General features: G+C 38.2%; 2 protein-coding genes and 1 long non-coding RNA gene across 5 annotated transcripts; 2 read left to right on the top strand and 1 right to left on the bottom strand.

Annotated features, from left to right (window-relative positions):
• Positions 1–5,125: 5,125 nt before the first annotated feature.
• LOC115254082 (fasciculation and elongation protein zeta-2) lies at positions 5,126–21,347 on the top strand. Its single transcript, XM_029863403.2, has 5 exons — positions 5,126–5,819; positions 20,132–20,487; positions 20,554–20,793; positions 20,874–20,963; positions 21,028–21,347. The coding sequence occupies exons 1-5, from the start codon at positions 5,347–5,349 to the stop codon at positions 21,108–21,110; spliced, it is 1,242 nt and encodes a 413-aa protein (XP_029719263.1). The 5' UTR covers positions 5,126–5,346; the 3' UTR covers positions 21,111–21,347.
• A 1,372-nt stretch (positions 21,348–22,719) lies between these two features.
• On the top strand, positions 22,720–25,208 carry LOC134291203 (uncharacterized). Its single transcript, XR_009998970.1, has 2 exons — positions 22,720–24,467; positions 24,748–25,208. It is a non-coding gene; the product is annotated as an uncharacterized LOC134291203 (long non-coding RNA).
• A 6,844-nt stretch (positions 25,209–32,052) lies between these two features.
• LOC109416625 (putative fatty acyl-CoA reductase CG5065) lies at positions 32,053–62,773 on the bottom strand. 3 transcript variants are annotated; one of them, XM_062858665.1, is made up of 11 exons: positions 62,462–62,773; positions 41,630–41,840; positions 41,439–41,555; positions 41,265–41,369; positions 41,064–41,207; positions 40,860–40,994; positions 40,668–40,788; positions 33,355–33,657; positions 32,715–32,847; positions 32,398–32,655; positions 32,053–32,334 (listed from the first exon to the last, which is right to left on the bottom strand). In XM_062858665.1, the coding sequence occupies exons 2-11, from the start codon at positions 41,759–41,761 to the stop codon at positions 32,187–32,189; spliced, it is 1,596 nt and encodes a 531-aa protein (XP_062714649.1). In that variant the 5' UTR covers positions 41,762–41,840; positions 62,462–62,773; the 3' UTR covers positions 32,053–32,186. The 3 variants fall into 3 exon arrangements, with proteins under 3 accessions (XP_062714649.1, XP_062714652.1, XP_062714651.1); XM_062858668.1 differs by having other exon boundaries at positions 41,630–41,836; XM_062858667.1 differs by lacking the exon at positions 62,462–62,773 and adding an exon at positions 49,269–49,453 and having other exon boundaries at positions 41,630–41,843.
• Between the last annotated feature and the right edge of the window lie 317 nt (positions 62,774–63,090).

Below are 63,090 nucleotides of genomic sequence, written 5' to 3'. Positions count from 1 at the left end.
ATGGGAATCACTTTAGAGAAATGGATGCTTTCTGTAATCCCTGCGTCGAAGTATTTTATGACATCCTGTTTTTAACGGTAACCTGGAACATAAATCTGCGTCCCCAATTTGTGAGAAGGTCTGTATATTATATCGAAATCGTAAATCGCCAAATCCAAAATAAAACGTTGCAACCGTGTCACATATATTGAGTTTTCACCCTCCTTGCCAAAGAGTCCCACTAACGGTTTCAAGTCGGTATAAACAGTGAAATACTGTTCATAGAGATATATATATATATATATGTTTTTTTATTAGGCACGTATTGTAATTCCAATACAGCATTTTTAGCAGGAAAATACGTACACAATATAATTTGTTGTTGAACAGTCAAATTTTTCATTTATGCAATGGTAATTTATGATGATTTTATTGGAAATTTTTACCTGGGCCCTCTATTTAGAGGATATATTTTTGCCGATATAAATAACATGGAAAAAATCTAAAAAAAAATCATTCTTAAGAATATTTTTATGAAGGAACTAATGTCGTGGTAGGAGAATTTGAATCTAGAAATGGTAATAAACAAAGCTGGAAAAAATGGAGATATCTACCACATTTAAATATTCATAAAAGATTTGAAATTCTAGTGTAAAAGCAATGGTAAAAGAAATGTAAATAAAGTAAAAATGCTTTTCACGAGTATATTCACGGCATTAGATCGCAGATTTACTAAGAATTCGAGTCAGAGTTCATAGAGAAGCTGCAAAAAAAGTAATTCGCGTTTAGTATCATACAGGCGTATCTACAATGATCGATTTCTCTTCATCGATTTTCTCTTCGGATTATCCCGGGAAATACGATCAGTATTCTGATGATCTCTTGGTGTGTTTCGGTAAAGGACGACTAGGACTAGCATCCAAAACAACAAAAACAACCGAACATGATTTGCCGGTCAAGTAACCAAGTAACCAAAGAGTAAATCGATGAAGAGAAATCGATTATTGCAGATGCGCCCGTATGATACTGAGCGCGAGAGTTTATAGCTAAAATTATCAAGAAATTTATAGTAAAATTTGTAGTGCAATCGGTGGTATTGTTTTTGCGAAATACAAAGAGAATTTCTAGTAGATTCCTGCTGCAATCTTTAGAGAAGTTACTTACCTTACCGGTCAGGCTAAGGCCGGGGTGGCCTCTGCTGTACATAGTAGCCGCCTCCATTCCACTCGGTCCATGGCTGTTTGTCTCCAGTTCCGCACTCTGCGTAGGGTCCGCAGATCGTCCTCTACTTGGTCGACCCACCTAGCTCGCTGCGCTCCACGTCTTCTTGTACCGGTCGGATGACTCTCGAGAACCATTTTAGTCGGGTTGCTATCCGACATCCTGATGACGTGCCCCGCCCACCGTAGCCTCCCGATTTTCGCGGTATGGACGATGGTTGGTTCTCCCAGCAGCTTATGCAGCTCGTGGTTCATTCGCCTTCTCCACGTCCCGTCTTCCATCTGCACTCCGCCGTAGATGGTACGCAACACCTTCCGTTCGAAAACTCCAAGGGCGCGTTGGTCCTCTGCACGTAGGGTCCATGTTTCGTGCCCATAGAGGACGACCGGTCTAATCAACGTTTTGTAGATGGTTAACTTCGTGTTACGGCGAACTTTATTCGATCGTAGAGTTCTGCGGAGTCCAAAGTAGGCACGATTTCCTGCCACAATGCGCCTCTGAATTTCTCTGCTGGTGTCGTTGTCGTCGGTCACCAGTGAGCCCAAGTACACGAATTCTTCAACCGCCTCGATTTCATCACCGTCGATATGAATTCGGGGTGGCGGGCGCGGTGATTCCTCCCTGGAGCCCTTTGCCATCATGTACTTTGTCTTCGACACATTAATGACTAATCCGATTCGCCTGGCTTCACTCTTTAGTCGGATGTACGTTTCCGCCATCGTCTCAAATTTACGAGCAATAATATCAATATCATCGGCGAAACCAAGCAGCTGAACGGACTTCGTGAAAATCGTCCCACTCGTGTTTATCCCCGCTCTTCGTATTACACCCTCCAAAGCAATGTTGAACAACAAGCACGAAAGACCATCACCTTGCCGTAACCCTCTGCGAGATTCGAAGGGACTCGAGAGTGTCCCTGATACTCGAACTACGCACATCACTCGATCCATCGTCGCCTTGATCAACCGTATCAGTTTATCCGGGAATCCGTATTCGTGCATAATCTGCCATAGCTGTTCTCGATCGATTGTATCATACGCCGATTTGAAATCGATGAACAAGTGATGTGTGGGCACGTTGTATTCGCGGCATTTCTGCAACACCTGGCGGATGGCGAACATCTGGTCCGTTGTAGCGCGTTCACCCATGAATCCAGCCTGATATTGCCCCACGAACTCTCTTGCAATCGGTGATAGACGGCGGCATAAAATTTGAGAGAGTATCTTGTAGGCAGCGCTCAGTAGTGTGATCGCGCGGTAGTTCCCGCAATCCAACTTGTCGCCCTTTTTGTAGATGGGACAAACGATACCTTCCATCCATTCCTCCGGTAATACTTCCTCCTCCCAAATCTTGGTAATGACCCAGTGTAGTGCTCTCACCAGTGCTTTTCCACCGTATTTTAGAAGCTCGCTTGGTAGTTGATCTGCTCCAGCGGCTTTGTTGTTTTTCAACCGGCCAACCTCCTCCTCAATCTCTTGAAGGTCAGGGGCCGGAAGTCTTTCGTCCTGTGCACATACTCCTAGATCTGTTACCACGCCACCTTCGGTACTTGCAACGTCGCCATTGAGGTGCTCATCGTAATGCTGCCGCCACCTCTCGACCACCTCACGCTCGCTCGTGAGAATATTCCCGTGATTATCTCGGCACATGTCGGCTTGTGGCACAAAGCCTCTGCGCGAGCGGTTCAGCTTCTCGTAGAACTTTCGCGTGTCCTTAGCGCGGTACAGCTCTTCCATCGCTTCGCGATCTCGTTCTTCCTGCTGGCGCTTCTTCATCCGGAAGACTGAGTTCTGCCTGTTCCGCGCCTGTTTGTAACGTGCCTCATTCGCTCTCGTACGGTGTTGCAGCATTCTCGCCCATGCTGCATTCTTCTCGTTTTTCAACTGTTCACATTCGCCGTCGTACCAGTCGTTTCTGTGATTCGGAGTCGCGAAGCCTAGAGCTGCAGCCGAGGTACTACCTATGGCGGATCGGATGTCCCTCCAGCCATCTTCAAGTGTAGCTGCGCCAAGCTGCTCTTCCGTTGGTAGGGCCACTGCTAACTGCTGCGCGTAGTCTTGAGCCACTTCTACGTTACGAAGTTGCTCGATGCTGAGCCGCGGCGTTCGACTTCGACGCGTGGTGATAACTGTCGAAAGTTTTGAGCGCATGCATACAGCGACTAAGTAGTGATCCGAATCTATATTCGCACTGCGGTATGTGCGGACGTTGGTTATATCTGAGAAGAATTTACCGTCGATTAGAACGTGGTCGATTTGGTTTTCTGTTTGATGGTCGGGTGATCTCCAGGTGGCTTTGTGGATATCTTTGCGGGGGAAGAAGGTGGTTCAGACTACCATTCCACGGGAGGCTGCAAAGTTTACGCATCGCTGGCCGTTATCATTCGATACGGCGTGCAGGCTGTTTCGCCCGATTACCGGTCTGTACATTTCCTCCCTTCCTACCTGCGCGTTCATGTCGCCGACAACGATTTTCACGTCACGCGGCGAGCAACCATCGTATGTTTGCTCTAACTGCGCGTAGAACGCTTCTTTCTCGTCATCGGGTCTCCCTTCGTGTGGGCAGTGGACGTTGATGATGCTGTAGTTGAAGAAACGGCCCTTAACTCTCAACATGCACATCCTTGCGTTGATCGGCTGCCACCCGATCACACGTTGTCGCATCTTGCCCAACACTATAAATCCTGTTCCCAGTTCATTGGTGGTGCCACAGCTTTGGTAGAAGGTAGCCGCTCGATGCCCGCTTTTCCACACTTTCTGTCCAGTCCAACAAAGTTCCTGCAACGCCACGATGTCGAAGTTGCGGGGATGTAGTTCGTCGTAGATTATCCTGTCACATCCTGCGAAACCTAGTGACTTGCAATTCCATGTTCCAAGTTTCCAATCGTAGTCCTTATTTCGTCGCGTGGGTCTTTGCCGATTGTATCGAGTCGTATTTTCTCCTATGTTATTCGCAATGGGGATTTTTACGGGTGGCTTATTGGGCCTACGCCAACACTCCTGTCTCGCCGGAGGGCCATCGTGCCAGTTCTGTTTAACGTCCCAACCAACACTGGGACGACCACGCTGATGGGGCTACCACCCTGGATCTAGCTGGGCGTGGTGCAGCGTTTCTTACTCAGCCGCTGGATGCCAGAACAGACGCTGTTTGAGCCGCACCTCCTTGGTGAACAGACACTCGGATCGTACCTCCTCAATCTAGCTGAAGTCAGAAGGACAACAGTGCCCAGGCTGCACTACCAGCTAAGCACACAACTCTTAGCTGGCGGTCTTTGTCATCGCTTGACCCGTGGAAGCATGAGGTAGGAACTTGTGAGGACCAGAGCAATATTGGACGCTCTCCTTATCGACTCACCGTTTTGCAGCCCCTTTAGAGAAGTTGCTGGTCGATAATCATAAAGAATGAAAACTCAACCAAAACTTGTTAACGCGACTGCTAAAGGAGGTTCACCATACTCTGAAATCAAAAAGTAAATTCTAATAGAAAATGCCGAAGAAATTTTGGAGGAATTCTAACATTCCTGAAGTAATTTCTGAATTATTTTCCAATAATTCCTATTCAATAAATTTCTTGAAAATCTGCAGCGGCAACCCGGACAAATTTTTAGCCAATTTCTCCAAGGACACAACCAGTTGTTTTAGTAGCACCCCATGAAAAAAAAAAATGCGCTAATAACATTTAAAAATGGTAAAACTATAAATTTCAAAATACATATTCCTATGAATTAATGATTTTTTTTGTCGAATTTATGTCTAAAATAGGTAAAATACAATTAGTAGGTAACTGCAGGCAGAGATGCAATGCAGAATACAAAGTAAACACATTGATTTTATTGCATACAGCTTTCATGTGTCCAATTGCCTGGCTATCCCCTAAACTTTAAATAAATTGTCTTTCGCTCTTTCTCTTTCGTTTTGACGGTGAAAACTATACCAAAACAACAGAGTTTGCGCAGATCAGACGATGTCTGTGCTACCCAATTTGCTTTTGAAAAGTATATCGAGCGCACATATTTCGTTCAAAAAAATATTTGTTCCGCGGAAAATTGTGTTTAATCGAGCGAAAAGTAGTTGTAAAGTGTGAAAAATAGTGTATTAAGTGATAAAGCAAGTTCAGTTGTTTTAATTTTAAGGGCATTACATAGTAATGCGGGACCTTGCGAATAAGATGGCAGAGCTCAAGTTTGAGGCCCCACTTGCTCAATGCGAGGAAACCGATGAGTGGGGTCCAGTGGAGTATCAAACATCAAATTCTAACATCACAAAGAAATCTGCCATCAATAATGCCGTAAACTTGAATAATATTCAAGATTCCATGATGACTAAAGCAGAAATCAACGACAGTGAAGTGAACGAAGTGAATTATAACACATTAAAATCCGCTGTAAAAAGTTCTAATGGGAATAACATCACCCTTACCAATGTGGATGTGAACAACAAAATCAATATTATGAAGGATAACGTCGACAATTTTGCGGAAGGGTTCACGGGTAGCTTGGAGGATCTAGTCAATACGTTTGATGAAAAAATCACAAAATGTTTCGGAAATTACGAGCAATCTGTGGAAGAACTGGCCCCAGTGCAGGTCCGGTCACAGGACGAAATCATGAGCGAATGCCAGTAAGTAATACCCCCTTTACGCCTACTTTGATCGATAAGATTTAATTAAAACACATTTTCCTCTTTCTGTCAACGGTGACTCATACATAAAATATATCTGATGTTGCATGCATACATATGTGACGTGCACATTTTGGTCCGCAAACATTAGTAGGCCAAGAAAATTCTACATCCGTTCCATTCATTCTTCGATCATGCTATCAGTAGTGCATGCCTACCAGATTGAGGGGAAAAATCGATGCAGTGTAGTATATTTCTACTACACATCAGAGCTCGTATCGTTACAGCTACGCGTATGAAATAAAGTATAGCTCATATAACTATACATAATGTGAAAGGATGTGTTTTCTGAAAATAAAAAAGAGGTTTAGGTTGACGATAAAACAAACTATTAATTAACGAGCAATAATGTCACTACTGGTATTTACTTGTACCGTAATGCGAAATAACATTGACAAGCTGGCTCAATTTTTCAAAACATCAAAAATAAAACTGAATTCTTCATCATAAACAAAATGTGAGTGGAGTTTGATTTACATTGTCGCGTAAAAAGACTTAAATGTAGATCAATATGGAGAAGTCTATTTGCTATTGCTAAGGGTAGGTGGGGCAATATGGACACGTAAAGGTTTTGCCAATCTTATCTGGCAAGATGTCGTAAAAGTTAACTTTTTCGATACATCTATTCAACATGACTACAAAAGAATAAATATGATTTATCTAGGGTAGAAGCTTCAGTTTTGGCCAGTCCGGAGTTTTGGCCATAGTGCGGTATTGAGCCTGTTGCTATCTAAATCGGCGTAAATTAGTTTTTTACTAGTAGATCCTAATACAATATGATGATTACAGCTGTGAAAACCACACATTTTGATTAAAAACTGGAAGAAAAAATATATTACCTTAAAAAATCTGCTCCCATATATCTATTTTGGTCAGGGTGCTTCTAATTTGGCCACTCCCATAAGAAATACACGTGATTGGCCAAAATAGAAACCAAACTTAAGAATATGGCCAAAACTGCGGCAGAGCTTCTATTTCGGCCAGTGCCACTTTTAATATAAAAATCAAGTATTGGCATGATTTCTGCATTTTTCCTTCAAAATATAGATTGAAACCTTTCTTTTGACGCATTGGTTTTTTTCATAGGATTATTGGTTATTTTTATAAAAATATTTTCCCTTAGACTGGCCAAAACCGGTGCCCGCACCCTAATTCAAAAAACGTCTCGAAAAATTTTAACTCTTCATGATCGTCGTCAGGTATGCAGGGCAGAATGGACACCACAAGACTTTTGTGAATTTTGTACATGTTAGATAACTGACACTGAGGAAGATTACAAGTGGTAGTCGAAATAATCTGTCAAAGGATAAGCAAAAGAGGTCGGAATTTAGTATAATGGTACAATAACTGATTATACTCATTCAAAGAGGGTATTCTGCTTAGAGGGTTCGAAAAGTCGGTACAAGATAGTTTTTTGATATTAAAAAATAAGTAAATATAAACAGACTAAGTATGTAAATACAGCTAAACTATTCAAATATGTTGGTGGCTATTCGGGCTCTAGAGAATTTGATCATTAATATTAATTTCTATTCCCGATCAGCCTAGATAGCTGTGTAGTGGCGGTAGCAGTTCCCTCAACTGGCTAAGAATATCACTACGGGTTGCCTGATCCGGTGGTAAAAGCAAGTCCATCAAACAAGCGACCCCTAATTCATGTTGTCAAGCGTACCGTGCCTAGGAATGGATGGTTAAGGGGGTCTAATAAAAACTCAACCGTGAACGGAGCCAGTGGAGTACCAGGGCACCCTCCACAGTATTTCGCCCTCACTGTGTTAAACGGAGCAATGACTCAATGGACCATATTTGTCTCCGGGATAATAGGCTACTTTTCTTACGTCTCAATTCCGAGGCATAATAAAAGTGGGTAAATGCAATTTTTCATGGCAGAAATTAAGTTCGTACAGATAAACCTTCATCACGCAAAAGGTGCTTCTGCTGTGTTGAGTCGAAGGTTTGAAAAAGAAGGACTAGAAGTGACGCTTATTCAAGAGCCATGGTCCAATAAAAGAAAGATTCTTGGGGTTCTGACACAAAATAGTAAACTGTTTTATGATGAGCAACAAGATTCTTCCAGAACCGCTGTCTTAGAGCACCTTTAACGGTGCGCTTCTATACCCCGTTTGGCAGCCCTCCATCATTGCAGCAAACTTTACCGGTCGCTGCTGGATGCGCTCGCAAAATAGTAGCGCTATGGGTGGGTGACCAAATATAGTAGCGGGACAGTTGCGCTGCTAAAAATTCTATGGGAATATGACAGCCCTCCCGATACGAATCAGAGTGACTAATTTGATTGCTACCGGTGTGGAAAAGGGTGGTTAAGTCAAAATGGTAGCGCTGCGCGGGTTGCTCGAATAGTAGCCGCCGTTAATGTTGCTCTTAGTACGCAAAACGTTAAAATGCTCTCATATTACAGAGTTTATCAAAAAGGACATTGTTGTGGTCATGGTAGAGGTACTACTAACCACTAGTGGTAAAACTGCGATCGCTGTGGCTTCAGCTTACTTTCCTGGTGATGATCCTGAGGTACCTCCTCCTGAGATCGCATCATTTGTTCTCTTCTGTAAAGAAAACAACAAATCGTTTATCATTGGCTGTGACGCCAATGCGCATCACACAGTTTGGGGTAGTACGGATATTAACAGTTGTGGTGAGTCACTATTAGAGTATCTGTCTTCCAACAATATAGACATTTGCAATAATGATGACAAACCAACTTTCTCGAATGCAATCAGACAAGAGGTCTTGGATCTAACACTGTGCAATGCTGCAATCTTTGACAAGATCACAAACTGGCACGTGTCAGATATGTAGAATTGTTGAATACGCATTCATTTACAATGGGAATCATTTTCTCACAGGGTAAATAAAAGTATCATCAATTCCTTTAACAACAGTTGTCCCACAATACAATCGTCTTCTACTAGAGACGTGCCATGGTGACAGGGCTGGTAGCAAGTCACTTTTTAGTGACTTAGTCACTTTTTTTTGTTAAACCATCAAATGATGCCACATTAAAAAAGTCAAATTTTCCCCATACAAACCGTTCCATACAAAAAAAAATCGCTTCGCAACTACTTTTATGTCTTTCTTTAGGATCCATGGGAGACATTGAAAGAAAATTGGCTACTACTTACTCCTATCCTGCAATTTCAGTCAAGTTGTCGGCGATGATTGAAATATTCCAACATAAAATTTCCATATTAGCCATTAAATACCTCTGAGGAAACATTTGGTCGTCATGACCGCTTTTCTCGGTAGACCAATCATTGCAGAATCTAAATCTGGTATTAGATTTCTTAGTGAAGCGTGTTTTTACGAATTGGAATCTATTTTGTAAACTGGAACAGCCATCTTCATGCACATATAAACGCCATTATTACATTACGGACCTTCACAGACCTGCACAAGCACTGGTTGTTTTGTGGACTGGACACAAAGGCTTATATTCCATGAAGATCTTGTAAGATCTGTACCATGTATACAGTTCAATATAATACTCCATTTACTTGTTAGAAGGGTCATTGATCTGAGGCGTATAGAATAGTCATTCGTATAATACTGAGGAATTCCACGGAGTCATGTCAGTCGATCCTGAGCGACCATTTCAAAAATATCTGAAACTTTGCACAGTTTTTCAATTTCATCTAAATCGTCATTTTTCGATATCAAACCTTCATATTCACTCACGACTAACTTTTCAGAAGGGTGTATGCTAAAACAGCTCAAAAATATTCTAAAAGCTGTACAGCAAAAACGGATTTTTCGATTGTTATGAATTTTTCAGCAAAGTTAGATAACTAAATGATGATTCCTTAGAAAATATACACTGTAAAAAATTTATTTTTTTACTTAAAAAAAATATGATTTTTGTCACAAAAACTCAAATATCTCAAAACCCTATCTTTTTACCAACGTTAATTTTTTAGGGGAAATGGCCCTTTATATCAGCTATCTACCATAAAATTTTGGTGATGGTGAACTGATAAACAAAAAAGTTATGACATTTCAAACATTTCACAATTTTTACATTTAGTAACAAAAAAAAATTTTTTCTGTGTAAATTATTTTGAGAATTATTTTTTGATGCTGATTTTATTGTAAAGGCTACCGCCTGAATTAAACAAGTTACAAGTTACAACAATTAACAAGTTTTCATGATACTTTTGTTTGATTATTCATAATTTCTATAGTATCTATTTGAAACTTAGACGCGATCCAGTGTTTTGATCAAAAATATTGAGAGTGTCATACTTTTTATTGTACGTGACTGGTGAAAAAATCCCTTGATAGTGTTGAAAAGCTGTTGATTATAAGAAAAATGGAATTAAACTTATTTTTAAGACAAAAGCTGTATAATAAAAGTTTTATATACGCGTATACGTCTAGTTTATCTTCAAAAAAATACCTCTTAGAGAACAGACTTTATGATCGGAAGAATGCGAGTAACTTCAACAACAACAAATGCATGAGAGTTACCTACCACGTGAAAATCCATCGCCCAGTTCACACTACCCCCACCTGGTGGAAATGTTTCACGAAATACTGCGATGTGCAATATCGTCATCAGAAGGCGCTAGTGTGAAACGTCAAACGCAAAGAAAAATGATGGGCACTCTTCTGGTTATGAAAGCCACAACCAAGATTCAAAATGATCGTTAAAGGCGTGGTCAATGAAAATTTCGTCAGTGTTACGTTTGTTTGTCTGTATACATACCATGACAATGCTCACGAAAAAGCAAAAAAAAAATACTACCGCTATGGATATTAAATAGTAAATTTTTTCTTCAGCCAAGCAAACAACACCAAACTAGTCAGTTAAAACTAATAAGTGATTTTGTTTATTATAATCTAACGAACAACATGAACAGTCGCTTTCTCAAAGGTCTTCAACTCAACTCTCTCTTGTAGACCGTTTGATGAAAAAAAATGATCAAAGGAGTTACGAAATCTCACCGAAAGCACCATAGATAATCTGAAAGAGACTGGTTATGCCCAAATTGAATCCAAATTTACGCATTTGCACGTCCTGCCGTCTAGACTTTGACAAACGAGCCATCTGTATATCATCGGTAAAGCAGGGCGTAGGAAGTTCTAAAACGACAACAACTGAGAAATTGCCAGAAGTGCTAAGTGCAGAGAGTCATGTCACCGTACCATCAGCGACATCAGTTTAAACAATTAATCACGCCCCTTTTCAAAAATGCTTTGATATATACTTCAACATCTATACCCATTTCAATATTTTTAACGTTGCAAAACACGCTTTCAACATTCATTTTGAAGAAGAGGGAAAACACTTGTCCTCAAATGTAACAGCAAATAATGAATAAACGACTAATGCGCGGAGGGCGTGATAAAATCGGAACATTACTGTACATATAATATACATAATACATAATAAAAACAGCTTGTTTTACTCACGCAAGGCCATTAACAATAAAATCAGCATCAAGCTGCGATTTCCGGCCGAAATAAAGGCAGGAACAAATCTCATTTTCTTCTTTTGTCACAGCGCTCGTTGACTCGTTAAGGGGGAGGATGATAAATAATAAATGTATTCGATGGAAAAATATCCAAACAATTAGGCAACATAGATAAACTCATCGGATTTATTAAGAAAGTTTCTGTGGAACTCGAATTACACCTTAAATTTGTTGATTTTCTTGAACATTTTATTTGTGCCCCCCTCAAAATGTTGAATTCCGACCAAAATTTTCCGAGGGGGCGGTGACATAAGAGAAAATCGAAATTTGTATTAGCCTAATTTACACTAAAAAAAAATTATTACTAAATGTGAAAATTGTGAAATGTTTGAATTGTCATAACTTTTTTGTTTATTAGTTTATCATCACCAAATTTTTATGGTAGATTGCTAATACAATGGACCGTTTTCCCTAAAAAAATTGCGTTGGTAAAAAGATAGGGTTTTGAAATATTTGAGTTTTTGTGACAAAAATGATATTTTTTAATGTTAAAAAAGATTTTTTTTCACAGTGTATATTTTCTTAGGAATCACCATTTAGTTATCTAACTTTGCTGAACAATAAAATCAGCATCAAACTGCGATTTCTGACCGAAATAATTTACACAGAAAAAAATATTTACCAAATGTGAAAATTGTGAAATGTTTGAAATGTTATAACTTTTTTGTTTATTAGTTTACCATCACCAAATTTTTATGGTAGATTGCTAATACAATGGACCGTCTTCCCTAAAAAAATTGCGTTGGTAAAAAGATAGGGTTTTGAGATATTTGAGTTTTTGTGACAAAAATGATATTTTTAATGTTAAAAAAGAGGTTTTTTTCACAGTGTATATTTTCATAGGAATCACCATTTAGTTATCTAACTTTGCTGAAAAATTCATAGCAATCGAACGAACCATTTTGGCTGTACAGATTTTTGAATATTATTGAACCATTTTCACATACACCCTTTCGAAAAGTTAGTCGTGATTCAAAATAAAAATTTGATATCGAAAAATGGCGATTTAGATGGAACTGAAAAACTGTGCAAAGTTTCAGTTCAATAGAAAATCATGAATTAAAAAATTTCCTTAATTTTGATGCTGTTGCTTGGAATCGCTCTACTAGTTTTGCTTGTAGATCCTGCACCTACATTTCATGGAATTTTGGACGACCTAGATCATATGTAGAACTAAAAGTAGTAAAACTGTTATAGAAATCTTCAAAACATATGCCTTGAAAAACAACATCAATGGAATCCAATCACTGTACGTGTGTATCGAAACAACTTTTATATATATTGGACGACTGAGTTCCATAAAGTCAGTGAGAGTGCAGGCCTAATAGCAAGTCGCTATTTAGTGGCTTGGTCATTATTTTAAGTCCCCAAATAAAATTAACAACTTCTCCCAGAATGCTTGTAACTACATATTATGAAAATTTAACCATAAGCTATGAGACAATTCAAATAAATTAGTAAATATGGGACATTTTGAAGAAATTAAGAGTTCTATTACATTTTCATAGACTATTAAAAAACCGTTGTTTTCTTCTTGTCATTCTTCTGAAAATTTCCAAGGGGGTACGTAGAGAGATATTTCAAGTATTACATCAAAATTACTTAATTACTTTCTGTTATTCATTTTATTTTATTTTGAGAGAATTTTTGCAAAAAATATTCAAGAAAACATATTTGAAAAATTCTTATTCAAATACATTCGCACATTTTTAAGCATTTGTCTATATAAGTTTCCATCAAGGTGAAATTCATGACAGAAAACATCCAACAAGTTTTCCAAGAGTTTCATAATTTATTTATTATTTCTTGACAGAATTTTCATGCCATGCTGATCTAGTTCTGCACAATATATTCTATAAAATTGTAAATACATGCAGCTTTGTACAATTTTAGGAATGGAAGATGAAAGTTTTTCTTGAACATTTTCATTATGCGGTACTACAGGGTTTTCTGAATCAAATTCGTTCTACAATGTTTCCTCACTAAGCATATTTTTGTGCGAAAAGTCACTATTTAGCCACTTTTTTGCTATCTGAAAGTCACTATTTGGTCACTATTTCAGAGATTTTGGTCACTAAAATAACTATTTTGACCCTCAATTCCTGCTACCAGCCCTGCATGGTGAAACTTTAAACTGGATCGCCTTAGAAAATTTTCTCGTAAAATGTTCAATAGAGCGAAACAAACGGGAGATTGGACTCAGTACAGGAAAGCCCTGACTGAATACACCAACGAAAATCTTGGGTGCTTGTATGTGAACACATAAACAGCACTCCTGTAGTTGCAAGACTACAGAAAACGCTTGCAAAAGATCATTCAAATTAATTGGGAAACCCGAAGTGCGACGATGGAGTTTTCACCGAAACTCCTCGTGAAACTTTGGATTTAATGATGGAAACCCATTTTCCAGGTTCGGTTCTAAGTGTGGATTCCAATGATACTATATCTCTGGAAGGTAAAGGATGTTCTAGTATAAACTCTGCGAAGTCAAATAGTACTATAAACACCGCCTCAGATTTAGCTGATGTAATCTTCATCGAAGGCCAGAGTGGAAAACGCAATTAGATCTTTGGGAGCATCCATTAAGTACGTCACGCTAAAATTGGGAATTTTCGACCCCCTCCCCCCTTCGTACGGGTTTTTCTTATACTTAATACATTGCTTGTCACACTTTCACAAATCCCCCCTCCCCCCTAGGACCGTGACGTACTTAATGAATGGCCCCTTTTCAGCCTTTTAAATCTGCAATAGTTGATGGAATATTTCCAGCACTGATTCAAAATGGAGAAGCGGTGTTGGTTCCATCACTAATTGAGATGTTTTAGGCTAGTTTGAGATTGAATTACGTTTCATCTAAATGGAGACTTGTAAAAGTTATGTTTATACCAAAAAAAGGGAAGCGAGACAAGACGCATCCGAAAGCATATAGGCCAATTAAAAAGGTTTTGAAGGATTTTATCAATTCTTCTTACATAAAAGAGCATCCCCTATCTGACTGCCAGTTTGCTTATCAATCTGGTAAGTAAGGTGGCCCACACTTATATGAAAAACAAAAATATCAAAAAATGCCAAGTCTTACCTCCTCAATCAGTTGTTTTGGACTCCCAGAAGCTACCTTCAAAATTTGAGCAAAATCGGTTGAGCCTAAGGGGGCGCTCAAAACGCTTGAAGTTTGTATGGGAAAACTTGGCCAAATGTATGCAGAAATTTTAAGTTTTCGAATTTTGCCGCTAGGTGGCGCTGTAAGCGTTCAATAATCAAACCCTTTGGTATTATTGTAGGTGACTATATTCCAAACAACTTTGTCGAAGACTGTAAAGTGATCCAACGTCTGTGAAAAAAGTTATACCCTAGGAAAAGTGAGGATAAACTTTATTGTTATTTTTCCAATACATGTAAAGGAATAATATCAATAATGAAATCTCAATACTTTGCCTAATATGGATTAAGTTCGCCAAATCCACTGGTATAGGGCTTGCATGGAAGCTGCCGTCCATATGTACAACACAGTAACTCAGCATCAAGCCGTATTGAGAACGCTTTGTTGATGTTTACATTTACAATAAATGTTAGTTGTAGTGTCTCGTACTTAACCTTGTATTTAACACGGCAAAGCTTCGTCCCAGTAAGGAAACCAGAAAAATATTGCTTGGGAAATGTCTGAACAAACCCCAACCCCAGGATAACAAAAATCCCCCCATCGACCTTTGGGAGAAATCCCCATGAACATTATTGAAAGAACTGATATAAAAACCTTTGCTCAAAATTACGTGGCCAATTTTGAAAGTTTCAAATATTTTCTTTTTTGATTAATTTTCCTCAGCACTAGGGTTCCATCCTCTATGGGATTCTCAAAGAATTCAAAAATGGATCGATTTATGCAAATTAATTTTGCTTCGATTATACTAGTTTACAGCATTTTTGAACTCGGTAAGCTGTTGATCATTTTTGGTGTAGAATCATGCCCTGAGTTCGAAAAGGCGAAAGAAAAAAATTACAGTAGAGCGGAAATTTTTTCGACTTTCCATACAAGGTTGATGATTTGAAATCGATTTTTGTTCTATTTTTAAGCAAAGTCGCTCGCTTCAAACATCTTATTCTCCGTAATCAATGCTTCGATTGAGCTGAAATTTTTACTGCAACTCGCTTACATATGATATGTCAAATAAACGTCGTGAAAGAATTTTTAATTTGTTTTTTTCTTATTGAAAAAAATACATTCCTTCAAAAAATTTAGGAAATTTTGCTAAAATTTAAGAAGATTGTTCCTAAAACTTGACAATATCTTGAATTTCATCAATCTGACGCAAAACCTGTATTCAGATGATCGAATGGTATTGTATTCAGCTTTTAATTTATGGAAAAAGATTTAAAATTGGTTGAACAAAACGCAATATATTTGAATTTTAGTAATTTACATATTTTGAAAAGTTGCAAAACTCGATATTGAGCTGAAACACAAAAACTGTTCTACTTAAAAATGTTTGAAGGTCGGTTTCGAAATCAGCACTATATTGTGCTTCAAAAATTTTGGTCGTTGACAGAAGTTTACGACTTTCGTTTTATTTTGTAAACTTGTGTTATTACATGCTGCTTGCATTCGCCTTAACAGGGTGTGACTTAGATCGTCATTATAAAAGAAAAATCTCCATCCAATTGGTATTCATTGATTCACTGTTTTCTACACCTACTTTGTCTGCATGGACGGGCACATTTATGAGTTTCCTTTTTCTAGTTTTTTTTCTCCATATCCAATGGTTATTTTATCTTCTACTAATTGACGTTGATCTTCTTCGGTGGGTTACCTAACTACTAGCAAAACGATTTCCAGAACACATACAGCCACAGCTGTGAAGGCAGTGTGTTTTTGGAGGCAAAATCGAAATGCCGCTTTTTCATTTGGTTCGGCCGCGATCGCGTCGTCGTCGTCGTCTATTTCATAGTGCTCATCTTCGTACGGGGCAGTTCAGTGTGTTTTTGGAGGCAAAATCGAAATGCCGCTTTTGTGAAGCTTTTAGTCAAGTGTGAATTAAATCATACATTACCAACCGGTTCGTATTGAAAAATCGCAGCAGGCGTTGCCGCGAACGGGTGTGTTTTTATTTTGCTTGTCACGTTTTCTTCGCGTTCGCAAATTTCACGGTTCCGCTGGTGGTTTGGTCGGTACTACGCCACCCGGAAAGTTTTGTCACGTGTGGACGCGTTGATTTGGCTTAGTTTAGAATGCTGAACTGTGAATAAATATCGAAGCAAAGTGAATTTTGACTTACCAGTGAGAAGAAAAACAACGTGGGTGGCGAGTAAGCGTTGCCGCGAACGGGTGTCAAATCCGCTTGTTATTTTTTTTTTTTTGCACGTTCTCAAAACGAACTTTATTTGAAGATTGCGCTGGTGGTTTGGCAGGTATTACGCCACCCCGTCAATTTTCTTCGTGTGAAAGTGTAATTCTTCAGCGTAGTATCCATTATTCGGGAGTTTCGGCGTAGTGCCAGTAATCGCTGACTCGGTTGATCGGTCCACGTCGTTTTAAGTGTACGCGGCAATGAAAACAATCCTATTTCGGTCGTTGCTGCATCGCTGGAGAAATAAAAGTTCAACTAGGGTGACAATGGGTATTATCGGCAGGTTTGTTCTCTTCGTCATGGGGGGTTTTGTCAACCAAATTGCCTGAAATTTTGCCATATCGTTCAGCTTAGTTGGGAAGGATTTGAGGCCAACTCTGAGTTCAATAGGGTTCAACGAACCCCCCAAGACGAAGAGAACAAAACGGCCGAGAATAGGTAATTTCCCCTATATCACGGCAGACTATGAAGAACTTGGTGAGATCTTTCTAATTAAAACACGTCATTTTATTCATACATGTGATATTTACTATACCTAAATACGCGCCAGAAACAAAAATGCAAATTTTTGATTCAGGAAGTGTTAATGCATTTCAGATATCCAATTGATATTCGGATGCATCAATGCGGGGCTTACTGTTTCAGAAAACGACCTCAAGATGTACGTGGAAGCCCTGTCATACTTGAAATGGGTCGTTGGAAGTGCAGTAGAGCTATCACCTTCCATATCCAGGACTAAAACTGTTTGCGTCTATGGATAAAAGTTAAAAATAGACGCAGACATTTTTCTTCCATAAAAGCACTGCCGGTCAGTGGGAGATGGATTGTACATACACACATACACACACACATACAGCCATAGCTGTGAAGGCGCGGGTATTCAGCACGATCATGCTTAAGGTTACGGATTTGATTTGCGTTCAGTTCAGGAACTTTTCCTAATGTAAATTTCGTTGACTTCCTTGAGCATAGAGTATCTTTATGTCTGCCACATGATATACACATGCTAAACGATCATTTACTGAGGAAGCTCTCAGTTAATAAATGTGGAAGTGCTCATAAAACGCTGAGAAGCAGGTTTTATCCCAGTGGACACGTTACGCAAAAAAGAAGAGAAGAAGAAAATGATTTTCAGATACCTCCGGTAGCAATCAATTACAGATTGAGGGTTGATTGATGGTTCACTATCAAATCCTCAGATCTGACTTGATCTACAAAACCTGTCACTACATGGCGACCGTGACAGGTCGATTCCAATTAGAGATGGGCAATCAGATCCGGAGCCGTTGAAAAGATCCGGATCCGTGAAAAGAGTGAGTGAACCGTAGCTCTTTTCCAGAGAGAGCCGGATCACCCGTCCGCAAGCCTCTGTAGTACGAAAGACTCGAGAAAAGCACCGTTCGCTCCTCTTTGCATCGCTCTGGATTGCTTGCAGCTCATTCTCTCAGACACAGCATACGACACTCACTCTCTTGATGTGTTATGGCATACCCGCATCCACATCACCCCCTAGCAGCGTGTTTGGTCGTGCGAATCAGGTAGCCCAGGACAGTCGGATCTGCGCTCTTACGATTGAGCATCGTGTGCGTTGGTCGCGGACCGCTTGCGTGAAGTCTTCGCTAAAGAACGCGGTATACAACTGTAGTGGTGAGGGTTCGGAGCCGCCGCTGTTTAGCTGTGTTTGCTTGGCGTTACCAAAAAGCACGTGTCGTAAAGTTATGAGTGCTCGGTGCTGCTCGGTCATTCATAACTGAGCCGCAGATCCGGTTCACTAGAGTGATTGATCCGACTCGGATCCGATCACTGAAGTGAGCCGTTTTGCCCACCACTAACCAATGGTTCCAATTGATTTCGAATGCAGCAATGGAAATTATAAATTATGTTCTGTTCAAAATGTTCTTTCAAGGAGTATCATAGAGGCATAATCAAGGTGGGATTATGAGTAGGTTGTTCATTAGGGTTTATTGTCACCCTAGGTATATGGTTTCACATCATGCATTTTCACTGGTTTGTGTGTATTCGCTTCTGGAATTTTTCAATCGATATCGGTTGATTTTAATCCTGCCTTGTTTGAGTGGTGGTTACGGTTAAGATAACTCAATTAAATTTTCAGCATAAAATAACAACAACGATCAATCTTTGCAGACTTATGCAAATGGTATGGCTCACGTGGCATTATTCCAAGAACCTTAAATACCTTTTTAAGGGAAATTTCTGTCTAAGTAACTTTGTGAACCCGGCCTTCTCTGTCAGTAAAAACGAAATGGCAAACTCACGCGTCATGCCTTGAGCAAGTGTGCTTGTCAACAGTACAACCGTTGCTCTACTTTGTTTCCGATTTGAGTTATGTCAGTCGATTAAACAAAACTCTTGAGAAATCTAAGGGTTTTCTAGTGAACGAACTGCGCTTGTCAAACGGCGATGTGACTTTTTCGGATGAGGAAGTTCTAGAATGTTTATGAATGTGTGGATATTCTATCTTCAGATGAACCAGACGTCTTTTGTTGTAGTTGTGATTCTCTGGCTTCGATCCGGAGATTTATAATTTGTGTGGAATTTATCAGTTAGCTAAGCGGTCTATACTCAACTTGTGCTACATTCGGCGATAGTAACAAAACGTGGAGCGACGTACTCGAAAACGCATCACCAAATTCTATACGGTCATGTATGGTTCGGTACGAGAAAGCAATCAAGAGAGAGGATGCTCGAGGAAGCTTATGAAAGCAAAGCATTCGCAATGATCATGTTTTGTAAGCACACAGGTACACTTCGATAAAACGTACAAAAAATATCTTTGTACGCTATATCGAAGTGTACGTTATATTGAAGCAGGCAAGAATGTAATATTTTTTTATGCTAGTGTTGATCGAGTCGACATAAAATTAACTCAAAATAATTATTTCGGTGACGGCGGGTTCGATTCCCGTTCCGGTCGGGGAAACTTTCTCGACTCCCTGGGCATAGTGTATCATTGTACTTGCCTAACAATATACAAATTCATGCGATGGCAGGCAAAGAAAGCCCTTCAATTAATAACTGCGGAAGTGCTCAAAGAACACTAAGTTGAAACGAGGCAGGCCAAGTCCCAGTGGGAACGTCGAGCCATAAAATAAGAAGAAGAAGAATTATTTCGGTGAAATTCACAAAACCAATAACGAAAAACATGAGTTTTAATGAAAAAATAATTTATTTTTTTATGCTTCGATAAACCTACATTTTGCTTCGATTTAACGTATGTACAAGAATTTGTTTACCAATTTGCGCTAATTCTGGGCAACAAGGATAATGCTGCAACAAAACATTGATTTGAGTGATTTCTTATTTTATTGGGGGGTTATTACTGGAAATTTTTTTGTATGTTGTATGTTATATCAAATTTGCTGGTCATAACCTTCCTATTGTTATATTTTCAACTCCGTTACAGGATGTGGTGGACAATTACCGGAAATTTTGGAAACATACTACCAATCGATTGGTCCAAAACCTACGCGAGACAAATGCACGTACCGACCCTGAAACTGGCATCATCTTCCGACCGTACCAACTATAATGACATACAGGATCTCAGCTCCGAAGACGAGGCTGTTGCAAACGATTTGGATATGCACGCGTTGATACTGGGAGGCCTTCACACCGACAATGATCCGATCAAGACAGCGGAAGAAGTCATTAAGGAGATTGACGATATCATGGACGAAAGCGCTTCCGAGGACGGCATAGTTGGCAACGAGATGATGGAAAAGGCCAAAGAAGTTCTTGGATCTCCCCTCTATGAAGAAAGTAAGTGAAGTAGTGGTGCATATGTAATGCATTCACGTCATTCAACTCTTTTTGTATCATTTACAGAGCTACGCTCTCTAAGCATTACTCAACTGAACGAACTCTACATGGAGATGGAAGTTTTAATCAGAGAATTTTCGGAAACTCTTATATCGGAGTTGGCCCTACGAGATGAGTTAGAGTACGAAAAGGAGCTGAAGAACACATTCATTTCCCTGTTGTTGGCTGTACAAAATCGTCGTCGCCAATTTCATGTCGAAAGGAAGAAGGGCAAGTCGCAAAATAAGCCAGTGGCGGTTACAAGCAGTAAGTGTTGTTCAAAATTTAAATCTATATATTAAAATTATTGAGCCAAATATAAACTATTTACATACCTTCAAATCTAGATGGAACAGAACCAAAGTATCTTACCACGGTAATACCGTATAACCTGGAAACTGCACCAGACAACCAAACTCTACAAATACTCATTAAAAGTAAGTAGTGCTTGTATAAAACAGGATCTCTTTTCGCATTTAATCATATCCTCTATTCTTTCAGTTTTGAAAGCCATAAATGAAGATAGTCCGACGGTCCCGACTCTTCTTACTGACTATATTTTGAAGGTTTTATGTCCAACATAAGGAGGAAATATTCCTAACATAGCTTGAAAATACTCTTACTCGCGCGCGTATAAACATTAAGCTGCTATTTAGAACGCACGTTAAAAAAAGCTTTGTTCTTGATGTCATGTGGACTCATTGAAATATTACCGCAAGAAAATGTAACAAGAATAATATGCACCTAAAGTAATTATTTTAAATTTCGTAACGGTGGTTCAAAGCTTAGTGGAAATGAATAAAATAAAAACATTAACCTAATCCGCTTATATGTGAACACATTTATTGCTAATTGATGACACGCTTGCTTAGCATATAGAAATGTTACCTAGTATTAATGATAGTTTTACGCTAGTATCTTCCTATTTGAAAGCGAAGCGATTCGATAAAGAAACCTTAAATCCAGAAAATGACCTCATTATCCTTTTTGAACACAACCAACAGATTGATATTGTATGAAAACTCAATCTACAGCTGCAACATTTTTTCAAATATAAATTACAACTTGAAGCAGTGTCACTGGAAATTGGGATCAGCAAATTTTAAGATAAGAACGATAATTTAACAAATATTTATTAGCTTTCGATTGCTTTTCACCGAATTTGGCGAAACACAGAACATTTAGAAAAAGGAGTAAATGAGCTATGTACTAATGTAATTGACGTTTAGGGTCACTTTCGTAAAACACGGAATAATGACTTGGTCATATTATTGTATTTTATTTTTTTAATTTACATAGCATATCTACAGTCCCGATCAAAAGTTTGGGGTCACCTCTTCAAAAGCATGTTATTTTTTAGGCCCATGTCTCCGCCGATTTGCGTCCGATTCCAATCGCTAGGTCTCATTCAAAAGATAATAAGTCAAAGAAACTTTAAACATGATTGAGGTGAAATTTTTACAAAAAAAACCTAAAGTTTCAACATTTTCTAAAAAAAATAAACTTATAGGCAATGTCGCTGGAAATTGGGTCAACCAAATTTTAAGATTAACTCTTGATGCCATCGACTAAAAGTTTGGGGTCACTCTTCAAAATGATGATCAGTAATAAGCCAAAAATAATTAAAATTGAACTAAAGATGACGAAGATATCACCAAATCACTTTTCCATGTTTTACTAAAGTGACCCCAAACTTTTGACCGATACTACATAATTTTGAGGGTGACCCCAAACTTTTTTTCGATGACATCAAGAGTTAAATTAGGGTGTGGCGGGGCAGGATGGGTCACCTAAGGATGGATCATCATCACTTTGTAAATACAAATCGTATTGGTTTGTATTCGTCCGCTACTCTTTAATAAACTAGTTAGCTATGCTAAAAGTTGATAAAAAGTTCATTAAATACAAAATATGATGTTAAACAAGCAGTTTTAAAAAGTGATAGATTTTGCGCCGTGGAAAAAGTGCGGGGCAAGATGGGTCACCTTTTAAGTAATTCACATTTTCTCAACGAAAAACGTCAAAATATAAGATTTTTTCCGCATTCATATACACTGAAGTTTTTTTCTACGACGGTAATGGTCCCGCGTAAAAATAAACCGCGTTATTTTAAAAAAACGTAATAAAAAACCGCGTTATTTCAAGACCCGTCGTAAAAAAACCGCGTTATTTCAAAAAACGTCATAAAAAAAGTCAAGTCACGTTAGATGTGGTGCTGACTATTTTACGCGTGTTTTTGAAAAAACGCGGATTTTTTTTACGACGGTTTTTGAAATAACGCGGTTTTTTTTTACGACGGGTCTTGAAATAACGCGGTTTTTTTTAGGACGGACCGCGTAAAAAAAACCGCGTAAAAAAAACTTCAGTGTATGCTCCATATCCATACTGAGTAAACAAGAGCTACTAGTAAAAATTTTATAAATTTATTTGGAATATACAAAACTTTACGATTTGAGTGGTCCTAAGGCGACTTGAAAATCGATGTTTTCACTAAAAAAATATCATAATTTTATGTTTTAATTTTGAGCGTTCATTCCGTTTGATTGAAGTCATTTATGAGATAGTCTTGTAATAAAAAATAAATAACTTTTGAATGCCCCAAAAATACGTTTAAAATTGAAGGTGACCCATCTTGCCCCGCGGCCGTTTATATGGAGATTATATGGAATGTATCGCATAAGAAAAATGTCTAATAACCATTTTATTTTTAATTTTCAATGAGAATGAATAATTTTTCAATCAATGCCCCAAACTTTTGTATATTCATGCTGGTCATCCAACAAAATTATTAACATTATCAAAACATGAGTAATGCGCCCGAAAATGGCACTGACCCATCTTGTCCCGCGACCCATCTTGCCCCGCCCCACCCTACTTAATAACTATTTTTATGGACTTGTTAGCTACAGGGGGTGGTCAAAATGTTTGGGATAGGCAACTTTTTTTCTCTCTTGAAAAAAGTTCAACAAGCTGTAACTTTTCATAGAGTACATTGAAAAATCTCAAATTTTGACTGTTTTTCAACCTATTGTATGTGCATCATTGGTACAAATTTGAGCTTGATTGGTTAATCTTTCGCGAAGCTAGAATAATAATGATAAAACACTATTAGACTACCAATTTTTGAGCTGTCATATCTCGGAAACCAGTGAACCGATATGAATGAAATTTCAAACGTTTATCAACAATGTATTAATGCTTTACAAGTTATTCAAATATATTAGGTACTTTTTCTGCCGTGTTCAGCATAGTTGTCCCATGTTACTTTTTGACGAATTTGACTTTTTATCATCAAATGGTGTATTTTTGCGTATACTTTTAGAATCTACTCTCGGCTAGCATACTTTGTTCAGACACTCCATGAAAACAACATCAAGTCAATATGTCTTATGTTCAGCTTTGTCATCATAAGTTGTCCCATGTTCCAATTTGCAGCATCTCCGTCAATAATTATTTTCGGGCCTAAAAAATTGTAATTGTAATTGTAATTGCTCAGTCCACACCCAGGCCGACAACTGTCAGCCCATCTGCTTGTGGGCAGATGTGGACCTACTAAGCCTCCCCCGTTAACATGTCCTACACCGAATTAGCACACCGGGATCTTCCACAGGCAGGCGCTGGCGTTACCAGTCCCAACAAGTGTCAGATACATTAAATAGATGGGGTAGAGGATATAAGAAGATGTGGGAAGAGGATGGGGAGAGGCAGAAAATGAAGAGATAGTAGAGAGGTTTCGATTTTGTTGCTGAAACGAGAAAAAGAAAGAATGATAAAGAACATTAGCGATATGTTCATAGATTTTGATTTGGTCGATAATTTCTCATCTATTTTGTTTCCATATCGTTGCATCGGTGACCATTTTCATCGCATTTCTAGTTTTTGTTAGGGCCAGCTCGCGTTTTTTCGTCATGTCCTCTTTGCCGGTTGGCGACGTTCGGGATGTAAGCCTAGTTTGGTGTTTGAAAGGAATCGCTTAAGAAACTTCTTGACCGATTCCTGGCAGAAACTTTCCACGGTGACTGCCATTTGAACTGTCATTTCTTCGCAACTGCGTACTGTGATCGAAGAAAAACGGTTTCGTGGGCGATTCAGACAAGGAATTTCCCATGCATCAAGATAGGCCGAAAAATTTCTTCTGAACTGCAAACAGCGCTGTAAGTAGAAAAGCATGCATTTAATATGATTAGTACGACAGTAATTGTGATTGCTCAGTGCTTCCAGCCCATTTGTCCGCAGTACATATCAGGCATCCCGTTTTAACAAGTCCTACACAGAATTAGAAACCCGGATCTTCCACAGACAGTCCTAACTAGTGTCAGATAAGTTCAATTGAGGATAGGAAGCGGAAAAATGAGAAGACAGTAGAGAAGGTTTGGTTCATTGGTAGCTGTGTTCATGTGATGTTTGTCTGACATTTAAAAACTATTTTCCGTAAGTGTTTAACTCTCCACCCCCAATTTAATACCGGAAAAATATCTGATCAGATGTATAGTTTGGCAATTCTTTGTCCACATTGAAATGCTTTTGTTAATACATCTTTTATCAAGAAGGAATAAAGTTGTTTACTGTTATAAAATAATTCAGTTAAAGGACAGCTAATGTATTGTAATCCAGAATAAACCTACAGAAAATGTCTCAATAAAAAGTTAACTCTAGTTCAACTAACTACACAAACTAAAAAGTGTTATTATATTTTACCAATGATTTCATCCTAATCTTGACCCTAACATAGTTATGCGCTTAGAGTAAGTAGACGCCGCTTATGATTTTGGTTGGACAATGACCAAAAATAGTGTTGTTTCGACAATAGTCACATACTATGCCCTACGACATTGACGATTCTATTGTCTATGGCTCACCTATTTCGTGCCACCCAGCAGGGACTTGGTCTGGTACCCAATTCAGTATATCCGCTCCACGTAATGTATCGCACCTCTTTTGATTTGTGATATATTACGCGGAACATTACTCTCTTCATTCGGATAGCGGCTATGTAACCCATTGGATTAAAAGCCTCCATAAAACATGAAGCGATTAATCGGAGACTGAAGACTCTATACCAAATTTGGCTCAGAGACAGGTAATCAGTGAGGTCAGTTTTTCTCGTTTGTCAGAGACGATTGATACGTATTAAGACAAACTTTCCACTGCATTTGCCAGCAATAATCGGTGATCGATCAACATTCCGAGTACCCCAATTTACACAAGAATGCCAAGGATTACCGCTCATGCTTTACAATACAGCTGGAAAAACTAGAACAACACCTGGCCACAATGATGCATAAAGCACTAAAGCGGACCGGAAGTGTTGGTGAGCCAGCCCCCACCTATTTTCGGGCCTAAAAAATTACATGTTTTTGGGGAGGTGACCCCAAACTTTTGATTTTTTTTTAATTTTTTTTTTTGTTAAGGGGTTAGGCATGGTACACAAATTACGTAACGCTAAAATCGTACATTTCAGACTCTCCCCCTCCCCCTTGTAACGCTTTTTGTATGAAAATCAAAAATATTGTGTATGGATCGTAACGCTAAGCTGGACTCCCCCCTCCCCTATGGCGTTACGTAATTTGTGTACGATGCCTTATATATGTTGAGTTGCATCAAAATAAGAAAAAGTTTGAATTTTTGTAAAAATGATGCAAAAATGATAAAATATATCTTTTAATGAATGCACTGCATTCATTTTACATTGTTTTAGTGATCTGTGTTGAAAAATAATTGGTTTTTGAGGAATAAAATGATTTCTGATAAGATTGGGAAAATTGGGTATGACAGAAAAAAAGATCCACTTAGCAATTGATTCTGAAATTTATAAAATTAAACCAAATTTTTAAACGTTTCGCTTCTTGGTGTATGTTATTGTGATGTTTTTGACTTGTAAAATATATTTTGACATGAGTTTTATCAGCTTTAGGGTGCTATGGGGTGAGTTTATTTTTCATGGTGTATTTTCTATACGAAGCCTAAAATTAAAACGTTTTACCGATGGAAGTCCAAAGCGATGTGTTTCACCGAGATTATCAGTGACTGTATGAGCAACTACAACAGGCTTATGAAGAGCTCCGGGGAAACAGGGATATGATTACGAATATTAATCGGATAAAAGCACGTCTCCTAACAGTACAACGAAATTTCTCTCTAACATTCGTTCGGGCGAATGAATCGTTTCTGGCTGGAGAAACATTTTCTTCTTTCCAACTGGGAAAAAGAAAAAAAAAAAACGAACCATGATCAACCAGTTGAGGGACCAGAATGGTGACGTAATCGAAGAATCTGAACAGATCGAGCAGCACGTGTATACATACTTCCGAAGCCTATACACGCTGGAAGAAGCAGATGCAGCAGAAGAGGAATTTGCGAGTGACCGAGTGATACCGAACGACGCCGAGACGAATATGTAATGTCATGATGAACGAGATCAACACAACCGAAATTTGGTCAGCAATCAAAACAAGTGCCGCCAACAAATCTCCGAGACCTGATGGGATACTCAGAGAGTTCTACATGCGGTCATTTGACGTCATACACCGTGAGATGAACCTGGTACTAAATGAGGCGCTCACCGGAGAATTTCCTCCGGAGTTTGTAGACGGGGTAATAATCTTAGTAAAGAAAAAGGGACAGCAACCGACATGCACGCGTACAGACCTATATCTTTGCTCAACGTAGATTATAAAATTCTCCCTAGAATTTTGAAATCGAGGCTGGACGTTATCTTGCGAGCACATCGAATTCTCGGTGAAGCTCAGAAATGTGGCAATGCTGACAAAAATATTTTTCAGGCGACTCTTGCCATAAAAGACCGAATTGCGCAGCTCATTCGACGGAAACAGAAAGACAAACTAATTTCGTTTGATTTGGAGCAAGCATTCGATCGTGTGTCTCGAAGATTTTTGTCAAGAACTATGAGTTCTCTTGGACTCAATGAACGGATGATTACGTTGCTCAGTACTATTGCGGAACGACCATCATCTCGAATGATGGTCAATGGACATCTATCGCAGCCTCTTCCCATTCAACGATCCGTACGGCAAGGAGACCCCTTGCCGATGTGTTTATTCGTCATATACCTACATTCACTTCTACAGCGACTAGAGCGCGTGTGTGATGGGACCTAATAGTGGCCTACGCTGATGACATCAGTGTGATAGCGACGTCAACGGAGAAAATTGAACGCTTGAGAGTTTTGTTTCTACGCTTCGAACGTGCTGGTGGGGCAAAGCTAAACATGGTGAAAACAACATCGATAGATGTTGGATTTATCGACCAAGGCACATTGGTAGTTCCATGGCTGCGAACAGAAAACAAAGTCAAAATTCTTGGAATTTTGTATGCAAACTCCATTCGTTTAATGGTCAAACTCAATTGGGATGCAGTTGTGAATAACTTTTGTCGCTTGACATGGCTGCATTCGCTCCGTTTTCTTAGCTTGAACCACAAAGTTATGCTGATGAATACAAACATTACCTCCAAAATATGGTACTTGGCCTCCATATTGCCGCCTTACAGCATACATACAGCAAAGATCACTGCCACAATGGGGACATTTCTATGGAGCAGGGTACTTGCACGCGTACCTATCACGCAGCTGGCGAGAAACCGGGAAGACGGAGGACTGAAACTGCAGCTACCTGCCCTTAAAAGTAAGGCACTACCGTCTACCCCCGTTGGTTTGAACGACACCTCATGCAAACCAACGGGGTTCATTTTTAATTTGAACTTCTAGTAGCCCTGTGGGCATCGAAAAACACACTGATGGTAACCCTTTTTGCTGTTTTGTTTTGATTGTGCGTTCCGTTTCACCCCGTTCCATGAGCAGAATGACGTTTGAATCATTTTTAGTTTGAACGATGTGCAGATTAGCGGGGGTCAAATTAAAGTGTTCAGATTAGATGCGGTCAAACTAACGGGGGTAGACGGTACTGGTCAACAGATATCTTCAGGAGTCAACATCCATGCCATTCTACAAATCCTTCGTGGATCGCGAGGATGCCATAATTCCTGCTGATCTTCAATGCCTGAAGCTGCTGAAACAACAATTACAAACTATTCCAGTTGCATTATGAAAAAAACATTGCATAAAATTTTGTATGGAACTCATTACAAAACTCGATTTTTTTCAGCACTCTTCCTATTTATCCAACTCGGCAAGCGAAGCCTCGTTGGATAAATATACGACTCGTGCTGAAAACATCAACTTTTTGCAACTCGTCACATAAATAACTATTAAATATTCTGATCGTTCAAGGAGACGACACATAAATAGCGAACATTCAAAAAAAAGTTGGTTGAAATAGGTTGAGAACTGTCTGCAATCGCAATGTACTGCTTGGATCTCTATGAAAATTTGATACAGCATTCTTAAGAACCCATACTTTAAAATAAAATAATAAACAAAACGATTTTATGCAATTCAGTATCATAATTTACATTTTATAGGGGTAGGCGGGGCAATATGGACACCCTAAGGTTTTTGCCAACTTTACCTGGCAAGATGTTAAAAAAGTTTAGTTTTTTGATACATGTATCCTTTTAAAGTCTATTTAGCATCTATTGCATAAGAATGCTCACGAAGAAAAATGATTTATCCACTTCAAAAAAAGTTATGAAAAATGTTAGTTTTTCATGACCGTCTTCAAGCATACGGGGCAGAATGGACACCCCCATGGGGCAATATGGACACCATGAGACTTTTACGAATTTCGTACATTATTTACACCTATAAAGTCATTTCATTACAAAACAACTATTATGGATGAATAATACGCCGAAGTAGTTCATTTTTGTTCAGTTTATTTAAATTCAGGCTGTTTTGGATAAAGCTTCGTTTTTGTCGGCATGTACACTGCCCCCACTCGCATAACAGTCCCATTTGCAAAAAGTAGGAATTGAGAAAACGGCATTTGAAGTTTGAAAACTTGTTTCCATATAAAACTTTGAAAAATCGCCAAAATTTGAAAAATATTTCGATCATCTCGGAACTTTTACAGATTGCTTTGCACATGAATATATAACTTTAAAAAATATTACAATCACTACAAAGTTGTTCAGTTTTGTGTTACGTAACACAAAAATCCATGATGGGACTGTTATGCGGGTACTTTTGATATGGGACGCTCATAACTTGGTATTTTTTTCACACATTGACATAAAAATTCGTAATTTTTGTTGTTGTTTTTGGAAGTACATAAAAAATGATGACTATTCATAACGTTAACTCAAAAGTGATGAAAAGTCAAATGGGACTGTTATGCGAGTGGGGGCAGTACAGCTGTGCCTAGAACAACTATTTTCCACTGCTGTCGTTTTTTGACCTATTTGTTTCACCCTATGTCTACTATAGTGAACATTTAACCGAAAATATACTGAAATCGAAGAATTTGGTTGGTTTGTGATTTAGGTTATATTTTTCCCTTGCCGCTTCTTTCAAAAAGGTGAGTGTCCATTTTGCCCCGGCAGCAGAAGATGTTTCCACACTTGATTTTTGATATAATAAAGAAGAAAATTTAAACATGTTAAGCATGTAGATACAGCAAAACTACTTGCATGTGTTCTAGAAATATCAGGTTTTAATCGACCTGCAATAAATTAATCACTAAATCTTATTTTAGATGGTGTGAAAATTATAATTTCCATGTACAAAAAACGGAGGACGCAACTTTTTCATGTAAAATCAAGTATAAAATTTTACTTCGAATGTTTCTTTCCTGAAACTACGTTTCAGACAAATGGACTGTATTCTCCATTCATTAAAAGTTCAAAAAAGTTCGCATATTTCAAAATATTGAGGGTGTCCATTCTGCCCCGGGTGTCCATATTGCCCCGCCTACCCCTATATCTCATTTTGGATTCATAATGGCCAATTTTTCCGAACTGGCTCATTATGCAACTGAAATGAGTTGCATAATGAAAAATAGTTGTATAATGTTCATAATGCAACTCATTTGAGTTGCATTATGAACATTATGCAACTCAAATGGGTTGCATTATGAAAAAAAAACATTGCATAAAATTTTGTATGGAACTCGTTGCAAAACTCGATTTTTTCAGCACTCTTCGTATTTATCCAACTCGGCAAGCCTCGTTGGATAAATGTACGACTCGTGCTGAAAAAATCAACTTTTTGCAACTCGTTACATAAATAACTATTATGCTCGACCTCAACATATGTATATAATAACCCCTTAATTAGTTTTGTGTTATGCGTGGTATGCACTTCAAATGGAATCGCTCAAGTAATTTTCGTTCAGTGCATTATTTTTCCGTGACCGGAATGAACCATAAAATCGAATTTTTACGAAGTGACAACATTGTTGATGATGATATTGGTTTTCACGGGTTATTGGACGCTACCTCCTGTCAAAATTCATTCATAAAATCGGCTCGTAAAATATACTATGGTCAAGAAATTTAACACAGAAAGCCCCATTTGATTTGACGTTTCGTTTCAGCTCCGTACTAGGATCCGGAATAATGCGACGCTTACACATTGTTTTGAGGGCAATGTTTACTTTTTGTATGAGAGTTTGCGAGGTTATGTTTTTAGTGCAAGCCTCTATTGTTAAATTATTCAAAAAACTTGCACACAGTTGTTGCATCTTTCTCCCCCAATCGCGCCCATAAAGTGCAAGAAAGAGGAGATTTGAACGTGAAAAAAGGAGAAAATTAGACGGGTATAGCGAGCTCCATCCGGGATGGATCCCCGAGCGATAGACTCGCTCCCTTTGGTTTGAGCTTCGAACTCGATAAGGTGCTCCGTAAGAAGATTCCCGAATACACACTCCACCCTATAAAGAGTTCCTCGATTCCAAAGTGCTACGGATAGACCATCAAGGTCCCGCGAACGTGTGTAAAAAGTGATCACGTTTGTCCTAGCTGGAAAGAAGTAAGCCGTGGAACCAGAGTGATCTCCCTCCACGACTCTGGGAAAGTGAAATTGTAATTGTAATTGTGAAATTAATTCCTACGTAGGTGTGTTCAGGACCGGATTGTGACCCGGCCTACAGTACTACATCCCTCGTCTCCAACCTGACAGATACACCCGTGCGCGTAGTGAGTGTGATCCAGTCGGCGAAACAACGACCAGCGACCAACGGCGGTGTGGACCATCGTAGATCCCCTCCAACCTCAACTCTCATCAGGCTAGCTGCCCTTGGGATGAGACCAGGTAAGTCCATGCTCTATTCTCCTTAATCTCCTATTAAGGCTTAATGCCAACTTACATACTCGATTATGATCTTTGGCAGGAGAAAGGTGAATACACTCTACGGTGCGAGAAGGCGTGGAGAGCAGTGTGCACGATGAGCGGACCAGGAGGAGGGTGATCTGAAGAGTATTGAATATGACCGAAAATAGAGAACAGCATCTGCAAATCGAGAATTGTGAACTGAATTTGTTGAGCGTGTGTTATCATGAATATGATATGAAAAAATGTAGATCTTGACCTAGGACAGAAATAAAAAATTGTTTAGTCAAGTAACGTAACTAACAATGAAAGTCATCACCAAATAAATACAAAACAACGACTTCACTTGGTATTGTTTTATTATGCATGTTATCTTTTGCCCGGGTAAATTCTTATGGTTGGAATAAATATACATATGGACTAATAAATTAAATAGATGTTGCAACCCCCTCTCATTTTCTAGATGAACGAAATATTAGAAAAGAGCTAATACGTTAATAACTCGCGCGAAAGCGTTTAGAAGCTTCGACCAAATAGTACGTAACCGATCCGATTTTTTCAGAAGAAATCGCCACATGCACCCGACCAGTATCAGTTTGAAAAACTGATGTAGAATATACAATCTGAAAAATAAGATACATTTAACTGTTGAATGCCACATAATATACATGACAGGTTATACTTACTTGTACATATTATTTCTACACTTCTCTAGAGACTGAGGATTTTGTTTGAACAAGAATTCGCGAAAGCCTAGTACATATCTTTCGATGTACTCGTGCCAATCAATAGTACCGACATCAAATTGGAATGTGTTTCTATCTTCGGAGTTGAGTTGAGTTAGTAGATGTTTAACGTTATCATTGCGGAAGCGCCACTGAGCATTGGTAAAATATTGCAGACATGTCGCGGCTTTGCCCAACTTCATTTGAACGATCTTCATTCTGAAAATTGAAATGCTTTTTAGGAATAACGTACAAAATGGGGGAAATTTAAACTATACATTGGTTTTCGTCCAGTTGCGATGGAAACTAAATCTAGGAAAATTGCAGGAATGAAGTGTACTAAAAATCCATGGATAAGATTCAAAGCCTTGTTGGTTCGCAGATTCCCCGTTGGGAACCACAATACACCCTCTAAAAGAAAAATGCAATCATTAATAAGAAGTTTGATTATGTTTGAGTAAATTTTGTTACGCGAAACAGACAACAGCCTCATTATATATCCAAAAATACTTGAATTCCCTTCAATTTCTTGAGGTTTGACCTGACTTAAGAATTTCGACAATACACAAACCTTCAACACATTTGCGCCAGCTCAGTTTTCAACCGATTGAGCTGAATCTTTCACAGATTGTTCTTCTCATCCAAAGGCACGATTCTAGAGGGTGCCCCGTGAATTTTGAAAACTTTTTTTTCGCTTCATACAACTGTGGGCCGGTCTAATACACATAGAACGCGACGCGATGCAGGAGTCCTCGCAGGACAACATCACTTCAAGTCTAATTTATACTTTTTAAGCATGACAAAAATTTGCAAAATCTAAAATAAAATACTGTTTTTTTTTTAATTTTACAGGACGAAAAAAATGGTTTTATGAATTGCTATGTCTGTTTCCCTTCTGTTAGATAGAATCACACTTACCGACAGGGTGTTTTCTCATATTATCTATGCACATTCTCACAAAAGATCCCCATGTGATGGGATTATCGATGCCACTCGTGCAATTATAGACTGTGATATTATTTGCACCTTTACGCGATGCTGTATACCAAGCAGTAACAATCATCAGGTTTATAACCAAATCGACCGGTATCAGATCCGCCACGCAGGATTCCTCGCACAAAATGGTTCTGAACAGTCCTTTGCTGACTGCCGAAACGATACCGGTCGGACCGTTGAAATTATCTACCCAACCGCTGACAGGTTCCTTGAAGCTGGACAATACTAGAAGGGACAAATTGAAACATTGAAATGGTTTGAAATTTTAGACAACAGTGACCTGTTGTGGAGATGCGATGGATGACGATGGGAAACAAACAAGAAACATTGGAATCACGGCCCGAGCATAAACCACGTAGACCAATTTTGGCCATCTCAGACCCCGCCCATCCCTCTCGTAGACTTTTCCATACAAAAAATTAAAATTTGTATGGAGCATATGCTTTGGCCAGACCCTCCCTCCTTTCTCCCCAAACAGTTTACGTGGTTTATGAACGGCCCTTTAACTATCACGAATTTTTATGAGTTTTCATTTTATATGCCTTAAGACACAACAAAAAATGATAGCAAACTGTTATCAATTTGTTATAAGTTTGTCTGTTCTCATTAATGAAAACAAGCCTATAACAAATTGATACAGTTTATCCATTTGTTACGTAAGGCAATTTACACGATTTTTCGACACTCCCTCCTCCTTTTTTGTATGAGAACTAAGAACTTAAATATTTGTTTATGTTTCGAATGATTTCTCAAACCCTTTTCCCCCCATAAATCCTTAGGTAATTAAATGTCGGCCATCACAATGTCATTAATTGAACGCTTTTTGTGAACAAAGCTCCGGTTATTGCTGATCATCTTGTTAGGGGCTGTACCACATGTACACCTTAAAGAGGAGAGGGGTTCCTGGAAAGTCCACGCTTGTCCAACGGGGAAGGGGAGGGGGTAGGGGTGCTTTCATATCCCGGGTTGAGGTGAATGGCAAACCAAAACCAAAATACATTTTTTTTACATTCATGAGTTCTTCATGAAGAGCATAGCATAACATGTCAATAACATAAGATGATATCATAACAAAATATTCCATTTGCTTGCCATTTAGTAAATGATTTAAAAATTGGTAGAATAAATACTGAATGTCTAATTTTGCTATCATAACTGATTTTGCAATTGGTGAAATATTATCGAACTTTTGCGAGTTTAATGAAACATCGCCGTTTTGGCACTTATTAACAAAATAATGACAAAACTTGAAATTTGATTATTCTAATGGAAATAATTGACATTTGTTTGGAAACTTCGGACCAGTATTCTTAGTTTTTTTTTTTCAAGACTGGAAAGCCGTTTCGTGTAGTCCTACAATCATGCAGTCGGAAACCTGTTACGACAGTATCGACGTAAGGGTTTTGGGTAAACTATACAGGGGATAGTTCGTGGACTGCGACAAGATGACGAACTTTTATGCCCAGTGGGCCTGTCCAGCTTTTCAAAAATGTTCTCTGATTCTCAAGTCCACCCCCATATTTTGATTGGCATCCTGAAAGAAGTAACTGGTCAAAATTTCAGCCAAATCCATTGAAATTAAGAGGTGCATCAAATCAATTTTGTGTTTTTCGATTATTTTTGAACTTCAAAAAATAATAACTACACTAAAACTTGTCAAAACTTAATTCTTTTGACAGAAATTGAAAGCTATACTTGTTTGCTACAACTTCTCCGAACAACGTGTGCCTATAAAATTGAAGGAAACATGTGTAATTATCACATTTGTAAACAGAAAAACCTTAAAAAGTTGATTTTTTGATAGATTTCGTTCTGGAACACCCTAATATACGTAATAAGTTGGATTTTTCAAAACGGCATCATATTCTCCAATGTTTTTTGGTTATTTGCTTCTTTGACACTAATGCTGTAGGAGTTGAGCAAAAATTACTAAAATTCGTGAAAGCCAAATGTGGCCTAAAAACTAGCTTTTCGGGTGCAATCACGCTTTGGCGCGCAAAAAGTGGCATCGCGTCAGCACTGATATGATAGCCAACACCTGTCATCACGCTTGTTTGTTATCACCCGTAGTAGGGGGTAGCCTAGGCAAACTACAAGGAAGCAAAGCTACTACGTTCAGTACAATTTCGCGCCACAACGTGATTGCCTCCGAAAATCTAGTTTTTAGGCCACATTTGGCTTTCCCGAATTTTAATATTTTTTGCTCAACTCCTACAGCATTAGTGTCAAAGAAGCAAATAACCCAAAAACATGAGAGAATATGATGCCGTTTTAAAATATCAAACTTATTACGTATATTAGGGTATTCCAGAACAAAATCTATTAAAAAAATCAACTTTTTAGGTTTTTCTGATCACAAATGTGATAATTACACATGTTTCCTTCAATTTTATTGGTACACGTTGTTTGGGGAAGTTGTAGCCAACAAGTATAGCTTTCAATTTCTGCCAATAGAATAAAGTTTTAACATGTTTTAGCGTAGTTATGATTTTTTGAAGTTCAAAAATAGTCGAAAAACACAAAATTGATTTGATGCACCTCTTAATTTCAATGGATTTGGCTGAAATTTTGACCAGTTGCTTCTTCAGGGTGGCCACTAAATATCAGTTTTGAAATTCCCGTCTTTTTCCCGGTTTTCCCGGTACGATTTCTGAAATTTTCCTGGTTTTTGAAATGCACATTTTTTTAGTAGGTAACGCCCAATTTTCGTATCATATGGATGATAAGTACCATGTAAAAATGCACTTGCAATCCTGTGAATACTATGTACTAGATATTTATAGTTTAATACTATTTTTGACGTAATGCATCTATGGAAAAACTAGAAGTAACTACCAATGATGACATGAAAGGCGTATGCTACACAATTACTTACAACATATTTTCATTCAGCTCCAAATAGTGCATAATTCAAGCTTTCCCTCACTCATTATTTTACTTATTTTCTTGTATGTACTTGAAAAAACAAGTGTAGAAGTGGTAGCTAACTATGACAGATCTATAATAGGTAAGATGTGCATATAAAATCAGCAAAGGTCGCACTCGATTATCCGGGACATGGAGGATAATCGAACCATTTTTTTTTATTTTATTCATTAGCGTAGGTGCCCTAACGCAACTTCATTGGTGTTGTTTCCGGGGATTCCTCCAGGATGTCCAACTGAGTATTCCCCCAAAAAATTACATCTGGAGATTCTTACAAAGTTTTGTCCGAGATTTCATCTCTCGATTACTCCAAAAATACTATCTTGGATTTCTCCAGTAACTTCTGTTTGCGATTCCACCTTGTATATCTTTTGTGGATTCCTCTAGATTCCTTAACCATCAGGTATCAGTAGGTCGGCTCTAGAGGCACGTTCTCCTCCATTTGGGAAATTTGTGCCATAAACCATCTATAACTAGCGCGGTTGGCCACCACCGCCAGCACCACGCTAATACTGAACACAAAAAGCGAGATTTTTTCAACGTGTTGTACAAAACGCAACAGCGCGATCGCTCGAGGGTTAATGGATTTATTCTGGAAGAGGTTCCTTTAGGGAATTTAGGATTTTAGTCAGTCTGTTGGCAATTAGGGAATAGAACTTTTGGTTTGGGCTCATGAATTCGATCTAGGGATTTCTCCTGGAACTCCTGAAGGATTCCCAAAAGAATCTTCCACATGTCTAGAAGGTTTCCCAAGGAACTCTTGGAAGAGTTCTCGATTACAAAACTCCCGCAGTAGTTTGATTTTCAGGATTCTGGAGTATTTCCAGAAAAAGCTATCGTAAAGTTTTTGTAAGAAATTTTGGGAGATCATCCAGAAGGAACTCCTGGGTGATTTGCAGAGGGAGCTTCTGAAGGATGCCCAAAAGCAACCCCTGGAGCAACTCCAAAAGCAACTTTCATAAGCAACCCCTGGAGGTTTCTTTGAACAAACTCCTGGAGGGTGCCCAAGAAGAACTCTTGAAGGAAACGCAGTAAGAAACACTGGAGAAATTCTAAAAGCAAATATAAAATAAAGATAAAATTCAGCAAAATCTCTTGAAATCGTGCAAAGAACTCGTGGAGATGGATGAGTAACAGAATGATATCCTGGAGAAATGCCAGAAGAAACTCTGTAAAGAATCCCAGAAAGAACTCTCGATTGATTTCTAAAAAAGCTTTCGGAGGAATTCCAGAAGAAAGTTCTAGGGAAGCCCCAGAGGAAGCTCCAGGAAGAAAAGGAAAAATTTTCTGGAGGATTTCAAAAAAATAATCTGGGAAGAATTCCCGTAGGAAATTTTGAAGATTGGAGCAACTCCTGTTACAATTGCGGAAGAAAAATCTTGATGAATCTTAAAAGGAACTCTTGAATAAATTGCAATAGGTTGTCTTGATTAAAACCCAGTTTAGTGGTTATGATTTCCTTATCTGTTAAGATTCCTGATGAAGTTTCGGAAAGATTCCCTGAAAAAAACTGGAATAAATTTAAGAAAGAACACGGGTTAATCCAAAAAGAAACTTTTGAAAAAGTCTCAGATGTAAGAAACTCTTTCCTCGAAAAAATCTCATCGAATTCCAAGAGATAATCAAGCGGTACAAAAACCTAGAGGAATTCTAGAAGAAACTTCTTGAAGAATCCCAAGTTCTGTTTTAAAGAAATTCCAAGTGATTGCACAGGCGAATTCCTTGGGATTTCGTAGAAGTATCCCAGGAGAATTTTGGTTTGGCTTTGATTTTGCAGATTTTCGATGAGGTGTAAACATTCAAATATGCACATCAAGTTACTCTTAACAACAATTTTCCCGGTAATCATTCCAAATTCCCGGCTTTTTCCCGCTTTTTTCCCGGTCGTTCCGAATTCCCGTCTTTTTCCCGGTTTTCCCGTTTTTCCCGGTTCGGTGGCCACCCTGTTCTTTCAGGATGCCAATCAAAATATGGGGGTGGACTTGAGAATCAGAGAACATTTTTGAAAGGCTGGACAGGCCTAATGCCCAGGCATGGGAAATGCCATAAAAATGTTTTTTTTTTTTTATTATTTGCTAATTTATCTGTCTCTATAGTAAGAAATGTTTAACGATGACATCATTAGCCAGATAAAAATTTCCAATAAAATCACCATAAACTACCATAGAATAATGATAAATTTTATTACTGAACAACAAACTGTTTTGTACACGGATTTTTTTATGGTTAAGATACATAACCAGGGTTCCTGATTTCCACTTTTTATCTTCTTCCACATGCGAAGACAGTCAGCAGCGAACGGTTGTCGCTTTAGTTTGTGTGCTTGCTTGTCAGCGACGACCGCAAACTCCGGCGAACGGTGGGAAGCCACACTTGGAAAGTACTCATTCGTCCACATTCGCATCGCAAGCGATCGAGCGGTGATGCGATTCGTGAGTGATATTGTGCATACGAATTTTTGATGTTCCCAAAGAATGTTTATTGTTTTCTTTGCTAATCTAGCATTTCAACAACTATACACTTGAAATGTATGCATTACATACAAAAATTCTCTTCTAGTTATGATACTAGCCGCTTCGATCGCTCACCAGCATTCTTCACCATTCGCCATTCACTCATTCGCGTGCGATCCAAACTGCGACGAATGGCAACGAATATCCATGTCGAACAATTTGCCCATCGCTTCTCACTGGTGATGGGGTTGCATGTTTGATCATGACTATCCGTTTGCTGCATCTTTTTCGATTCGCTTCAGCAAAGAGGAGTGAATATGAATGAAGTGAAGCGAATATACCGATCCTTGTACATAACAACCCCTATTTTCTATTGTAAAAGTGGCTTTTACAATAAGTGCTATGGTGGAAAACCATAGGTTCTGTAGTTGCTCTATCGTTTGAAACATTTGAATTAATGGTAACGACAATTCATTTTAACATATTGTAACAACTCATTTGGTTGTATTTTTATGATTTTTATGTTGGTAATTTTCCATAACTAATCACTTCTTTATGTAGTGATGTGAACGGATGGAAATTTACACCGGAAGTGGTCGAAATTAAGAAAAAAAATGTCATGACAATTTTAAATGAAATTGCGTGACATTGCCCATCCTGAGTCATGCCTACTCTTCAACATAGGAGGTTGGAAGGTGTAATGCGATGAGCCAGGCTCAACAGCCGGGTACGATCTATAATATTTGGAGCGGTAGAACTGTACACCTGCCTGAAACGCAAAGCGACAAAGTCGGACTAATGGTGAATGCGTCAAAAACAAAGTTCTTCAAAGTTTTCCCAAGTCGAAAATATCCCAAAAAAGCCGAAAAAAGACAAAAAAAAAACGGTAAAACCTGCAAAATTGTTCGTGAACAAAACGGTCTAGTACTCCTCAGAGCTGCGAAATATCACTCATGTCAGTTTACTACTGATATTGCACCACCATCACTATCACTGTAGGCCGAACAATATCAAAACGATAGTGACCAGCAAAAAACTTGTTACTCTGTACCACATATTCAAATTCCATCACGGTAAGTGTTTATTTTGATTTTTAAACGAATTTTAAAGATGGCCTATCAGTGATATCTACCCGCCATCGCAATCAGTCCAGTTGTGATGGAAAAAGGAAAGTGACGGTGGCTCAACAGAGCACACGCTGACATGGATCGCAGTCAGCCTATCAAAATCGGCGGTTCGCCTACTATTGATAGTGACAGAGAGCAACTCTGGTACTCCTAGAACGGTCTAGTGATCAACATAAAAGGACGATAAGAACAATGTTTACATAAATAACTAAAATAGCTTGCTCTGTGAAATTGTGTCGTAGCCAGGAGTAGTCGAGGATGCAACTGCTCTCGAATTAAGTAGATGAGTTGCAAATAGCAGCTCTATTTTTTATATTTCAAGTAGGTCCTCCCTAATGATGTGATAGGAATTTCCTTAACGGTCCCTCTCTCTGATGGATTTTCTAATTCTCTGATAATTTAAAGTTTTCAGTTTTTTTCCTGGTAGGTAGTAGAAATTTCATGTTATATTGCAACGACTGGCATGTTCCCACTCGACGTGCAAATTAAAAATTTTCACCCAGTGGTTAGTTATTATTTGCACCCAGCGGACGCCTTATTTGACGCAAATTTGAGTAAAGATAATCCAAATTTGGCTTCTTCCACAGACGAGCAAAGTATAAGAATTTTCAAAACTTATTCCCTGGGTTATAGTATTTTTTATGAACGTAAATGAAGCACATTTATAAGATTCTAAAACATGGAATGGGCAATGGTTTTCTGGTGTTCAAAAAAAATTTATGACACTTACCGATGGAAGGCCTAACAATCGACACAGGTAAACCCTTTGCTTCTTTCAGGAGCATATGTTCCGCCATGGCCTTGGTAAATGTGTAGCTGTTTGGTCTGTTGCCAATCAGCGACGGGGTTAACTGAAAAATGTAGAATGATCCCGTTGGAAAATGTCCAATCAATAAGGTTTAACACAGTTAGATGTACATACCTTTTCCAACATATCTTCGGGGAACCACCGAACCAATTGAATAATATCGTCCGGGTTGTACGGTGGCGGGTAAATAATCTCGGTTACCTCTTTCTTGTCGCAATTGCAGTACGCCGTGGAGACATGCACTAGAGCCTGAAAAAGATAGAATTATGTAGTGGATGAGGATGATTGTCGTGGAAGACAAAAGAAGTGTGAACTTACATCCAAGCAGAGCATTCGGTGACACAGTTCCATCAACTGTTTTGTGCCTAACATGTTGATCGTGACAGATTGTTTGATTTTTTCATCAAACTTGACTGTAGCTGCAGAATGGAACACTATGGATACCTCTTGGCATATCGTGATCTAGAAAAGAAACAACTTGTAGATTCTAAATATTCACATTTTGAAATATTAAATTACCTGGTCAATTTCCGAAATTCCTAGTTCGTTTAACGTAATATCGCCATTAATTGGAATGACTTTTTTTAGGTTGCCTGGATTTTCGTTCCGTATTCTGTCGAATAGCTGTTAAAGCACAAATGAAAGTATTAATTATTCCTTCACTGGTGATATTTCAAATATAGTTAAACTTACCGGACTGTTCAAAATTTCTGTCAACCTGGCCGAAATGTCCTGTCCTCGTTTCGGACGAATCAGAATAAAAATATTCTTTATTCCAGGACAAGAACGCAACAGCTTTTCAATGAGAACCTGTAGTTACATAAAAATAACTTTTTAGAATAGTTACGTTCGGCGTGAATTATGTGCAAGGGAACGAGTCCTACCTTTCCCATGAAACCAGTGCCTCCGGTAATGAAGATGCTCCTACCATGGTAAAACTCGGCAACGGATATATACTTTTTGTCCTTCGCTGAATTTTCGTTGGCTCTACCTTCAGCGCTCATTTTGGAAGCCATGATTAATCACTACACTATTTTCGCCAATATCATCAAACGAAGGGACACTATTTGATGACTGAGATGAATTGCTTCCTGTCTGGTGAGAAAGGAGAAACGATATGCGAGGTTAACGGCGCTTCCTAGTTGACGAGTGTGGAAAGCATGTTTTAAAAACACAAGCAACCCTTGGAAAGATAGGTAAAGAGACGTGGTAGGGACCCTTTCTAGATATGGATAATTGTTTCAAGTATGTCTGGAGGCAATCATGTTATAAGATAGCTGAGGTAGAAAAAGTGTCTAATAGTAAACGCATGTCTAACTATCGTACGTCTTCTGCTATACTGTTATCCATCGACGAGACACGTTAGTTATACCTGAAAATCAATTATGTGATGTCTGAAGGAAATCCATCCAATAAGAATCACAATCGTGTATGCAAGAAATTAGCTTATCTGTATATGTCAATGATTGCTACTCCGTGCTTGATCTGAACTGGTTTAAATTGCACTTAGACCCAAATTATTGAGGGTTGGAATATTCCAGTTGTGCGATTTCAGCAGCTCATTAGGCCGTCCTTTATTTTGCAAAAATTGGAAATGTTAAAAGTTCGTCATTAGAAAATGATCGTTTTCGCTAAAAATGATCGTGTCATCGTGGGGCTAAAAACATGAATTTTTTTTCGACGAAAATATACGCTATTCTACAAAACTGGTTTTAGCCTGACAAAAATGCGCTTAGAATTGCGATATCTTTACTTGTTTTAGTCTCCTCGGTTTTAGTACAATAGCGTATTTTTTCGTCGAAAAAAAAATCATGGGTTTTTAGCCCTATACAATTTTTCGTAGCTCTGGGCTTCTTGAGGGACCACTTAGCCTTGGAGTTCAAATTGTGACACGGTCTTTTTTTTTAGCTAAAACGATCATTTTCCAAAAACGAACATTTAACATTTCATTTTATTGCAAAAAAAAGGGACGGCCATACATTTCTTGACAATTACGACGCCGGTTAGGTTTTTACAGTCAACTAACTAGCGAGGAAAAGAAATGTAGGAGTGTGATGATTGCTGCTACTACTACTCCACCATGGGAGTATTTGTTAGTTGGAAGTCACCTTTTTTCGGTCATGTGATCCATAAATGATCGATTTATTCTCAATAATTTTCCTACAATAATCTGTTATATTTTTTCTACAAAGTAGAAAATGGAGTAATAAAGGAATGCAAAAAAACTGATAATGGTTTAATTAAAAAGCCCAAAATCGCATATTTTGCCCTATAAATTGAGTCCGTTGGTGACACGTAAGTTTCGCTGTGATATTTGTCCAAAAAGAAAACATTGCTCATACCTCTTGTTTGACTGGATCTAATTTTCATTAAAGCTGATGTTTTTCATGAGTTCTTTCCTTGTTAAATATTTGACCCTGTGTACTTCAGGACTTACAATGTTTATGAAATTCCGTCCCTGAAGCTCGCTATATCAACATGCGACAGCGACACAACATATGGGTAGAATATTGTCACACCACGAATGCCACGAACAAGCAACGAAGGGGACGCATGGCATGCATCAGCGACACGTCTGGCACATCCTTCAAAGACTTACGACAATAAACTGTCGCGTGTCATTTTGTCCGTGAAAGCGTGCATCAACGTCGCGATACATCAGCAGCTTTGCTTGAAGTTTTAATTTTTGTAAAAGTTTGTAACCATATTTTTTATATTTCTCGATTTACGTCTTACGTGGTACAACATTAAATGTGTAAAATCAGCTAGAGAACATAAAAAATAATACTTAATACCAAAGTTATACAAATTTCATTAAAACGTATTTTCTTTAAATACGCCTTTTTTACAGTCCTATTTTGCAGTGGGATCAACCGAAATCACAAGCCTAAAACAAAAAACTAGAGAACCTTGTGGTGTCCTTGAACGATCAGTATATTAATATATTTATTTATGCAACACGAGTCGTACATGTACTATAAGGCTTACCAAATATTGTCTTGCTACACAAATGTTCTTGCTACGCAAGTGCATTCCATAATAGGAAAAACATGTGGACGTCCAAGTCTATTATCGAAGGATTTTTGATCAAGCGTTTATGCACCACGGAGCAATGACTGCCACACAAAAGCGTTCAAGCTCCTTTATGTTGTCGTACCGACGTTTCATTATGGATTTTTCGGTTCCTTTCCACCGCAAAATGTCCGAAGAATGTGACAAAATAAGGTAGGCACAGCAGAATGGACTAGTCAACTAGTGCATCGTTATCCGAACTTGGCTCTCGCGACCCCAGTCTGCCGCGGCCCCCAGGGATTGCGATAGGTTGGTGCCACTAAACGATGGGCCAAGGGGTGAAGAGGGGAATGAAACTCTTTCGATTTTCCCTTACGAAATGTGAACATCCCAACCAATCTGTTATATCCACACCAGCCATTATCGTTCGCAAGAAAGAAGGATGTGCTAGTGAACCTTCGCTACCATTACCATTAGGCTGTGACCATAGTGGGTAAGGTGAGATGCGATCGGATGCGATAAGTTATGAGATGAGAAGAGGGATGTTTGATAGGCCATAGTGCATGAGGTTTTCAATGAGGGTGCGCATGTTGTTTTCACATCCTTTTTCGCCTATTTCGTGCGCATCAACGACTCGCGTGATTTGATCGATGAAGTCGCTTGTATGTTGAAGCGCTTCTTTGGATGTGGGTAGTGAAATGATCGTTTCATCTATAAGAGCGGAAAGATAAAATCCACCCGTTTTTTGTTTTGCGCGGGCCGTTTTTTTTTTTGCTATAATTTAGTTAGTTTTGATCCTGTTGCAATTGCAAAAACTGACCAGTTCAAAAAAATCTGGTGTAACTGTACAAGATTGAGATTATTGAATTAATTATTTGAGAAAAGAATGTACATATAACATGTAATTATATCCGCGTGATGTCTTTATGTATACACATATTTTTACTTTCCGAACTGGTCTATCTGAGTGTTGATTTCAATTTGAATGAATATGAGACTGTTATACTGATTTTCGGCATTAAAACATTACTTGATTGTGCTGACCTCGGCAAAAAGAAACAAAAATTCGGCAAGTATGTATTATTGGGTATAGGTTTTTTTTAATATAAAATTTTTGGCGATATCAACGAGAAAAGATGTCTCTAATAAGTACACAATATTCATCATACTTATATTAGTTAAAAGAGTATCAATCAAAATCGACGTCACACTCTTTTCGTAAAGGGATCTAGTTTTGCCTGACAAAGAAAAAAAGCAGAACCTTTCAATCAGAATCCTTTTAGCAATTAAGTTGAATACCATAAACCCATAAACTTTATAACTTGCACATGAATAACATGCACTGAACAAACGACCATATCAAACATTGATCACTTGATTCAAATCCCGAACAGAGAAAATAAAATGTTTTCTTATACACATATAATAACAAAATTATGCTGTAAAAAAACTTAAACGATTTGATGGAATACTATTTTATATGCAATGAAATATGTTATTTTACGTGGTGATCGATAGACAGTATGATTAATTTTTATTACGTCTGGTCCATTAAAATGCATGTCATGTGAAAAAGCATTGAGTTATGTTTAAAAACAACATATTAACGCATTTTATATTACCTACTAGCATTCCCAACTCATTAAATCCGCATTGCTTTACATACACAACGAGCGCAATCATAAAATCCATACCAAACAAGCATTCTCTTGCGTTCTCTTGCGATCACATGCGTCGAAGCAGCTCCATCGCATCTGCGCACTCATCGCAACTCATCTACTATGTACGGTTCATGCGTTCTGCATATAGTTTCCACAGAGTGTGCTTCGCCGCTTATCCGATCTCTTTTCTCTTTGCATCGCACCTCAGCCACTATGTGCTCAACGTTAGGGACCTTTAAAACAGGGTTCCTGATTTCCACTTTTCATCTTCTTCCCCATTCGAAGACAGTCAGCAGCGAACGGTTGTCGCTTGAGTTCGTGTGTGTGCTTGTCAGCGACGACATCAAACTCCGGCGAACGGTGGGAAGCCACACTTGCAGTGTTGCCACAGGTACAGATTATTCTGTAAAAGTACAGATTTTTTTCAACTTTTTGGTACAGATTCTGTACGGTTCAGATTACAGATTTTTTGCAAAAGGTACAGAATGGTACAGATTTTTTGAATTTGAGAAAAAATCATTAAAATTAAAATTTAAAGCCTTTTTAATACTGATATTTTTGTTTTTTAAGTTCAGAAATTGATAACAGTATACTCAAATTAAGTGTTTTTCATAGTTTAACCTGAATGTGATGCTCTTTTTATGTATTTCAAGCGGTTTTAATTCAAATGTGGTACAAATTTGGTACAGATTTTGGGTACAGATTTTTGGAATGTCTGGTACAGATAAAAAAGATTTTTGAGCCTCCGGTACAGATAAAAATGTGGCAACACTACACTTGGGAATTATTCATTCGTCCACATTCGCATCGCAAGCGAATGCGATTCGTGAGTGATGCGATTGATATTGTGCATACGAATTATTGATGTTTTCGAATTATTTTCTTTGCTAATCTAGCATTTCAGCCGCTTCGATCGCTCACCATTATTCTTCACCATTCGCCATTCATTCATTCGCTTGCGATCCAAACTGCGACGAATGGCAACGAATATTCATGTCAAGCAGATGGCTCATCGCTTCCCACTGGTGATGGGGTTGCGTGTTTGATCACGACGATCCGTTTGCTGTATCTTTCTCGATTCGCTTCAGCAAAGAGGAGTGAATATGAATGGAGTGAGGCGAATACACCGATCCTTGCTTTAAAATCACGTAGACCGTAGACTTTACAGGAGGTCTAGACATATCATTATTGAACCGAAAAGCGTCACATTTCCCAGAGACAAATAAAAACCCCTAAGGGTCTGTCCATCAACACGTAAACTCTTAGAGGGGGAGGGGGGCTAGGGGGGTTCCTGCCAAAGTTTACGCTCCATACAAATTTCGAAAATTTTGTATGAACAAAACTCTACGAGGGGGGTCGAGGGGTCTGAGATGGACGAAAAAAAGTCTACGTACGTGTCTAATTATGAAACTGAGCGGTTGGTACGAAATGTCTTGAATGGTTGTAATCAAGAATTGGAAATGTCATGGAATTTCATAAAAAAAAATCTTACATTTCCAGTTTCCACCATTTCCCGTGTGAATTTTCGTCTGCCACAAATTCATAGAAGATTGTGGGACGCAATGTCCCGTGCATTACACATAATTTGATACAATCATCAACTATTAAAAAGCAGCAAATTCACAATGTTCAATATTGAAGATTATTTCACTGTTATCTAGATGACAAATAGTACAGCGAAAAAAAATATATTATCATTGTTTGAAATTTGAGCTTAGCGTTACGACCCATACAAAAAGTTTTGGATTTTCATACAAAAAGCAAAATCGGGTTAAGTACGGTTCCTTTGAATTCCACTAAGAATTTGCATCCTTTGACAGATACGTATTTCGACCTCAACTGTAAGGTCGTCTTCAGTGTCTTGTACTTGACTCGACTACAAGACACTGAAGACGACCTTACAGTTGAGGTCGAAATACGTATCTGTCAAAGGATGCAAATTCTTAGTGGAATTCAAAGGAACCGTACTTAACCCGATTTTCTTTTTATTTACAGATATTCCCCTAACAAGCCCAGGTTAATCATCATACAAAAAGCGTTACATGGGGGAGGGAGGGTGTCTAACGCTAAAAAAGAAACGGGTTGGAAAAGCTGTACTGTCTATATATTGGATAACACCTATGAGTTATGCAATCAAGCGAACTTTGCCGTATCATCTTCAGAGTAATATTTAAACTAATCTTTCCACACACCAATGTGTGAACCTTCTGCCAACCATATTTCACCAACACTTACGACATCCGCATGAATTTGTGCAGACGCAGAGGTATATTCGGTCTGCTGTGAGTACAAACGATTGCAATCATCACTTCCTGCCCCTTCTCACATTGATCAGCAACCTGACGCCATTCTTGCCTAAAAATAGAAGATCATGAACACTCACACACTGAATATGCCTGCTAGCCACCGGCAGATATCTCATTGGTTCTTTGTGTGAGTGTAGCTGGTCTGGCGATACTGGAGTAGTCGAGGGAGTTGCATCTTTGGGCGGTCAATGAAGTGTAAGCCACAACTAATCTTATAATATTGAAGCTATCTGTTTTTCAAATTATATATTTTCAAAGTATCATCGGTTTCCCAAAAAAAAATAACGGTGATGGCTGTTGTTAAACCAAAAGATAGCATTTTAACGAAGTTAAAAGTTAAGAGATTAAGCAAAATACAAATCATACCGTAGCAAGGAAAAGTAGTTGTGACGAGAATAACTTTGAAGTAATTTGTTATTGAGTGACGAGTAAATTACTTGAATATTTTAAATTTAAATATTTAATCCATGGCAGGAAAATAATACCTAAAATCCTGTGAGCTTGCAAAAACAGAACAGTTATCTGCAGGATAAATCGTTTCGGGAGAAACAAGCATGGTTAAAAATAAAGAATAACCGAAAATCTCCAAAATAATACTGATAAATTTTGTTTAAAGCATTAAAAATGTTTTTTTTATTCTGTTTTAAGGTGGTAGAAAATACATGAAATGGATGGGATAAAAGTAACTGCTCCTTCGACGCCTAAGCTAAGGATTACCGTCTTGCTCCACAACCCTCTAATGATTATTAGTTATGGAATATCATGAATTTGTTGATATGCTTTTCCTACTAGATACAGTGAAATTAGCAAATTAGGAAATGTCATTTTTGTCACATTTTCCACCCTGTCTGTTATGTATTTCGGATGTATTTGAATAATTTGATAATTACAAGAAAAAATATAGATGTAGTCGATTCTATAATTTAAAAGATTTTTTTCAAGCTATGTATGTGTAGACTAGACTACGTTCCCTTAGGCTAGATGTGACAAAAGCGTATGCATTTTGCGCGCCAAAATCAAGATCCCGATTGTATTCGATACTAACAGAAAAAGGTAGATCAAAAATGTGGGACAATACTGAGAGAGAGACCGTTTACTTTGGTGTCTCAAAATCTAATCTAAATAACTGTGGATGTAAAAACACTAAGCTGAGTAACAGACTCTGTCCTGGTAGATACAATACCAAGAAACAGTAAAGGATAGATATTCGCAGTAGTATTTCAATGTTTACATACATAAGCTCTCTCGAAATATAGCATTGATCCATTTTTCTTGAGCAATCAGCGAATTCTGCCGGTTTTTTTTTGTATAAACCACCTTCCATACTTAATTAATGTTTTACGCGATGCGAAAAAAAAAAACAGGTAAATTTAAACTTAAACAAGTTTCTCGGTAATTGGTAAAAGCATCTAAAAGTCTTTTGATATGAATTAAAGATCGTTATCACCCATCTAGTATTATGCACAGAAAACAATCGCTGAAAAATTAACGTACTGTAATTTATAAAATATATACAAATCAACCAGCACAAATAAAACACTTATCTTGAAGAATCTTTTCCACGCGTATCACTTTTTCAATCACACTTGGAAATAAATTGAGCGCCCACGGAACAGGAACAATCAATCCAGACAGACGATTCAATGGGAAGCTATCCCATTTAGAAGCGACAGGAATAATCCCTGGACGATTTTTAGCATTGTGCTATGTTGTTGCTTTAGGATTCTTTACCTCAACCGTATGCATACGAGCTCTAAAAAGTACTAACGCTCAAATGAGCAATGATTTAAAAGTACATCTCTGATCTCTGCAACATGTGCGCATATGTATGTCTATGTCACGTCTAAAGCGCCGTACCAGTCGAACCAGTTGTCTCTCTGCGTATGGACTGCTGCTGATATACAATCTTGGCCTAGGTACTCGAATGACCATGCGTTCCTTCTAGCGCTGTGCCAGACCAAACTAAGAACGAATGTACTTCGCGTCGTGCAACATTGGCAGGAAACTGTTAATTACCATAATTTAGATTTTGCGACAGCCAGTCCAGTCCGGTCGGGGGCCCCGCTGAGGCTCGCTGGAAGAGCATAAACTTGGCAATGCGATTTGTCTCTCCGCTCGAACACTTTTACTATCGCATACACGCGGCGTGGATAGTTGTTTGGTATGCGATTACGCCACAGCCAATTAATGTTTGAACGGCGACATTTTGCTACGGGGGCAACGGTTTCCAAATAGCGGATTGCGATTCACCTTGGGATGCTGGTTTACACTAGTTTACAACGTTTTTTCTTCATCTCGATAGGCCTATCATCATTTTCAGTGTACCCTCTGCGCACGTTATTCGTGCACTCAAATCTGTATGAAAATTTGTATGGAAAACGTGTTTTTCTGCATAGTTATTAATTCCAGCTTTCCATTTATTCGATCAAATCATAGAAATTGGGAACTTTACGATTTATTTCCCAATATGTTTAAAAATTGCATCACATCACAGCAATTTTCAGAATGGTGGATCGGATCTGGTATGATGGTTAAAGCACGTGACTATCACGCCGAGAACCTGGGATCGTATCCCACTCCCGACAGACTCGTAAAATGTGAGTTCTTCCTTCAGAAGGGGTCCCGAGGTGAACTGGCCTAGGGCATAACCCAACTAACAATTGCAAGTCACAAACAAGCAAGCTTGCTGAATTGTTGCTTAATAATGGTAATAATAGCTGAACTAAAATTATGCTCTACACATTACTGTTTAAATGATTTTTCGTTGAGAAAATAGTTAATGTTGGACTTTCCTCATCGGTATCAACAATGATAAATTAAAACACTTTTCAAAAGTTTAACAAGAAATTTATTCGACAAGCATTGACTCCTTAATAAAAGAATTTAACAAAACATATGTCTACATCTTATTAAGCTGATGTATCGATAAGCATATGCTCCTGAACAATGTGCTTTTCACTTGTAAAATAAACGCCTTCTGCCCGTCATAGTTTGACTCGGAACTTTGTTCGGATTATGAGATAAATCATGGCTAAACTGTTTAAACAACCAAGTTATTGAAGAACCAAAATTTTAAACGAATTACATAATATGAAACAGAATATAATTATTTAGTTTAACATTGAGTACCAAGAAGAGACGTAATCAACGTAAAAATGAGGCATTTATTTGTTATTATTAGTCTGTAACAAGATATTTTTCACCATTATTATTATATTTTTTTATCTTCCGCAGCAGTTCGATTGTAAGAGACGCTTGGATCAATGCATTTGACATTTCAGTGCTGTCGTGTTTACTGAATATTGTTCCCACAGTCACCTTGATAACCAAACAGCATTCAGAAATCGACACATTTCAAGTATCCCTAAACATCCTTATGCACTATTTATTGAACGTAATATCAAGATTCCATGACAAAAGCATACATTAAAAAAAATGCTTAACGGATCTTCGACTGAGCATGAGTAGATTACCTGAACAGATGCTGTGAATGCACTATGTCCAAGACCATACCGCACCACATATTGCCATAGATTTATACAGATCGACAATTAATAAGGCTGACACAAATTTCGATTTTCTCTAATGTCAGCCCCTCCTCGGAAAATTTTTGTCGGAATTCGACATTTTGAGGGGGGATACAAATAAATTATTCAAGAAATTTAAAAATTTGAAAGTGAAATTAGAGTCGTCGAGAAAATTTCTTAACAAATCCGATGAGTTTGACGGTTTTGTCTAATTGTTTGGGTAATTGTCCATCAAATTCATTTATTATTTATCATACCCCCCCTTGACGACTCAATGACCAAAGTGACAAAAGAAGAAAATGAGATTTGTTCCGGCCTAATAAAAATAAAAACATTTATTTCGCAATTAGTACGTCTGGAAACAATATCTTCAATAAGTAACAACACTTGTTGGCCGCATTCGATACAAGTTTTCTCACCGTGCGATAAAAAATACTGACAGCGAAATCAGAATGGAAAACACGTGTTTTGGGCTGTTGAAGTATAAGGCGTTGTTCAGTTGATTACCACGTGCTGTGCTAATTCACCACTGCTGAACACAAGTTCAGGAGTGATCATCATTGAGTCATGGGAAGATTATGTTTTGCTTTGGGTGCTGCATCTCACCATCTCTAGGATGGCGCAGATAGGAAGGCATGCGGCTGGCAATCGACAGGTCTCGAGTTCAAATCCGCATTTAGGTAATTTTATATGTAATTCTTATTTCATAATAGGTGTTCTCAACATGAGAGCAAATAATTACTCTCGTGAGAGTTCAACATTTTTGCATTTCATTTATGTTCAGTCCTTTTTGCCAAAGCTTAATAACAACTTTCTTATACATTTGTAAAACACTTTGAACAACAAAAAATTAAGTTGGTGCACAGCATGATGCTTTATAACTTCTCCAAATTTGTGTGAACAAAACCCGAACATAGATTGTACGTGAATTCAAATGTTATTCAACATTATGCTGAATTAATTCGTCATAATGGTGCCTGTTAAATGAGTGATTGTTTGTTGGGAAAAACTCATTAAGTGCCGATTTCTTCACCTCGGCTTAACTCGTAAGCCAAGCTTACCCATATAGTTAAACCTGGCTTAACGCCTAAGCCAGGGTGAAGAAATCGGCCCTAATGCAGAAAAAACAGGTACCAGAATGCCCCAGAAATCTAACCGTCCGTAAAGACACTCCTTCCCGAGACAACTGTGGAAATCCAAAAGAATACTTTGCTCTTAGGTGATCTACAAGCAATTGGATACTCATCGCCGCTGAAGTAGATCAGCCACCAGCGAAAATTCTCAACAGACTGCAGAATATCACTATTTGTGACCAACATTGCCAATGACCTTACTTACGACGAAGTGTTACGAATGATAGGATTGGACGATGTTATTTCCGTAAAATGTCTCGTACCACCTAATTCTTGGAAGTTGCCGTCAAACTCAATCAACGCAATCCTGATTCGAAAGTATTCAACTGGCTGAAAGGAATACGCTCAAATGAAACATGGCGCACAGCTAGAGGAATAGTTTAATTTGTGATGTGAACTTTTCAGTGTCGATTGAAATGTTATTTTGTTGTTGAATGTATTCTTCCGTTATTTGATTTTTTTACCATCATTGGAGTTGCAAAAGCCAATAATATCTTTTATTCAAATTTTGTGTATTCAAGACCTTTTTACGGAATTGAAAAAAATATATAGGGGAGAAGCTTCAGTTTTGGCCAGCCCTTAGTTTTGGCCAAAGTGCGGTATTCAGCCTGTTACGATCTAAATCGGCATAAATTTATGTTTTACTAGTAGATTCTAATATAATATGATGATTACAACTGTGAAAACCATACATTTTGATTAAAAACTGGAAGAAAAAATATTTTTCCTTAAAAAATCAGCTCCCATATATCTATTTTGGCCAGGGTGCTTCTAATTTGGCCACTTCCATAAGAAATACACGTGATTGGCCAAAATAGAAACCAAAACTGAGAATATGGCCAAAACTGCGGCAATGCTTCTGCTTTAACCAGTATCACTTTTAATACAAAAATCAAGTATTTGCTTGATTTCTGAATTTTTCTAATAAAGTATAGCGTGACAATGGGTATTATCGGCAGGTTTGTTCTCTTCGTTTTGGGGAGTTTTTGTCAGCCAAATTGCCTGAAACTTGGCCATATAATTCAGCTTACTTAGGAAGGATTAGAGACCAACTCTGAGTTCAATAGGTTTCAAAAAACCCCAAAGACGAAGAGAACAAAACGGCCGAGAATAGGTAATTTCCCCTAGATCGAAACCTTTCATTTAACACATTGGTAGTTTTTATTGGATTATTGGTTATTTTTATAGAAATGATTTCCCTTAGACCGGCCAAAACCGGTGCCCGCACCCTCTATAAAACATGGGACTTGGTTCACAAAGCTTGGCATATTCATATAAATTCAACTATAATTGAGGTTCAAACTTGTGAGACTCTTGGAAAACATTTTGTTCAAACTTTTTTTCCATATGCTAAATGGAATTGTTTCAATGAGTATAATACACTGCATAACAATCAATTATTCATTGTAAAGTGTAATTTACTAATGGCTTTTTTTGCATTTGTTTATGTTCCCTTCCAATGTGGCAATATTATTGATTGCAACAGAAGTTCCACGATGGCGGGCTTCAAATAAAATTTCGACACGTTTGCATTAGGAAAAGCATTAGCGACTGCTCATCGCGGAAACACCAGGGCATATGATTGATAAGATAGCATTTTGGCGGATTCAAGTAAGCAAGACTGAATGAGTACCGTTTAATTTCTCTGCTTCGACTTCCGAAGAGATTTCTCAAGTACATGATAAGACTATTATCAAATTATAAAGCTTTCGGTTACGACATTGCCAGGCGTGCAGGGAAAAATCGATTCATATTATTGTGTTTTATATCTTGATGTGAATTTAAACGTTATCGTAGATATGGACAGAATTAGGAATGACTCATACATACGGTTAGGATAGGATAAGGCTATGCAAGTAAAGAGGAGTCCATGTTTTCCATATTTCCAGTCAAATCCAGTTTTCGCGTTGATAGGGTGGAGCGGGAAACGGGCCAGTGCTGTTTTCAGGGCACCAGCGTAAATCTACGAAAGTTAAGGGCGTTTATTTAACCACCTCTCCCTTGTGCATTAGGGTCCTTTTGACCCAAATCGCACATTTAATTTCAAATACCGTATTCGGTAATTTTCTTACGAAATTAGAATTGCTGAATAGAGGCTTGCAGCAAAAACCTAACCAAAACAAATTCTCAAACGATGTGTAAATATTGCCCTCAATTTTTTTTCAGGACAAGGACGGCTGTATTGACCGAACGAGGAAAAGAGAAGGAGATAATGATGACGCCACTGTGCAAGCTCCACAGCAAAAGTGGTTTGTTTACCTTTCGTACACGTTTTTGACAGCTGGTGTACTGAGCCACAGTAAAATCGATTAGTTCTGCTGTTCCTTTTTCTTCAAAAAGTACCGAAAAGGCAATTCAGGATTGAGTGTGCGTACACTACGTCAGCGAGCTGTTCTCAACGTGAAGCATTAGAAATGTTAAACAAATATTCTCTCTTATCGAACATTTTTTTTTTGCCATATTTCTTGTGCGATACACCCCATTTAATCTACGTGGGGCAAGATGAGTCACCTTTTAGACTGTTTCGTAAAAAACTTCAGCTAATTGGAGTGAGCACCTAAAATTATCACATAAATTTGTGATATTTTTTGTAAAAGATATATTTGAAGTCGTCTTATGGTTGCCCAAATCGTACGCTTTTTTTGTTTTCATGATAGATAACAAATAACCCTTTAGGTCTTTGGGATATGTTATTACGAAAAATATAATGAAGCACTACAAATGTGTATTAAAATATAGCATATTATAGTGGAACCTTACAAATGCGTAATAAACTAGGACATCACATTTGGACGGACACAACACAGAACATATATTTTGCCCTGTTAGAAGAATATTTACAAGTTTAAATAGCACATTTAACACATAAATAAAACTTGTAATAATGTGCCGTTTTAAAAAGTACAATACTGCTAAAAAGCCTCACTCATCGTATACTGCGCGCGAACGCGATTTCGCTCTTCAAGAGAATTTGAAAGCAACAGGACCAGAATCTGTCAAATTTGTCCTGTCCTGTTGTTTTATAATTTTCTGTTAAGAGAACGATTTATTCATGACGTCACCGTGCATTGTTGTATATTGCCGATTTTCGGTGAAAACATCCTTTCTCAGAGGATGCGACTATGGTATATTGGTTCGGAGTACCAACATAATAGTTTCCAGTCTGCTGTGCTCAGAAAACGGATTAAAGAATAAGAATCCGTTTTTGAACACTGGGAGCCATTACCCCGAACTTGCTCCGTACTAAAAACCCGAGACAAAATAGATGTAATTTTTGAAAATTGCTTATCCAAAAGCTTGTTTTGTATTTTATGATTTTTCTTTCAACGTTATACATAGTTTACTAACGCATTTACGAGTAGAGGTCGAACACATACCGATTCGTTTTGTATTTACAAAGTTATGGCCCATCTTGCCCCGCTCCACCCTATAAGAGGAAATAAAAGAATCGCTGAAGAAACTACCTTTTTTCTGCACAGTGAAACAGACGAACTACGTTGAACGATTTATTTATAGCCGTACCACCATCTGACAAACGCACAAAAAATAGTTTTGTACAACTAGACCCACAGAAGGCGCTAGTGTGAGGCGCAAGGAAAACTATGCTCAGCTCACGCTTCTAATTGTGATAGTTTATAATCACATCTCTTTCACGACTTTGCTGCCATTCTTTTGCAAAGTGACGTAAGCGACATTGAATATTTCGGCCCAATTTTGGTTATTATGTATCTAAATCTGGGTCGTTCTAGATGTTTTCTTCCATAGATGATAGATTACCACTGGATCTTGCACCCTTACATAGCAGACATACCACAATGTTATTATTTTACTAGATATATCCCAAACGACGTCAATGGAATGGGGCTTACGTCTCTTTGCAGAATTACGGCAGCGTATGCGTGTTCGACCCTTACATTATTCGGCAAACTTTTAGATAGAACTACAACGTAAAAGTCCTTGAAGCATAATTTTTTGATAGCATGCTTCTGAACTGAGATATTAGCAAGTGAACTCATTGCAAGTGAGTATTGCCAACACTGACTGAAACTGCGCCGCGCTTGCACTGTGTACGATGAGCGAGGTTTTTTGGTGGTGTTGTACTTTTTACAACGGCGCGCGTCCTGAAGGGTTAAATAGCTGATAAAGATGGCAGTTGTTGCTTACAAATATTTTTTTAACAACGATATTAATTTAGCAAGACATTTCGAAAGACAGCTTTACATGAAACATGACGAAATTGAGAAGGTTTATATGTTTGCATATCCTAAGACTTCTTTGAATCCTAAGACTTACTTGATGAAATTTGATCCTAACTAATAATGAAAAAAGTTGAATCGAGATTTTCTACCTAAAATCGCCAGATATTTCCTCAGTTGACTTGAAAGGCGCTAATTTTTGTTGGCGTTAATTAAATGATTACTTGCCGCTTGTAAGTATATGATTAGCACTTCTACGTATACAGTTCATTATCCTCGTGATCTTGAAATGCGATAAGTGGATATCACTTCCGCTAATTTATCCACGGAGCATAAGATGAAACATCATGTACTGATGCACGAATAACCGAACATTCTACAATATGTTACCTATGAAACAAAATGCGCTAAAACCGAAGTAGACATAGTTGCCAAAGATTTTCCTTTGTACTAATAGTGATGGACAGAAATATAGAAAAGAAAACTAGGATCACTTATCAACTTCATGTTTGAAATTATAAAATCTGTATGGTCTAGTCTTTCAAGTCAACTCTTCTATGTCATAGGCTTTTTCACACCTCGCTATATATTGTTCTACAGCAGCGAGCTTGGCAAAAAATATCTGTTTGAAGGTGTCATTGAGACAAATGGTAGTTTTCAAAATACATAGGGGCCGGTCAACGTATTGCCTAAATGTATTTCTCGAATACATTCAGTTGTATTTGGGCCGAGATTTGGGCTGCAAAATGGAGAGTCGACAACCTGGAAGGAGTGTCCGGCATAGCTTTGATCCTCGCAAGTTTCTGGGGACTGTTGTCCTTCAGTTTTGAGCTGGATTGAGGAGGTACGGCTCAGCAGCGTCTGTTTCGGTATCTAGTGGATGAATATGAAATGCTCCTCCATCGGAAGCTAAAGCGACAGCCCCACCTCGATGGATAAGCAAACAACTTGCTGCTTCTGAAACCCAGAAAAATAAAATAGACCTACTAATCCTAGCCCGGCTGGTTAAACTGGGCTGATTCTGTCGATAGAGGAAGTGGAACTGACAACAATGGCATAGTGGAGGATGAGGTCGAGACAGTTGGCACTCGCGCACCACAAAACGGAGGTGGTGGTGGTAAACAACCGCAAGTCTGAACAACAGGCAGTGGGCACCACGGGCGGGTTTAACTCTAAAGCCTGGAGCACATAGCGTCCGTTCCGTCGAGGTTTGCGTTTTTTTTTTGACGGTTTTCCCATGGTAAATGTGTCAAACTACTGTCACGCACACACAAACGTATGCATTGTGTGGGGCATTCACGGAAGCAATTGGGGATGATCGACGATAAGCTGAAATTCAGAAGCCACGTAGAATATGTCTGCAAAAGGGCAAGCATGGCGATAACCCAAGTAACAATGACAGCTGAATAACAGCTTATTCAGCCAAAATTTTCAAAATCAAGCCTAACAGCAGCTTATTCATCTACTTTAAAGCAAAAATGTTTGTTGGGAATGGCATTGTCAAAGATAATGTCAAATAGCTCGGCAATAGTCTCGAACAAGCGTAAGCTGCTCGCGAAAGTAGCGGTCTCCATACTACGGTATGGCGGATCACCAGAATACCGTCTATGCTGAAGTAGCAATAGAGGGAATGGGATTCCTCCAGCAAGGATAGGTGGACACACAGGCTCATAACAAGCGTGTCTAAATGGACGACCGGCCCCATGGCGAGCTGAATTTTCACTTGATACAATTTCTGCCAGGCCAAGGGTACTTTAGATGGTATCTGCACAGATTCGGACATGCCCGGAATGCGTAGACTGCGATGAGACCGCGAAGCATGTGCTCTTTGAATGCCCACGCTTCGTGGAGCAAAAGTCGAGTATGCTGGAGATATGTGGTAGATATATCACTCCGGACAACATTGTTGAAAGGATGTGTATGGGGGTGGACTAGTGGGATTCCGTTACTTCCACGGTCTCCCGAATCGTACTTGAGCTACAGAGAAAATGGAACGCCTTCACTTTAATACCGTCAACCCCCGTGATCTTGGTCAGGGAAGAAATCACAAGAGAAATTTCTGAAGCAATACCAAGAGACATTTCAGTAGGAATACTAGGAAGAACTATAGGGAAATCTATAGAAGAATCCTGAAAAAAAAATTCAGAAGAATCCTGAACCCAGCTTTTTACGATGTGCTGAGGGATTTGTTCTGTTCTTGTTGACAGCCATTGCAGCATAACAGTTGCCCAAAATTTCAGTCCACTGCTCAGGATTTGTCAAAACTTTCACCTGATGTTACCATTGTTACCATCACAAAAAAATACAATACAGTGAAATTACTTGAAGATTTTCGGAAGGCATTTGCTAGGGAAATTCCCAGTAGGGCTGTCGGATGGAAGGAGGTTTCAACTTCTCTTCATGGCCATTCTTTCGGAAGCTCAAGGAGTTACTCATTGAGTCTCTTCCCATGTGCTGAATTTATTGGCTCATGGGTACTGGGAAAAATGACCAGATGATTCTTGGAAGAATCTACTTTAGAATTCCCCGAGGTAAACTGCTGACGGTTTCTAGGAAGAAAGTGGTGAACTTGCCCAGTGAGAATTTTAGATTCCTCCAGAAATTTTCACCGGGGATCCATCCAGTAATTCCCTCCGGATGTATCCGGTATCGATAATACTCCTGGAATTCCCTCCGGATATTTCCCAGGAATTTCCACCGCAGATTTCTTCAGGAATTGCCTCCAAAGATTCCTCCTATAATTATCACCGGGAATTCCTCTAGGAATTCCTACCTGAAATTGATTCTCCAAGAATTCCCAATGAGGATTGCTAGAAAGATTCCCACCGATGAATGCACGAAGAAGTCTAACCGAGGATTGCTGTATGTAAATACTCTCAATTGTTTTAATTCACATTTGTAGCGTTTTCGTGCTGATTCCATTGCTTTTATATGGCCCAAAATTAACCCCCAAAATGAATTATTTGTACTACAGCTCGAAGAAATAAGTTTTTCTTACAAAATAGCATACAAAACCAAGAAAACTCATATTAACAACTGCTAAGTACACCTAAAAAAAAAAAAAAAAAAAAAAAAAAAAAAAAAAAAAAAAAAAAAAAAAAAAAAAAGTACACTTAAAAACAGCAATTCATTAGATATGCAGTGTCGGAAAAAAAACAATAAAACCGCCATCCATTTTTCATACAAAATAGCCAAGTTTGACGATGTAATGTTCGGTTTCTAGTGAACTGGCTGAAGTTTTGACAGTCGCCATGGAGTTACGTGAATTTTGATTTGCATTTAATTGATTGAGTCCTGTTCACTACATCAAAAGTTACAGATATACGAAACGACAAAATAATAGGACCACTTTCAGATTGATATTACCAAAGGATATATGAGAATATCTGATACTTGATAATTGATAAACAAGTACTAAAATTAGGAATCCCATTTAAACCTGGGAACATTTTTATTGAATTAACCACAAATAACTATCATGAAAATCTGGTGTTATATTTTTGTCGCACCATATATCTGTAACTTTGGAAGCAGTGAACAGAACTCAAGCAATTTAATACAAATCAAAATTACATGTCGGCTGTCAGAATTTCAGCCAAATCGGTTCAATAAAAACCGAGTACAATATCGTCAAACTTGGCCAATTTGTGTGAAATAGGACCGGTGTTCTTATTGTTTTGTTCGACACTGTAAGTCTGGTGTCCAGCTGTTTTCAACTAGGCATTTTAAAACAATGATATTGTACAGTACGCCTAACCATAAAACTCACATCACTTTTTCTTAATGGAAAATCAACTAAATGTGACTTTTTTTCTTCAACGCAAGCTATATTTACCACATACTATCCATTTTTGATAATCACTTTAATCAATGTTAGTTTTTTTGAGCGAAACATCTTTCTTGATTTTTTGGACCAAAGTTATCCCCCAGGCACAAATGTCACCCCGACTGGCGGTACTTGAAATCTGCCGTTCACCAGTGAAACCTCGTGTGTATCAGAGCCCTAAACGGCTGAGCAGATGTCTGCATACATAATTCGTACATGTTGGCCGCTTGGTATCTACCAATTTTTTCTTCGGGAAAAGGTTTTCATTTAGAAAAATTTGACTTTAGATGCTTTTCGCCATACACAATAAAATGATTTTACTCTTGCTGATCAACTAACGCACCTTACACAGGTAGCCCATTGCATCTCCAACCCGAAGCTTCATCGCCGATGTCATCAAAAGACGATTGCAATAGAAATTCGGGAGCGATTGTCGGCTACACTCTACACAGGGGCGACAATGAAATTTGCAAGGAGCCCAGCCGGACATCTCAGCAGAGGCGGGCCCAGAGGCTCATGACAGCGCAGCCTTAACAAAGAAACTTAGGACTGTTGTACTTTTCTCGAAAAAAAAAAATGTAGGCACCCAAGCGGTCATCGAAATTGAGCACATTCGCTATTAGGTAAATAGATTGTCGAATAATGTATTCCTCTTTGAGAAATTTACTTAGATACTAAACAATCACCATATAGTATTTTTGCGATATAGAGAATCGCCAATCGCCAGTTTGACGCGTAGATTCAGAATATGGAAGAAGCCAATTGGCGAGTTTTTAAGGTGTGCAACAATTGGCGATTTACCCTACTTTCAACGATTTTGCGGTGAGTAGGTAAACAGCCAAAGCATTTCTGGAACTCGATTTGAATAGGTCGTATGTGCTTTTGTCGATATAAAATTCGATCAGTTTATTTTAGTCATTGTAGCAATATGGAAGATATTTTGCAAACTTTTAATGATGAAACAGAAAGCCTGTTTTGTGAGGATTCTGCTGTATGTATAAACTTTGCTCAATTTCAACGGTTTTCGCTATAATAAGCGAATCTAACTGATCGAATTTTTAATCGACAAAAGCACGTACGACCTATTCAAATCGAGCTCCAGATTTGATTGGTTTAACACTCCTAAGATGTTAGGTTTTTCGCAGCACGGTGGTGTAGTGCATGTTCAGCGTGCCTGTCTGGGTCATATTTACCCCAACATCGTACCAGGATTGAAGGCGATAAATATTTTTTTGAATAAGACTTAACATTTCCCACATTTGCACATTTATAAAATCTTTTGTTCAATCACTTAATAAATGTTAACCGCACACCTTCACTATAAATCCCTTCGTTTTACAGCATCAATCACACTTCGCCGATAGGTTGAGAATCACTGCTACTGAGGCGCTCACATACCCATACTGTTGCAAGTCGAAGCGTAGCGAGGAGCTTGCGCTTAATGTGGCGTTATAATTTGATTGCCCAACACAAGAAATATATAATAAGATGAAATTATGGAACGGTACCTATTTCGAAACAACACATTTAGCCAATGGCTCACTTGAAAGAGATGCTTCTTTTTGAATTGAGGTTGAGATATATCCATGCTCAATAAATCATTTATCATTGATAGTGAAAGCGAAAATAAGTGGTACAAGTCACTTCAGGACGTTGGTACGCAGACTCCAAGTGCACATGTATTCACTATGCATTGACAGCTTGCCAAAAGGACTGTTTTGTTAAATTGATCCTAAATTGAAGGATCGAGCGAAACACACCTTTCATGTATCGAGAAAATATTTCAGGGAATGAAAAAACATGTAAAATTACTAAAAATTTCTCTTGCCTTTGCATCACTTTTGACCTAGTTTTATACGCGAGACACACTACCATAATATTATGGTGAAGTTACCTATATTAGTGTGAAATAACTATTATTCACTCAATATAGATTATTGGATATTAAACTGATCAGAAATATTTTCAGGATCTAACATTAATCCTATACATGTGAAATATAATTTCCAAAATTCGATAGTCGCCATGCTAGTTTTATCCTAATTATTTACTTACCACGTCACATACTATTATACAGTTTAATAGATTCACGAAACAGGTGCAGCAGCTCGATTAGTGCAATAATCTAATCATATGCGAAATTGAGCAAAACTTCCAACGAAAATGTTTCACTGATATTGGGTCACCTCCATAACCAGAAAATCCTACTTAAGACTATACGAATGTTACATTTTAACTGTTCGATCCACTTTTACCTAAACACATTATGTAGGACAAGAAATGATAAAACAATTATATTTCACACAAGACTTCTTATCCAATAAACATCAAACCATCCATTCCAAAATTTGCACTGGACTGGATCTGTCTGTCATAATCAAGACATAGTGCCAGCAAGGTTAGCGAGGTACAGACATACACGGTTATACGTGCCAACAAACTTGTCTGATGATATACACAAGTGAGTGATTTAACTCAAATAATGGGTTTTTGAAATGATAGATTTCAGCTTTGTAGTTCAAAGATAAAATAATATCAAGGAATAAGAAATATATGTTTCTTAAAACAAATACTGAAAATATATGGGATGTGGTCTATCCCATATCCACTAATGACTCATATCTTAGAAAATGTCTATATGGGGTGAAAATTCTATATACCGGGAGAAAAAGTTATGGTAAAAA

Source organism: Aedes albopictus, chromosome 3, assembly GCF_035046485.1.
Source record: "Aedes albopictus strain Foshan chromosome 3, AalbF5, whole genome shotgun sequence".
In the NCBI taxonomy this organism is placed as follows: domain Eukaryota; kingdom Metazoa; phylum Arthropoda; class Insecta; order Diptera; family Culicidae; genus Aedes; species Aedes albopictus.
The sequence above is the reverse complement of the archived record's forward strand: the minus strand, read 5'-3'. Positions and strand labels throughout refer to the sequence as shown.

Bases quoted from the DNA above. Each gene is read 5' to 3' on its own strand.
- LOC115254082 (XM_029863403.2), top strand. From the start codon at position 5,347: ATGCGGGACCTTGCGAATAAGATGGCAGAGCTCAAGTTTGAGGCCCCA. The intron at 20,488-20,553 runs GTAAGTGAAGTA...TATCATTTACAG, and splicing joins ATCTCCCCTCTATGAAGAAA to AGCTACGCTCTCTAAGCATT. The intron at 20,794-20,873 runs GTAAGTGTTGTT...CTTCAAATCTAG, and splicing joins GCCAGTGGCGGTTACAAGCA to ATGGAACAGAACCAAAGTAT.
- LOC109416625 (XM_062858665.1), bottom strand. From the start codon at position 41,761: ATGGCTTCCAAAATGAGCGCTGAAGGTAGAGCCAACGAAAATTCAGCG. The intron at 41,556-41,629 runs GTAGGACTCGTT...ATGTAACTACAG, and splicing joins GCACTGGTTTCATGGGAAAG to GTTCTCATTGAAAAGCTGTT. The intron at 32,656-32,714 runs GTATAGTTTAAA...TTCAATTTTCAG, and splicing joins GCAACTGGACGAAAACCAAT to AATGAAGATCGTTCAAATGA.